This window comes from Cherax quadricarinatus, chromosome 15, assembly GCF_038502225.1.
Source record: "Cherax quadricarinatus isolate ZL_2023a chromosome 15, ASM3850222v1, whole genome shotgun sequence".
Classification (NCBI taxonomy): Eukaryota; Metazoa; Arthropoda; class Malacostraca; order Decapoda; family Parastacidae; genus Cherax; species Cherax quadricarinatus.
Window position 1 is genome coordinate 6441923 of NC_091306.1, and position 72089 is coordinate 6514011.

The 72089-nt window shown below is 42.0% G+C and overlaps 1 protein-coding gene across 3 annotated transcripts; it reads right to left on the reverse strand.

Moving 5' to 3' along the window:
• Positions 1-11687: 11687 nt before the first annotated feature.
• mrj (DnaJ heat shock protein family (Hsp40) member B6 mrj) lies at positions 11688-43421 on the reverse strand. 3 transcript variants are annotated; one of them, XM_053781116.2, is made up of 3 exons: positions 43400-43421; positions 33035-33235; positions 11688-15305 (listed from the first exon to the last, which is right to left on the reverse strand). In XM_053781116.2, exons 1-3 carry the CDS (start codon positions 43403-43405, stop codon positions 14694-14696), a joined length of 819 nt encoding a protein of 272 aa, XP_053637091.1. In that variant the 5' UTR covers positions 43406-43421; the 3' UTR covers positions 11688-14693. The 3 variants fall into 3 exon arrangements, with proteins under 3 accessions (XP_053637091.1, XP_053637092.1, XP_053637090.1); XM_053781117.2 differs by lacking the exon at positions 43400-43421 and adding an exon at positions 36569-36720; XM_053781115.2 differs by lacking the exon at positions 43400-43421 and adding an exon at positions 36330-36545.
• Between the last annotated feature and the right edge of the window lie 28668 nt (positions 43422-72089).

The window sequence follows — 72089 nt, forward strand, 5'->3', positions numbered from 1 at the left end:
GGGATTGGCAGAGAGCATGCATAGTTCCTTTGTATAAAGGCAAAGGGGATAAAAGAGAGTGCAAAAATTATAGGGGGATAAGTCTGTTGAGTGTACCTGGTAAAGTGTATGGTAGAGTTATAATTGAAAGAATTAAGAGTAAGACGGAGAATAGGATAGCAGATGAACAAGGAGGCTTTAGGAAAGGTAGGGGGTGTGTGGACCAGGTGTTTACAGTGAAACATATAAGTGAACAGTATTTAGATAAGGCTAAAGAGGTCTTTGTGGCATTTATGGATTTGGAAAAGGCGTATGACAGGGTGGATAGGGGGGCAATGTGGCAGATGTTGCAAGTGTATGGTGTAGGAGGTAGGTTACTGAAAGCAGTGAAGAGTTTTTACGAGGATAGTGAGGCTCAAGTTAGAGTATGTAGGAAAGAGGGAAATTTTTTCCCAGTAAAAGTAGGCCTTAGACAAGGATGTGTGATGTCACCGTGGTTGTTTAATATATTTATAGATGGGGTTGTAAGAGAAGTAAATGCGAGGGTCTTGGCAAGAGGCGTGGAGTTAAAAGATAAAGAATCACACACAAAGTGGGAGTTGTCACAGCTGCTCTTTGCTGATGACACTGTGCTCTTGGGAGATTCTGAAGAGAAGTTGCAGAGATTGGTGGATGAATTTGGTAGGGTGTGCAAAAGAAGAAAATTAAAGGTGAATACAGGAAAGAGTAAGGTTATGAGGATAACAAAAAGATTAGGTGATGAAAGATTGAATATCAGATTGGAGGGAGAGAGTATGGAGGAGGTGAACGTATTCAGATATTTGGGAGTGGACGTGTCAGCAGATGGGTCTATGAAAGATGAGGTGAATCATAGAATTGATGAGGGAAAAAGAGTGAGTGGTGCACTTAGGAGTCTGTGGAGACAAAGAACTTTGTCCTTGGAGGCAAAGAGGGGAATGTATGAGAGTATAGTTTTACCAACGCTCTTATATGGGTGTGAAGCGTGGGTGATGAATGTTGCAGCGAGGAGAAGGCTGGAGGCAGTGGAGATGTCATGTCTGAGGGCAATGTGTGGTGTGAATATAATGCAGAGAATTCGTAGTTTGGAAGTTAGGAGGAGGTGCGGGATTACCAAAACTGTTGTCCAGAGGGCTGAGGAAGGGTTGTTGAGGTGGTTCGGACATGTAGAGAGAATGGAGCGAAACAGAATGACTTCAAGAGTGTATCAGTCTGTAGTGGAAGGAAGGCGGGGTAGGGGTCGGCCTAGGAAGGGTTGGAGGGAGGGGGTAAAGGAGGTTTTGTGTGCGAGGGGCTTGGACTTCCAGCAGGCATGCGTGAGCGTGTTTGATAGGAGTGAATGGAGACAAATGGTTTTTAATACTTGACGTGCTGTTGGAGTGTGAGCAAAGTAACATTTATGAAGGGATTCAGGGAAACCGGCAGGCCGGACTTGAGTCCTGGAGATGGGAAGTACAGTGCCTGCACTCTGAAGGAGGGGTGTTAATGTTGCAGTTTAAAAACTGTAGTGTAAAGCACCCTTCTGGCAAGACAGTGATGGAGTGAATGATGGTGAAAGTTTTTCTTTTTCGGGCCACCCTGCCTTGGTGGGAATCGGCCGGTGTGATAATAAAATAAAATATATATGTGTATATATATATATATATATATATATATATACACATATATATACATATATATATACATACATACATACAGTGGACCCCCGCATAACGATCACCTCCGAATGCGACCAATTATGTAAGTGTATTTATGTAAGTGCGTTTGTACGTGTATGTTTGGGGGTCTGAAATGGACTAATCTACTTCACAATATTCCTTATGGGAACAAATTCGGTCAGTACTGGCACCTGAACATACTTCTGGAGTGAAAAAATATCGTTAACCGGGGGTCCACTGTATATATAAAACCGTATATATACTGCTGCTTTCACTGCATGAACATTAAGAGATACTCTACAATATATACTGGCAATAATAATAATGAAATAAAAAATAAGGCAGCTAAGCGCTACAACCAAGGTAGTCATACAACACTGCAGGGAGGATTTGCGAATGGAAGGACTTGCAAAATACAGGAAGCAGTGAAGGGCAGGAGTGTGCAAAGGTAGGGGGGTTAATAGGGGTAGGTGAAAGTGCAAGAGTAAAAGCCATATCAGAGTTGGTGCAATAGGTTAGTTTCTTAAAAAATCAGAGGATCTGCATCAAAGGTGGGATTTTAGGCAAGATTCAAAATAAATGTCCTTGAATGGTATGTGCACGTACATACCATCCAAGGACATTTATTTTGAGCTGCGCTAAAACTTCCACCTTTGACGCAGGCCCTCTGATTTTTTTTTTAAGAAACTAACCTATTGCACCAATTCTAATATGACTTATTCTTGCACCTACTAACTCCCTACCCTTGCATGCTCCTGGCCCCTCACTACTTCCTGTTCTTTGCACATCCCTGTATATAATTTTTACAATTTTCTTTAGTTATAAATAAGTATTCATTAAGCTTAACTTGTATAATTATTTTACACTACATTGAACAATTACATACTTTCAAACATCTTTTAAATTACGTATTATTCAAATTGGGGAGGAGGAGTATGGAAGAAGTGAATGTTTTCAGATATGTACTTGGGAGTTGACGTGTCGGCGGATGAATTTATGAAGGATGAGGTTAATCATAGAATTGATGAGGAAAAAAAGGAGAGTGGTGCGTTGAGGTATATGTGGAGACAAAAAACGTTATCTATGGAGGCAAAGAAGGGAATGTACGAAAGTATAGTAGTACCAACACTCTTATATGGGTGTGCAGCTTGGGTTGTGAATGCAGCAGCGAGGAGGAGGTTGGAGGCAGTGGAGATGTCCTGTCAAAGGGCAATGTGTGTGGTGTAAATATTATGCAGGAAATTCGGAGTGTAGAAATTAGGAGAAGGTGTGGAGTTAATAAAAGTATTAGTCGGAGGGCTGAAGAGGGGTTGTCGAGGTGGTTTGGTCATTTAGAGAGAATGGATCAAAGTAGAATGACATGGAGAGCATTTAAATCTGTAGGGGAAGGAAGGCAGGGTAGGGGTCGTCCTCGAAAAGGTTGGAAGGAAGGGGTAAGGGAGGTTTTGTGGGCGAGGGGCTTTGACTTCCAGCAGGCGTGCAAGAGTGTTTGATAAGAGTGAATGGAGACGAATGGTATTTGGAACCTGACGATCTGTTGGAGTGTGAGCAGGGTAATATTTAGTGAAGGGACTCGAGGAAACCGGTTATTTTTAAATAGCCGGACTTGAGCCCTGGAAATGGGAAGTACAGTGCCTGAACTCTAAAGGAGGAGTTTCGGGATACAGTGGACCCCCGCATAACGATTACCTCCGAATGCGACCAATTATGTAAGTGTATTTATGTAAGTGCGTTTGTACGTGTATGTTTGGGGGTCTGAAATGGACTAATCTACTTCACAATATTTCTTATGGGAACAAATTCGGTCAGTACTGGCACCTGAACATACTTCTGGAGTGAAAAAATATCGTTAACCGGGGGTCCACTGTACGTATTAGCAGTTTGGATGGATATGTTGTCTCTTTATATGTATATGCTTCTAAATTGTGTTCTGAGCACCTCTGCAAAAACAGTGATTATGTGTGAGTGAGGTGAAAGTGTTGAATGATGATGAAAGTATTTTCTTTTTGGGGATTTTCTTTTTTGGGTCACCCTGCCTCGGTGAGAGACTGCCGACTTCTTAATTTTTTTTTTTTTTTTTTTTTTTTAATGAGTTATAATCTTATGAGAATGACGAAATCTCCCATAGGTTTTCTGACTGATTTTAATTTATAGCCATATTAACGCGCATTTACTAGTACAGTATTCCTATAAATCATAAACAATTATATAGCTGTCTTTTAACTGTACATACACATTCTCACCAACGTAGAAAGTTTTCGTGAAACAGTTATGAGAGTTATACAATATACTGTATTGTATGAAAGCTGTAAAAGATATTGTCAAGACATTACTTCATGCTACCCTTACCAGCTTGCCAACCGTTTTCACAAAATGTAGGAATAATCAATAGCCTCCTGCCAGCAAGTAATCTTTCAGTCTTTTTCCCTTTCTTTAAATATTCCTTTATAACTATTACATTCTTGTGTGCTAAACCAAAACTACATAAAAAACATTCAGTAATGCAGTGTTACAGCTATGTATCTTGGCTCTCTTAACTGTACAGTATCAAGTTTTGCTGTTACCAATTTCTTATACATTATCAATTACACATGACAGATTACCACATCACTTGCACTTTTAATTACTGCATTTATTAAGCAAATCTCTAAGAGATATTGTACTATTTTGTAATCCTTCAATGAAAATGTATTTACTTGGAGTCTACCTGGATGCTATTCCAGGGATCAACGCCTCCACAGCCTGGTCCATAACCATGCCTGCTGGTGGATCAGGGCTTAATCAATGAGGCTGTTACTGCTGGCTGCACGTAGTCAGACGTACGAACCACAGCCTAGCTGATCCGGCACTGATTTAGGTATCTGTCCTGCTCCCTCTTGAAGGCAACCAGGGGTCTATTCAATACTGATCAAAACATACTTCAATAAATTAAAAACCAAGCATTAAGCCCATTCAAATTCATTCCCTCAGAACTGGAAAATTATTTTTCTATAAAATATTTCCAACCAAATTTATTGTTGCTTTTAGGCTAACAGCATCACATTATTATTATAATCAAAAAGAAGCGCTAAGCCACAAGGGCTATACAGCGCTGCAGGGTAGGGAAGGAAGCAAGGGAATTGGATGGCAGAAGGGAGGGGGGATGATCAGCAGGTTACAGAAAACAGCGGGGCAGGGGATAGTACGGGGGTAGAGGGTAGCAAGAGATACAAGTAGAAAGGGCTGAAAGTATCAGAATTTGTGAAGTAAGTCAGTCGTTGTCAAAAAGTCAATGAGAGAGTCCGGATGAAAGGTGGGTCCATCAGCGAGAAGGGAAGGTAAAGAGAGAGCAGCGGGGCGAAGACGACGACAGAGGTAAATTCTGCGTGCTCGTTGATAAAGTGGGCAGTCCAACAGAATGTGGCTGACTGATAATGGAGCTTGGCAATTCTCACAGAGAGGAGCAAGACGCCTCTCCATGAGATATCCATGAGTAAGACGAGTATGGCCAATGCGAAGACGGGAGAGAGTAGTCTCCCAACCTCGACACTGGTGATAAGAAGACGGCCAGTAACCTATACTCGGTTTAATAGACTGAAGTTTGTTGCCGAGCATAGTAGACCAACGTTGTTGCCAACGGGTGTGAAGGTGGGAAGATATTACAGCAAAATAGTCCGTACATGGAATACCTCTATAAGAAACTGGTAGGTCATGTACTGCTGACCGCGCAGCAGTGTCTGCCTGTTCATTGCCCTGTACGTCAACATGACCAGGGACCCAACAAAAAACAATATCTTTATGCTTAGTAAAGATGCGGCGTAGCCAAAGTTGGATACGGAGGACTAAGGGGTGAGGTGTATCAAATTTTTGTATAGCCTGTAAAGCACTAAGGGAGTCTGAGACAACCACAAATGATGACACAGGCATAGATGCAATACGGATAAGTGCTGTAAGGATGGCATATAATTCAGCAGTAAAAATACTAGCTGAAGATAGTAAATGCCCTTGTACGACGCTGTCTGGAAACACTGCTGCGAATCCTACGCCGTCAGAAGACTTAGAGCCATCTGTGTACACAGCAATGGCATGAGAATGAGAGTGAAAGTGGTCAAGAAAAAGAGAGCGGGAAGCGACCGTAGACAGTTGGGCTTTCGAGCAAGGGAGGGAGAAAGAACAGACTCGAACAGCTGGAACTTCCCAGGGGGGTAGGGAAAAGTGAGATGCTACATGTACATAGAAAGGTGGTAGTTGAAGAGAAGACAAGAGCGAATGAAGGCGAAGAGAGAAGGGACGGAGTAAGCAGGGGCGGCGAACAAATAAAGAATGTCTACTAATATCAGTGACCATTCTATAAATGGAAGGATTGCGGAGATCATGAGAGCGTACATAGTAGCGCAGGCAATGGGCATCACGGCGATCGGATAAGGATGGAACGTTCGCTTCTGCATAGAGGCTTTCGACAGGGGAAGAGCGAAAAGCACCAAGGCATAAACGTAATCCTTGGTGATGAATGGGGTTAAGGCTAGAGAGAGTAGCAGGAGATGCCGCTGAATAGATCTGGTCACCATAATCAAGTTTCGATAAAATAAGGGTGGAATGTAGGTGAAGGAGGGTTCGACGATCAGCTCCCCACGAAAGATGAGCAAGGGTTTTAAGAAGGTTCAGCCGGCTGTGACAAGTTGCCTTCAGAGAGGTAATGTGAGGTTTCCAGGATAACCTACGATCAAAGAGGAGGCCCAGAAACTTGACTGTATCACGTTCAGGGATACGTGAGCCATAGAGGTACAAAGGATGATCAGAGATGACAGAGCGTCTAGTGAAAGTGATTTGGTGGGTTTTAGTGCTGGAAAATTTAAACCCATGTGTGGTGGCCCAATTGGAAACACGGTCGACTGCATGCTGGAGAGAAACTGTAAGGAGGTGACAGTCAGCGCCTGCACAGGCAATAGCGAAGTCATCAACATAGAGTGATGACCAAATATTTGATGGAAGACTAGAGGCCAAATCATTAATAGCAAGGAGAAAAAGTGTTGTGCTCAGAACACATCCCTGGGGGACACCTTCAGCTTGGACAAAGTCCGGGGAGAGCACATTATTAACCCGAACACGGAAATGCCTGTCAGTTAAAAAGTTCTTAAGGAAGGATGGTAGATTGCCTCGAAGGCCTAAGGAGTGGACTTGGGCTAAAATATTATACCTCCAAGTTGTGTCATATGCCTTCTCAAGGTCAAAAAATATGGCAATAACTGAGTGGTTATTCGCAAAGGCATTACGAACATACGTATCCAAGCGCAGTAAGGGGTCTATGGTAGAACGTCCCTTACGAAAGCCATATTGACGAGTGGAGAGACTGTTGTGTGTCTCTAAATACCACACTAAACGTCTATTTACTAGACGTTCCATTACTTTGCAAACTGCACTGGTAAGAGCAATGGGACGATAGTGGGAGGTTTCATGTCCCGTAGTGCCTGGTTTGCGGAAAGGGAGAACAATGGCGGATTTCCACAGCTGTGGAAGAACTCCTTGTGACCAAATAAGATTGTAAAGGCGTAATAGGACTGCAAGGGCTGACTGATGTAAATGTTGTAGCATACGAATATGAATGTCGTCGGGCCCAGCTGCCGATGATCGACAAGCTGAGAGTGTTGCCTCCAGTTCTTGAAGTGTAAAAGGCACATTATACTGTTCTTCTCTGAGAGAAGAAAAGTCCAAGGGTGCTAACTCTCTGGCAGACTTTGAGGAAAGAAATGAGGGGCATAGATGGAGTCCCTGAGAAATACGGACCAGATGATTGCCAATTTCATTGGCAACATCTAGTGGGTTTGCTATATCAACACCGGCAACTCGCAGAACAGGAGCCGGGTCAGGAGAATATTTACCACTCAGTTTTCGTACTTTTTTCCAGACTGCACTCATAGAGGAAGCAGAGGTGATGGTGGAGACATAATCTCGCCAGCAAGTGCGTTTAGCGTCACGGATGACACGGCGAGCGATCGCACGCTTCTGTTTAAAATCAAGGAGTCGCTCTGTGGTTCTATTGTACCGGTACCTGCCCCATGCAGCGCGTTTCAAACGTACTGCACGAGCACAAGCAGGAGACCACCAAGGCACGCATTTCTGAGAATGCCTGCCCGAAGTTTGGGGTATAGAATGAGAAGCTGCGGTGAAAACGGAGGACGAGAAGAGGTGTAAAAGCTCATCGATGGAGGACGAAGAAGGAACCTCTTTAAAAACAGTCAGGTGTGAGTAAAGGTTCCAATTTGCCCGATTAAATTGCCAGCGTGGGGTGCGAAGAGGTGGCGAATATGAAGGGGAAGAAAGAATGATTGGGAAATGATCACTGTCATGTAAGTCCGGGAGAACAGACCAAGTAAAGTCTAATGCGGCGGAGGAAGAGCAAACTGAGAGATCGATGCAAGAGAGAGTATGAGTCCGAGGATCAAAATGGGTGTGAGTACCTGTATTTAAAACATGGAGGGGGTGGGTGGCAAGAAAAGCCTCTAACTGAATTCCACGGGAATCACAGTGAGACCCTCCCCAGAGGAAATGGTGGGCATTAAAATCACCAAGTAACAGAATCGGTGGCGGTAATGACGAAACAAGGAAGGCAAAATCCGGAATAGATAATGCCCGAGAAGGAGAGAGATATAAAGAACAGAGCGTATACCACCTATGTAAGTGGATACGGGCTGCTGTGTAATGCAGCGAAGTATGAATAAATAGTTGATGGTACGGAATATCAGTGCGGAGAAGAAGGGCACTTTCATTAAAGGTCCCATCAGGAAAAGGATCTGAAGAATACAACAAATTATAGCCTGAGATGTGAGAAATAACAGCAGAGTGTAATTTTGGTTCCTGTAAGCAAACACCAACAGGGGCAAACTGGGAGAGTAACATCTGAAGCTCACCCCGATTACCCCTGAGGCCGCGTATATTCCACTGTAAAAAGGCCATGATTGGCAATGATAAAGATACTTGAAATCCGCAGGTAAGGGTTCCTACGGACTAGAAGGGTTAGAAAAGTCCACATGCGGAGGCAGTGGAAAATGTTCAAGCAGCGAAGGAACGGTGCGCTGTGAAGAAAGGAGTTGCGCAGATGGAGCAGAGGAGAGAGAAAGAGCGGAAGGTGGATCAGTGTCCATTGATGGTTTGGTCTCTGCAATATATTCAGAGATTGCTTCAAGTGTTTCGGAATTCAGAGATGTCGTATGGGAGACAATATTGGGAATGGTAGGGGGAGGATGAGTAAAGATTGGAACTGTATTGGACTGTACCAAGGTAGGGGGGGGCGAAAGGGTGGAGGGAACTGGAGAAGCGTGGCAGGGGACAGAAGAGACAGGAACCTGGGAGGTGGCAGAAGAGGAAGAAACTTGGGAGGGAACAGGGGAGGAAGGTACATTACGAGGAGGAGGGTGAACCTCTGCACTTGTAACCGAGCCAGTGAGAGGGGAAGAACTAGGGACAGAGACAGGGAGGGTAAAATGAGGAGGTGGAAGATGGGTAGGAGGTGTTACCGGACCTTTTTTTGACTTTTGAGAAGTAGAGGGACGATTGGGAAGAGGTGTCGTACGAGGTCTCGTCGATACTGAGGCTTGTAAGAGAGAACTCGAAGAAGCGAGATTAGACTGAGGCGTTGAAGTAGGGACGTCTGAGCCGAGGACAGCAAAAGGATTAGATACAGGAGTGATTATGGGAGAGGTAACCACAGAGGTGGGTGTAGAAGATGGGATACCAGAAGTGGGGGGACGTTTTGAAACACGGGAATAAGAAACACGTGGGAGTCTCCCTTGGAGGCGGAGATGAGAAACTGCCATGGCATAAGGGAGACCTTCTGTCTCTTTGAGGTAACGGATTTCCCGCTCGTTTAAATAGACCTGACAACGGCGAGAGTACGAAGGGTGAGCCTCATGACAGTTAAGGCAAGAGGGAGATCGATTGCAAGACGTATTAGAATGGTCATCGGCACCACAGACTGGGCATTCGGCGATAGATCTGCAATATTTCGCTGGATGGCCAAATCGCCAGCAATTTCTACACTGTTGTGGTGTAGGGATCACCTTTCGAACTTGTAACCGATGTCCTGCTATATAAACGGAGGATGGGAGTTCTCGGCTGTCAAAAGTTAAACGAGCCACATTGCTAGGGTATCGTCTCCGCCCACGGGCAGGAAGAACGTAAGTGTCTACCTTGAGGATTGGGAGATCTTGGAGTTCCAGCTGTTCGAGAATGTCGGTGCCACATGTCTGGAAATTTTGTTGAACTATGGTATGGGGCAGAATAACGGTACCACTACAAGAATTGAGGGAATGATGTTTTTCAAGGGTGACAGGAACAGTATCTATATGGGAAAGACGAGAGAGCTCACGAGCCTGGGTAGCATTCTGTACGGTAATGATGCGCGTACCGCTCTTAAGAGCATGAAAAGAAATATCTTTACCAACATGGCGTAGGAGTGCCTTGCCAATACTATGGTCAGAAAGATAGGCAGTAGAGGAAGTTGGTCGTAAAGTGAAGAATTTAGTCCACTGTTCAGTCTGAAACTGAGCGTGGAAAGGTAGTGAAGGACGTGTCAATCGTTTCTGAGAAGAACGAGAAGGTGAAGGTGGAGAAGTATCATCAGCAGGTAATTGTCGTTGACGTTTAGGCGTGGGACCAGAGTTGGTCCGACGTGGAACGGGTCGGCGATTTGAAAATTGCCGCACCGTAGAGGGAGAGGCCGGAAGCATAGTCAGAGGAGAGCGAAGGTCTGATAAATCGAAGGAGTCAGTCGAGGCCTCAGTACCTGAAGCGGGTGAGGAAACAGCACCGACAATAGGTACAGAGGCATGAGGAATGTCTGAAGAGTGGTCCAAAGACGAGGCGGGGTCAGAACGGGGTGCGGTATCAAGAAGGGGCCCGGGGGTACTAGGTTCATGGACTAGGGCTGCCATGGTTAGGTTACTTCTTTCTTTTTGTTTTTAAGAAAAAAAAAGAAAGAAGAAAAGAAAATAAAAACAAAAAAAAGAAAAAAAAAGGGGGGACCGGGGAGGGATAGTTCCTAGGAGGAATGAAAGGGCCAGAAATCTCCCTCCGCGCCCAAGAGGACTCGACACCGCTAGTAGCGCAGATGCAGCATGGAACCCGTGCCATACCCTACCCTTCATGCCAGTAAACCAGCAATCTGGGATAGCAACCTCACATCTGCCGAGCTACCTCGGTGGACAAAAGAGAGGGCGGCCGGATATCCGCCACAAAGCATACCTCCTTCAGCCACCACCCCCGGAATCCGAAAGGTGGCTTCCAGAGATACACCCGTCGCCCAAAAGACACCCAAAGCTACTCCGGGATACCGGAGAGGGATCGGGACATCCCTAGGCAATCCAGATTCCACGGCAAACTACGCCACCGCCAAGAAACCTCAACGGAATGGGATGGACCCCGGTGTCCTTTCCCCTACCTAGGAACTAGCGCGCCTGTGGGAGAAATCACGAAGGCTAAAAAGAGGAAGGGCAAAAGGGAGGGGTGAGGAGGAGGAGGAGGAATGGAAAAAGGGGAGGATGGGGAGGATGGGATAGGGGAGGGGAGAATGGGGGGTAATTAGGTTCGGTCTGAGGAAGAAGACCGACAGGGCTAATTCCTCAGACCAAGAGCCTCTTCACCACGCCAAGGAGCCCCCCTTGAAGAGGAACAGCATCACAACAGTCACTATTGCAAGCAGGATGTACAATAAATATTCTTGTACAAAACTTGAATATCACCATTGACTATCAAAATTGTGAAGATTCCATACTGGCTTTGAACTGTTGCTTCGACATATCCGCTTTAAGTACCGTAGTTTTATCAACCCCCAAAAAATTATTCAATGGAATCAGTTTACACTGAAGGTCAATGAACATTCAACTTTCCTCACCTTTTTAAAAACATTACCAGTTGTTAAAGCAGCTTAAAAGTCTTACGTTTTTCTTAATACTGTACTTTATTAAATTTTAAACAATAGTAAAGCAAGGCAAATGTGGCTGTACAGATTAGTACACTATTATAAAGTATGTTGAAGGAAAAAATGCAAGTTGAAAGTAAAGTTTATAAACACTTTATTATTCATAGTTTACATAAATATTACATATACAATCAAAGCAAGGTTAAGCTATCTTTAACATTTTAAAGTTACCTTTGGATACCTTGCTAATGCAATATAAATTGTGCTCATCAGTAACAGCCTTAAATCCAACTCTTGAAGCTTCTTTATTTTTGTAGCCAATTTCCATTTGAATGGAAAGTTGCTAAAAAATAATAAAACTTTCAATTCACTTCCGATAAAATGGATATGCATTAGTATCATATTAAAGTGTTTCTTACACGTGACTAATAGACTTGCATTAGTCATACACAAGATACAGATATTTTCTGCCCTCTTGCCAATTGTTGGCTAATCGCTTCAAAGAGCTATTCTGGAATTGCTTGGCATTTCATTACAATGTAATCTAAAGTACCTCTCTTATTATCAAAGCATGTAATGACACCAGAATATATTACGAGTGTTAGTCTGGCATTAAGTACATTATTAGTATAATTAATGGCAGAGTGTCATTCACAAATACAGTATAACAAAATATTTTAAGTCAGGAAAAATTATATACCATGATAAATTACACATCAAATACATGCTGTACACAACTTCACCATTAACAAATAAATGGATTCTGATGTATGTAGGTATGTATATATATATATATACACACATACTGTATATATATTTAATATAATTGGTGCAAAGTGTTAACTTGCTCCAAGGTATAAAAAAAAAAAAAATGCTGTACACCACAGGAATCTACAAATCAAGAAGTATTTTTGCAGTTTTCACTAACTGGTTCGAGTAAATAAGCTTAAACAGCTGTTCACCTGAAAAGTAGGCCAAGCCTGCCGCTGAGAATTTCCCTTGCAAAAAAATGCGAACTGGAAACATCTTACAGTAAATATTAAACAAAAAAAAGTTTTGTGTAACACTTATGCCTCCAAAATCAATAACATCATTGCCTGCTTACACTAGTGCTGCCATCACCACCAGTTCAGGTCACTGAAGAATGTTACTTACGCCTCACTACTGCTAATGTAAAAGGCAAAAGAAAAAAAAATTGGTAAACTTAAATTAATTTTATAAACTAGGCATTTAAAATTTTGATACAAATGGCATAAGCAATAAAAATTCTTTATCTTTGGCAAGTGCAATGCTCATTCACTGAGACTGACACTGCAGTCTCAGAAGTCTCAGAATTTATAACACATTAGACAGTATGCTCCAAGCCATGGTTCTAGACAATATGCAATGAGATCAGAATGCCAATATCACATTTTGAAAAGAAAAGAAAAAGAAAAAAAGCTATTAATATAAATGGCACAAATGTCCATTAATATTAATAAATCTACATTGATCTGAACAGAAGATGTAATAAAATAATACAAGACTGTTCTCTCAAAACATCCAACGTTCATCTCTTAAATCATAAAAATTGCCACAATTATATATATTTTCACAATCCATCAATACACAAGTATTCAAGAACAAATAATTACGAGCTGCTAAACACTTAACAGCATTGCTGTTCAACGAAAATTAGCATTAAATAATGTTCAAGCTTAAAGGCACAATCTTTCCCAAAAGGATTCTGATCTTTGCATATTATTTAGTGATGAAGGCAAGCTAGTACTCAAACATGAAAAAACTTGGCCTGAGTTAATTTCACATTTACAGCCCAATTTGAACTTTATCATAAGGTACTGCATTAACATCCAAGAAGACTGAACTTCAATTTAGTAGAGGAATGTACATTTTTATTCCTCAATACATAATGTAAAAAAAAAAAAAAATTTATATATATAAAAAAAGTGACCAATTACCCATTTTCCATCTCAAATAAGATGGCTCCCAACAAAGTACACCGACATCCAAGAGTGCTCGGTCCCACAAAATTAGTAATTTTACCATTCTCATTTGGGCAGAACACAATCCTTTTACCTTGTACAAAAGTGATCAAGAGTATTCATTTTGTCTGAACTCAACCATCTTACCACTAGCTTGAACACCGACTCAAATCTTATGCCTACTGAGGAGAAGCTAGTGATATGACTAATATTATCTTTCTTGTAGAATACTAACAAAATGGATCACAAGTGAAATGAAATGCTCCTCCTGAGCAAAAGAATATGGATTACACATATGTGCAAAACTAATACCAAGACTTCATATATTGCAACTACATTAAAAACTTGTGTTTCACAATTCAAGCATCCTGCAATGCTCTAACCAATATCCCACATTTCTAATCAACAAAATGAAATCACTAAGAAATATGAATAAGCATTAAAAATCACCTTGTCCATTAAAGAAAATAATTTTTCACGTTATACGAAGAAGCAACATTTTAATAAATTATAAAGAAAAAATTGAGAATCCAATCAAAATTTTGTTATACAGTACTGTACTTCGAAAATCTTAGCGTGGCTGCACACAATACCTTTAGAAAATACTCAATAAAAATCATGTATCTGAACTTGGAATAATAATTTAGAAAAATCATTCCAGGATAGCTTGACTGGGTTTCAAAAGAGCAGTTAAAAACTCTTCCTATAAAAACAATGGCAAACTGATCTACCACCATATCCTTCCACCAATTACTCAACTTGTGTAAGAAAAAAAAATACTGGTAAGTATACATAACTCCTTGCTAAACCCCCTTCTTCAAAGTACAACTTGACAAAACTACACAATACCCACTGTTCACAAAAGTTGTAATAGGATGTTTGTTTAACATCTGCGGAGAGGGGAGAAAAATAACTTAAGAGGACATACAAGTCACATTCTTTCACCATTCTTAATAGACTCACCTATAAACAAAGTAAGCATCCATACAAAGAACAAAAGTAGTTAGGCTCAGTCAGCAAAACAGTATTACTGTAATCTCTCATTAAAGATCAGCATATTTCCAATCATTCATCAAGAATTAGAAGATTTCCAGTCATTAAGATCTGGTACAATACAAGAGTTCTCACTTCTCATGGTCTTCGGCATAGCAGGCTTTCATCCTAATACTGTAAAGCTTGTGGTACACCATTTACTGTTTTAGATTTAAGAACATCGTTTTCAAAGGTCATGACTGTTTCTTGGCCTCCTTCAGATACCTTCTTTGTTGTAATTTTCTTCCCATTGACAAATTTGGTCGAAGTGGATGAACGCTTCACACCAGGGCCTCCCATACTGAATGCGTGAGATGAGAAAGAAGTAAAGCTGCCACCTCCCTCAATTCCTTCAAGACCTGAGAATGGTGAGAACATGGGTGGACCAAACAATGGACCAAAAGGAGAAAAGAAATGACTGCTGATGGAATTCTGGTTACTGACATGTTGTGCTGATGCTCCTTGTTGAGGGCTTCCTCGTTGCCTACCTTGCCGACGACGACGGTTAGCATTATGCCCAAGTGGATCAAATGGATCAAAATTGAACAATTCCGCAAAAGGATCACCTCCAAAGAATTCACGGAACACTTCTTCAGGATCTCTGAATGTGAATGTAGGGAACGTATAGTCAAAGTCATCTTCAAATCGGTAGTGATGTCTTGCTGATCGAGATGAACGTGGCCTAGTAGGCCCTGGACCACTACCCGTTTGAAGACCTTCTTTACCAAACTGGTCATAAATCTGTAAAATACAAGCAATTAAAAAGCAAAAATGGTTTAAAATACAAAATATTTCTTTTCACCGTCTACTAAAGAGTTTACAACAATAGTAAATTCTATTATGTGGAAACTATGCTGACAAGGAAAAAATCTGAAAACTAGAGTTTCTGTAATGTTGAGAGAGAGACAGACACACAGAAATAATGAACAAATTAATGAACAAAAGCATGAAAAGTGCATAGTCACAAAGGCGTCATTCCAAATCTTCCACAATTCTACTACATATTTAAAAAAGTTGCCTAAAAAAAAATCTGTATAGGAGAGGGGGGGGGGAAAGGATTAAAGTTGAAGGAAGTCTAAAACTGCTGCAACTAACAATCCCTTTGCTGTGTTGCTGGACGAATGTGGTTTAGTTATCAAGGACACAGCCACTAGTGAAATACTGTCCAAGTAGATTACTCCCAGATTAACTTATGGCTGGGGCATTTTGTGACCAAAAAACATGGTGAAGGATACCACCAAACTTCAGAAAGATTTGGACAAGCTAATATTAGTTAAAATGTGGTAAATGCGGTTCAAATGCTAAGCAGAAACCTGAAGCCAAGAGCAGTGTCTATGTATGTATACGACTAAAAGACTATCTGGTGTTACTATATTGAAAAGTAGTACAAGTAACCGAGTCCAAAGGTTATTCTAGAGCTCTATACATCTTCAGCAGTGTTCATCCATCATGTTCTAACTCAAAGTGGGCGAAATCGCTTGTGCATAAGTTACGCTGATACTGATAACTTTTCACCAGCATAATTCTACAAGTCTTCCATCAAATTTTGTACTTTTGGGATAATTACCTTTGGAAAAAGATTCTCAACCATTTTGTAAGGAAAAAATGGGAAAGGAAGAGGGTGGGAGGGGAAGGAGAGATCTGATTGGGGGTCTGGACCCTCACAAGGTTTAATACAAACACAGTGGAAAAAATTAATTTCACAGTACCCAAATATTTTAACTTCATGATGATGCAAAAGCAATTACTGTGGAGATCAAACTTAAAATAATTACCCAACATTACGGTGGCACGTCCGTAACTTTTATTCGTTTATTTACTTTTCAAAACTGGTATTTGCCTAGTTATAGTAATTATGTGTTTATTTACTTATTCAGTGACAGTAGTTATCCGTTTACTTATTCATTTAACCTATGATTCATATTAGACTTACAATGGGTTTGTTGGAAGGTAACCCCACTAAGTCGAGGAGCAGTTATGAAAGGCGTTGGCTTTTGTCCTTCAGAATAAAGTCAATCTTGAACTGAGCAACATTTTACCAATGGATGTGAAAAACGTACGACTTGTGCATCTTTGCAGTGCATAAAATAAGCCTACTTAGATACTATTTGGAATAATGTTTAATCAAAATACTGCTTTTTGTGCAAGAGCAACAATATATGCTTTTTCATGGGCATAGTGAAAATGAGGATGAACTCTCAGCACTACTGTACATATGTCCAAAGACCACTGGTACAATTTTTCTACATTGGGGAGCATTTTAGAAACACTGCCTCTTATATTCTTAAGGGGGTCCAACTCAAAATGTTCAATAAATTAGTGGCTTCTTCAAGGCACATACTTAAGAGTACAGCCTCTCCTCACTTAACGACGGAGTTACGGTCCTAAGACCACGTCAGTAAACGAATTCATCGCTAAGTGAGGAGCATATTATAATGGTAGTGGGTACATGTCAACCATCTTGGATATTATTTGCACCATTTATAACATTTCTGGTATATTTTTAAGTGTTTATACAGTAGTGTACTGTATACGTATTGTAATAAATAGAATAGAAGAAATCAGCTCATACATTATTTAGGTATGCATACTGGTCACAGAGCCCTTCGTAAATCTGAGTCGTCAGTAAACGAGTACGTCGGTAAGCGAGGAGAGGCTATACTGTACTTGCATTGCAAGTACAGTACTCTTTCAAGATACAGTGGACCCCCGCATACCGTACGCATCACATAACGTTCAATCCGCATACCGCTCGCTTTTATCGCAAAAATTTTGCCTCGCATACCGCTCAAAAACCCGCTCACCGCTCTTCGTCCGAGACGTGTCCAATGTGCGCCCTTAGCCAGCCTCACATGTGCCGCCGGTGGCATTGTTTACCAGCCAGCCTCCGCGGTAACATCCAAGCATACAATCGGAACATTTCGTATTATTACAGTGTTTTTGGTGATTTTATCTGCAAAATAAGAGACCATGGGCCCCAAGAAAGCTTCTAGTGCCAACCCTACAGCAATAAGGGTGAGAATTACTATAGAGATGAAGAAAAAGATCATTGATAAGTATGAAAGTGGAGTGCGTGTCTCCGAGCTGGCCAGGTTGTATAATAAACCCCAATCAACCATCGCTACTATTGGTGGTACAGCTGCTGCTGCACCACCGTCAGCTGCTGCTGTAGTACCGTCTGCTGCTGCTGTAGCATCATCTGCTGCTGCTGTAGCACTGTCAGCTGCTGCTGCTGCTGCTGTACCACCGTCAGCTGCTGCTGTAGTACCGTCTGCTGCTGCTGTAGCATCGTCTGCTGCTGCTGTAGCATCGTCTGCTGCTGCTGTAGCACTGTCAGCTGCTGCTGCTGCTGTACCACCGTCAGCTGCTGCTGTAGCACCGTCTGCTGCTGCTGTAGCACCGTCAGCTGCTGCTGTATCACTGTCAGCTGCTGCTGCTGCTGTAGCACTGTCAGCTGCTGCTGCTGCTGCTGTACCACCGTCAGCTGCTGCTGTAGCACCGTCTGCTGCTGCTGTAGCACCGTCAGCTGCTGCTGTATCACTGTCAGCTGCTGCTGCTGCTGTAGCACTGTCAGCTGCTGCTGCTGCTGCTGTAGCACTGTCAGCTGCTGCTGCTGCTGTAGCACTGTCAGCTGCTGCTGCTGCTGTAGCACTGTCAGCTGCTGCTGCTGCTGTAGCACTGTCAACTGCTGCTGCTGCTGTAGCACTGTCAGCTGCTGCTGCTGCTGTAGCACTGTCAGCTGCTGCTGCTGCTGTAGCACTGTCAGCTGCTGCTGCTGCTGTAGCACTGTCAGCTGCTGCTGCTGCTGTAGCACTGTCAGCTGCTGCTGCTGCTGTAGCACTGTCAGCTGCTGCTGCTGCTGTAGCACTGTCAGCTGCTGCTGCTGCTGTAGCACTGTCAGCTGCTGCTGCTGCTGTAGCACTGTCAGCTGCTGCTGCTGCTGTAGCACTGTCAGCTGCTGCTGCAGCACTGTCAGCTGCTGCTGCTGCTGTAGCACTGTCAGCTGCTGCTGCTGCTGCTGTAGCACTGTCAGCTGCTGCTGCTGCTGCTGTACCACCGTCAGCTGCTGCTGTATCACTGTCAGCTGCTGCTGCTGCTGTAGCACTGTCAGCTGCTGCTGCTGCTGCTGTAGCACTGTCAGCTGCTGCTGCTGCTGTAGCACTGTCAGCTGCTGCTGCTGCTGCTGTAGCACTGTCAGCTGCTGCTGCTGCTGTAGCACTGTCAGCTGCTGCTGCTGCTGCTGCTGTAGCACTGTCAGCTGCTGCTGCTGCTGTAGCACTGTCAGCTGCTGCTGCTGCTGTAGCACTGTCAGCTGCTGCTGCTGCTGTAGCACTGTCAGCTGCTGCTGCTGCTGTAGCACTGTCAGCTGCTGCTGCTGCTGTAGCACTGTCAGCTGCTGCTGCTGCTGTAGCACTGTCAGCTGCTGCTGCTGCTGCTGTAGCACTGTCAGCTGCTGCTGCTGCTGTAGCACTGTCAGCTGCTGCTGCTGCTGCTGTAGCACTGTCAGCTGCTGCTGCTGCTGTAGCACTGTCAGCTGCTGCTGCTGCTGCTGTAGCACTGTCAGCTGCTGCTGCTGCTGTAGCACTGTCAGCTGCTGCTGCTGTAGCACTGTCAGCTGCTGCTGCTGCTGTAGCACTGTCAGCTGCTGCTGCTGCTGCTGCTGCTGCTGCTGCTGCTGTAGTACTGTCAGCTGCTGCTGCTGCTGTAGCACCATTGTTGGTGTGGCTTATTGAGAATACCAAGAAACAATTAACCCCAGAGGATTTGCCACCCAGGATAACCCAAAAAAGTCAGTGTCATCGAAGACTGTCTAACTTATTTCCATTGGGGTCCTTAATCTTGTCTCCCAGGATGCAACCCACACCAGTCGACTAACACCCAGGTGAACAGGGAAAAATGCCTGGAACTAGTGCTCATATTGGTGAATTTAAAGCCAGCAAAGGTTGGTTTGAGAGATTTAAGAATCGTAGTGGCATACACAGTGTGATAAGGCCTGTTCTGGAAGAAAATGCCAAACAGGACCTACAGTACTCAGGAGGAAAAGGCACTCCCAGGACACAGTGTCTCATCAGTCATTGCTGCATCTTCAATAAAGGTGTCATTTATTCTTCATTTAGTAGAGTAGTACATGCACAATATATATTGTGCATGTACTACTCTACTATTGTGCATGTATCCTTCTCTTTGTGTGTAGGAAAATGTATATTTCATGTGGTAAAATTTTTTTTTTTCATACTTTTGGGTGTCTTGCACGGATTAATTTGATTTCCATTATTTCTTATGGGGAAAATTCATTCGCATACCAATCATTTCGCGTAACAATGAGCCCTCTTGCACGGACTAAAGTCGCTATGCGGTGGTCCACTGTACAGTGGTCCCTTGATAATCTTCAGGCTCGACAGTCATCCTTTGTGGAAATCGTTGCGTTATTTTAGTCCAAACATTGGCTCGCAAATGGTCGGTTGACTCGCTAATCGTCATTCGTCCTGGACGCGTACTCACAGCTCTGAGTCGCCTCGGCCTCCCTTCCCAGCCAGTGTGCCACTGTTTACCAGTGAGCGATGGTCCCTTCACTTGTTCATACGAAATATTTCATAATATTCCATTCATTTTAGTGCATGCAAGTGCTAAATAAGCTACCATGGCTCCAAAGAAAGCTCCTAGTGCCAAGCCTTTGGTAAAGAAGGCGAGAAATATGACTGAATTTAAGAAAAACATCATTGAACAATATGAAGTGGCGTACGTGTGGCTGAACTGGCCAGGATGTATATAACAAATCCCGTACAACCATATCTTCCAACGTGGCCAAGAAAAACGAAATCAAGGAAGCTGTTGTTGCAAAGGGGGTAAATATGCTGACAAAAATGAGATCACCAGTACTAGAAGATGTTGAGAAGTTATTATTGGTGTGGATAAACGAGAAACAATTAGCAGGAGATAGCCTTATGCCGTCGATTATTTGTGAAAAGACTTGGCAGTTCCATGACGATTTGGTAGAGAAATTGCCTGCAACGAGTACTGATATTTGTGAATTTAAGGCCAGCAAAGGTTGGTTTGAGAGATTTAAGAACCGTAGTGGCATGCACAGTGTGATAAGGCATGGCGAGGCTGCCAGTTCGGACAAAATTGCAGCTACAAAATTCACGAATGAATTCAAGGAGTACATAGAGGCTGAAGGCCTGAAACCTGAACGAGTGTTCAATTGTGACAAAACAAGCCTCTTTTGGAAGAAAATGCCAAAGAGGACCTACATTACTCAGGAGGAAAAGGGACTGCCAGGACACAAGCCTATGAAAGACAGGCTGACTCTCACATTCTGTGCTAATGCTAGTGGGGATTTCAAAGTGAAGCCGTTACTAGTGTACCATTCTGAAAATCCCAGTGTTCAGGAAAAACAATGTTATGAAGAGTAAATTGTGTGTGTTTTGGAGATCTAATAAGGCATGGGTCACGAGGGAAATTTTCGTCGAGTGGTTCAATGAAGTGTTTGGCCCTAGTGTGAAGAATTACCTCCTGGAAAAGAAATTGGATCTCAAGTGCCTCCTAGTTATGGACAATGCACCAGCTCATCCTCCAAACTTGGATGACCTAATTCTGCAGGAGTCTGGGTTCGTCACAGTAAAGTTCTTGTCCCCGAATACCACTCCTCTCCTCCAGCCCATGGACCAGCAGGTCATTTCAAACTTTAAAAAGCTCTACACCAAAGCAATGTTTCAAAGGTGCTTTAATGTGACCTTAGACACTAGCTTGACCCTAAGAGACTTTTGGAAAGAACACTTCAGTATATACACTTCAGTGTATAGGGCAAGGAGGAACATCATCTTGTAGGAGTGAGGAAGAGCCAGTTGTGAGTGTGGGGGAAGTTCGTGAGGCAGTAGGTAAAATGAAAGGGGGTAAGGCAGCCGGGATTGATGGGATAAAGATAGAAATGTTAAAAGCAGGTGGGGATATAGTTTTGGAGTGGTTGGTGCAATTATTTAATAAATGTATGGAAGAGGGTAAGGTACCTAGGGATTGGCAGAGAGCATGCATAGTTCCTTTGTATAAAGGCAAAGGGGATAAAAGAGTGCAAAAATTATAGGGGGATAAGTCTGTTGAGTATACCTGGTAAAGTGTATGGTAGAGTTATTATTGAAAGAATTAAGAGTAAGACGGAGAATAGGATAGCAGATGAACAATGAGGCTTTAGGAAAGGTAGGGGGTGTGTGGACCAGGTGTTTACAGTGAAACACATAAGTGAACAGTATTTAGATAAGGCTAAAGAGGTCTTTGTGGCACATATGGATTTGGAAAAGGCGTATGACAGGGTGGATAGGGGGGCAATGTGGCAGATGTTGCAGGTGTATGGTGTAGGAGGTAGGTTACAGAAAGCAGTGAAGTTTTTATGAGGATAGTGAGGCTCAAGTTAGAGTATGTAGGAAAGAGGGAAATTATTTCCCAGTAAAAGTAGGCCTTAGACAAGGATGTGTGATGTCACCGTGGTTGTTTAATATATTTATAGATGGGGTTGTAAGAGAAGTAAATGCGAGGGTCTTGGCAAGAGGCGTGGAGTTAAAAGATAAAGAATCACACAAAGTGGGAGTTGTCACAGTTGCTCTTTGCTGATGACACTGTGCTCTTGGGAGATTCTGAAGAGAAGTTGCAGATTGGTGGATGAATTTGGTAGGGTGTGCAAAAGAAGAAAATTGAAAGTGAATACAGGAAAGAGTAAGGTTATGAGGATAACAAAAAGATTAGGTGATGAAAGATTGGATATCAGATTGGAGGGAGAGAGTATGGAGGAGGTGAATGTATTCAGATATTTGGAAGTGGACGTGTCAGCGGATGGGTCTATGAAAGATGAGGTGAATCATAGAATTGATGAGGGGAAAAGGGTGAGTGGTGCACTTAGGAGTCTCTGGAGACAAAGAACTTCGTCCTTGGAGGCAAAGAGGGGAATGTATGAGAGTATAGTTTTACCAACGCTCTTATACGGGTGTGAAGCATGGGTGATGAATGTTGCAGCGAGGAGAAGGCTGGAGGCAGTGGAGATGTCATGTCTGAGAGCAATGTGTGGTGTGAATATAATGCAGAGAATTCGTAGTTTCGAAGTTAGGAGGAGGTGCGGGATTACCAAAACTGTTGTCCAGAGGGCTGAGGAAGGGTTGTTGAGGTGGTTCGGACATGTGGAGAGAATGGAGCGAAACAGAATAACTTTCAAGAGTGTATCAGTCTGTAGTGGAAGGAAGGCGGGGTAGGGGTCGGCCTAGGAAAGGTTGGAGGGAGGGGGTAAAGGAGGTTTTGTGTGCGAGGGGCTTGGACTTCCAGCAGGCATGCGTGAGCGTGTTTGATAGGAGTGAATGGAGACAAATGGTTTTTAATACTTGACGTGCTGTTGGAGTGTGAGCAAAGTAACATTTATGAAGGGGTTCAGGGAAACCGGCAGGCCGGACTTGAGTCCTGGAGATGGGAAGTACAGTGCCTGCACTCTGAAGGAGGGGTGTTTATGTTGCAGTTTAAAAACTGTAGTGTAAAGCACCCTTCTGGCAAGACAGTGATGGAGTGAATGATGGTGAAAGTTTTTCTTTTTCAGGCCACCCTGCCTTGGTGGGAATCGGCCAGTGTGATAATAAAAAAAAAAAAATAATAAAATAACTTCAGTATCCTCCATTGCACAAGCCTTATAGGTAAGGCTTGGGAGGGAGTGACTACCAGGACTTTGAACTCTGCTTGGAGAAAATTGTGGCCAGATTGTGTTCATAAGAGGGATTTTGAAGGGTTTGTGGCTGACCCTGATGAGCCTATGTCAGTTGTGAACTCTATTGTGGCACTGGGGAGCTACATGGGGTTGGACGTGAGTTTGGAGGATGTGGAAGAGTTGGTGGAGGACCACAACGAAGAGCTAACCACTGAGGAGCTGTAAGAGCTTCAGCAGGAACAGCAACAGATTGCAGCTCAGAATCTTGCTGCAGAGGAGGAGGAGGAGGAAGAGAGATGGAAGAAGGTGCCTTCTTCAGAAATTAAGGAGATTTTTGAAATGTGGGGTAGGATGGAAAGATTTATGGAGAAACATCAACCTGAGAAGGATGTTGCAAGCCATATCAGCAACTTGTACAGTGACAGAGTCTTGGCCCATTTTAGGGAAGTTTTAAAGAGACACCAGAAACAGAGCTCTCTGGACACTTTTTTTTTTGCGAGACAGGACTCCAGTGACTCAAGCTGGTCCTAGTGGCATTAAGAAACAGAGAAGAGAAGTAACCCCAGAAAAGGACTTGGTACCTGAGGTGTTGATGGAAGGGGATTCTCCTTACAAACAGTAACTAATCCAATCTCTCCTCCTCCAGTCTTCCATACACTAAGAAGAATCGCCAATAAAGGCAAGTGTTATGCTGTTAATGCTTCATTCATCATGTCCCATTGTATTGTTTATGTACTACATCTATATTTCATGTAAGAAAATTTTTTGTTTTAATACTTCTGGGTGTCAAGAATGGATTAATTGTATTTACATTATTTCTTAAGGGGAAAATAGATTCGAAAATCGTATATTCGATAATCGTCGCACTTCCATGAATGGATTAACAATAAATGAGGGACCACTGTATTCTTATATGCTTCCCATATCGACTCGTATTGATACGCATTTATCTGGCCTACATCTGTAGATTTAATAAATGTTTTTCTGGCTGGTACACCTCAGCCCCAATGATGCGAGTACCTTTCTTACATCACAACTATCCCTCATACTGCAGAGTGAGCATGCAATTATCCATCAGCAGATGGTTCTATGAAAGACGAGGTGAATCGTAGAATTGACGAGGAGAAAAAGACGAGTGGTGCAATGAGGAGTCTATGGAGACATAATTTTGTCCATGGAAGCAAAGAAGCAAAGGGGAATGTACGAGAGAGTAGTTATACCAATGCTTTTATATGGGTGCGGAGCATGGGTGGTGAATGTTGCAAGAAGGCTGGAGGCAGTGGAGATGTCATGTCTGAGGCAATGTGTGGTGTGAATACAATGCAGAGAATTTGTAGATGGAAATTAGGAGGAGGTGCAGGATTACCAAAACTATTATCCAGAGGGCTCAGGAGGGGTTGCTGAGGTGGTTCAGACATGCAGAGAGGATGGAACAAAATGGAATAACAGTGTATAAAGCTGCAGCAGAGGGAAGGCGGGGTAGAGGTCGGCCTAGGAAAGGTTGGAGGGAGGGGGTTAGGGAGGTTTTGTGTGCGAGGGGCTTGGACTTCCAACAAGCATGCATGAGCACGATAGATAGGAGCAAGTGGAAACACATGGTTTTTAGGACTATGTGCTGTTGGAGTGTGAGCAGGGTAATATTTATGAAGGGATTCAGGGAAACCAGAAGGCTGGACTTAAGTCCTGGAGATGGGAAGTGCAGTGCCTGCACTCTGAAGGAGGAGTGTTAATGTTGCAATTTTATAACTGTATTGTAAGTGCACCTCTGGCAAGACAGTAATGGAGCAAATGGTGGTGAAAGTTTCTTTTTCAGGCCACCCTACCTTGGTGGGAAACAGCCGATGTGTAATAATAATAATAATAATAATAATAATAATAATAATAATAATAATAATAATAATAATAATAATAATAATAATAATAATAATAATAATAATAATAATAATAATAATAATAATAATAATAATAATAATAATAATAATAATAATAATAATAATAATAATAATAATAATAATAATAATAATAATAATAATAATAATAATAATAATAATAATAATACTTCCCACACCATATCAGTTGGAGATAGAGAGTATGTAAAATGTATTTTGTCAGATCTAATGGGAGGGAGGAAACAAATGAGAGCAAATCAGCCCTGTTACTGCTGCTTGTGCCATGTTGTGACATGGTGGGACAGAAGGAGGCAAGCAGTCATGTTGCTGCTGTCCATGCCACAAGTCATGATAGGAGAGGAAATGGAATGGGGGAGGAGGAGAGAAATACAGAAGCAAAGAGAGGGACTTGTCCGAATACTCTACAGTACATTGCTTTTAATCGAGTTGTTACAAAGAAATGAAACTACAGGATATATAATTTATGGTTCAGGAGGGTATCTCCAATTACAATATGGGTGTGGGGAGAAAATAGCTGTCGAGTTCCAAGCTCTTGAGTTGGAATTTTCAGAAGTGCATAAGGGTCTTAGTGGGGAACTTCTTGTAATATTTTTAAAGCAAATATGTACATGTAAAAGTAATAGCTTCAAGAAATATAATTAATAGGAGATAGTAAAGATCTCAAATCTTCTTGGGACACATCAATAATAATTTGTCAATGAACAGTTTATACATACAGTGTATTTCAATAAATATCTTAGAAGATTTCAAGTCCTTTCCATCTACTATGAAATACAGTATATATATATATGTATGTATGCATGTGCATGAATACATACACATGTATGTATATGTATGCATAATTATACATCTGGACATGCATACATATGTAATAGTGTACATACAGGTAGGCCCTGCTTTACCACATTTTGTTAGTACAGCGGTTTTCAATTATACCCATTCTTTATTCAATTTCCTACAATAAATATATTCACAATTCACTATAAGCCAAGGATGAAGATATTTTAAGGCGTGTGTGTACTGTATATGCATTTTTGAGGCCTAGATATAATGCTTACTTAATATATGATAGTGTAAACATGTTACCAGGCCTTTGCATGCATTTGAAAGTAGAAAGAAAAAAAAAAATTTCACTTTACAGCAGTAGCCCGGAACCTAACCTGCTGTATAAACGGGGCCCACCTGTACATGCTTTGAATATGCACACTCATATATGAGGCACTGAGCACCACAAAAGAATAAAAATCTGGGCTAGTGAATGAATTTTTTTAATATGTCATTTGCTTATGTGCCTGGAGTTTACCTGGAGAGAGTTTCGGGGGTCAACGCCCCCGCGGCCCGGTCTGTGACCAGGCCTCCTGGTGGATCAGAGCCTGATCAACCAGGCTGTTGCTGCTGGCTGCACGCAAACCAACGTACGAGCCACAGCCCGGCTGGTCAGGAACCGACTTTAGGTGCTTGTCCAGTGCCAGCTTGAAGACTGCCAGGGGTCTGTTGGTAATCCCCCTTATGTATGCTGGGAGGCAGTTGAACAGTCTCGGGCCCCTGACACTTATTGTATGGTCTCTTAACGTGCTAGTGACACCCCTGCTTTTCATTAGAGGGATGTTGCATCGTCTGCCAAGTCTTTTGCTTTTGTAGCGAGTGATTTTCGTGTGCAAGTTCGGTACTAGTCCCTCTAGGATTTTCCAGGTGCATATAATCATGTATCTCTCCCACCTGCGTTCCAGGGAATACAGTTTTAGGAACCTCAAGCGCTCCCAGTAATTGAGGTGTTTTATCTCAATTATGCTCGCCATGAAGGTTCTCTGTACATTTTCTAGGTCAGCAATTTCACCTGCCTTGAAAGGTGCTGTTAGTGTGCAGCAATATTCCAGCCTAGATAGAACAAGTGACCTGAAGAGCGTCATCATGGGCTTGGCCTCCCTAGTTTTGAAGGTTCTCATTATCCATCCTGTCATTTTTCTAGCAGATGCGATTGATACAATGTTATGGTCCTTGAAGGTGAGATCCTCCGACATGATCACTCCCAGGTCTTTGACGTTGGTGTTTCGCTCTATTTTGTGGCCAGAATTTGTTTTGTACTCTGATGAAGATTTAATTTCCTCGTGTTTACCATATCTGAGTAATTGAAATTTCTCATCGTTGAACTTCATATTGTTTTCTGCAGCCCACTGAAAGATTCGGTTGATGTCCGCCTGGAGCCTTGCAGTGTCTGCAATGGAAGACACTGTCATGCAGATTCGGGTGTCATCTGCAAAGGAAGACACGGTGCTGTGGCTGACATCCTTGTCTATGTCGGATATGAGGATGAGGAATAAGATGGGAGAGAGTACTGTGCCTTGTGTAACAGAGCTTTTCACTGTAGCTGCCTCAGACTTTACTCTGTTGACGACTACTCTGTGTTCTGTTAGTGAGGAAATTATAGATCCATCGACTGACTTTTCCTGTTATTCCTTTAGCACGCATTTTGTGCGCTATTACGCCATGGTCACACTTGTCGAAGGCTTTTGCAAAGTCTGTATATATTACATCTGCGTTCTTTTTATCTTCTAGTGCATTTAGGACCTTGTCGTAGTGATCCAATAGTTGAGACAGACAGGAGCGACCTGTTCTAAACCCATGTTGCCCTGGGTTGTGTAACTGATGGGTTTCTAGATGGGTGGTGATCTTGCTTCTTAGGACCCTTTCAAAGATTTTTATGATATGGGATGTTAGTGCTATCGGTCTGTAGTTCTTTGCTGTTGCTTTACTGCCCCCTTTGTGGAGTGGGGCTATGTCTGCTGTTTTTAGTAACTGTGGGACGACCCCCGTGTCCATGCTCCCTCTCCATAGGATGGAAAAGGCTTGTGATAGGGGCTTCTTGCAGTTCTTGATGAACACGGAGTTCCACGAGTCTGGCCCTGGGGCAGAGTGCATGGGCATGTCATTTATCGCCTGTTCGAAGTCATTTGGCGTCAGGATAACATCGGATAGGCTTGTGTTAACCAAATTTTGTGGCTCTCTCATGAAAAATTCATTTTGATCTTCGACTCTCAGTCTGGTTAGTGGCTTGCTAAAAACAGTCATATTGGGACTTGAGTAGCTCACTCATTTCCTTGCTGTCATCTGTGTAGGACCCATCTTGTTTAAGTAGGGGCCCAATACTGGACGTTGTTCTCGACTTTGATTTGGCATAGAAGAAATACTTTGGGTTTCTTTCGATTTCATTTATGGCTTTTAGTTCTTCCCACGATTCCTGACTCCTAAAGGATTCTTTTAGCTTAAGTTCGATGCTTGCTATTTCTCTGACCAGTGTCTCCCTAGGCATTTCAGATATATTGACCTCTTTTAGCCGCTCTGTTATTCTTTTCCGTCGCCTGTAAAGGAAGCGCCTGTCTCTTTCTATTTTACATCTCCTCCTTTTTCTTAGAGGAATAAGTCTTGTGCATACATCGAGTGCTACCAAGTTAATCTGTTCTAGGCATAAGTTGGGGTCTGTGTTGCTTAGTATATCTTCCCAGCTTATATCGGTTAGGACTTGGTTTACTTGGTCCCACTTTATGTTTTTGTTATTGAAGTTGAATTTGGTGAATGCTCCCTTTGACTAGTCTCATTATGTCGGTCTGGGGCTCCACGCATACATGTCTGAACCTCAATTATGTTGTGATCTGAGTATATTGTTTTTGATATGGTGACATTTCTTATCAGATCATCATTGTTAGTGAAGATGAGGTCTAGTGTATTCTCCAGTCTAGTAGGCTCTATTATTTGCTGGTTTAAATTGAATTTTGTGCAGAGATTTAAAAGCTCGTGTGAGTGAGTTTTCATCAGAGCTGCCTCCTGGTGTTATTACTGCAACAATATTATTTGCTATATTCCTCCATTTTAGGTGCCTTAAGTTGAAATCCCACAGGAGCAAGATGTTGGGTGCAGGAGCTGGAAGATTTTCCAGACAGTGGTCAATTTTTAACAGCTGTTCCTGGAATTGCTGGGATGTTGCATCCGGAGGCTTGTAGACTACCACAATGACTAGGTTTTGGTTCTTGACCTTTACTGCTAAAACTTCCACTACATCATTTGAGGCATTTAGCAGTTCTGTGCAAACAAGTGACTCTGCAATGTACAGGCCAACCCCCCCCTTTTGCCTGTTCACTCTGTCACATCTGTATAGGTTGTAACCTGGGATCCATATTTCGTTGTCCAAGTGATCCTTTATGTGGGTCTCAGTGAAAGCCGCGAGCATTGCTTTTGCCTCTGCAAGCAGTCCACGGATGAAAGGTATTTTGTTGTTTGTTGCTGGCTTTAGACCCTGTATATTTGCAAAGAAGAATGTCATCGGACTGGTGGTATTGTTGGTACTGGGGGGGGGGGGGATTTTTTTTCCGGCATTAGTATCTGTATCTGTTGGTTTGGAGTGGAGGCCATCGACTGTGGTTCCTCTCCAGGAATGACTGGATTTGGTGTACGATTTCTGCCATTTCCTGCCAGTTTTTTTCCCTTCCTGGCACTAAAAAACCTCTCCCTCTCAAGTGGCTGTGGCTACCCAGGTTTTCCCATGGCCTGGATGTTTTGTATCTTTTTGTACCCTTTAGATGGTGTGCCTGGTAATTTAAGTTACAGCACAGTCTTTCCTGTACTGAAGAGGTACACATTTCAGGGTGAAAAAGCTTACAGGAAGGGAGTTTGCATTTTCCTGTTGTCATATTGGCATGGCATTTTCTAGGGTGGTCATAGTTGCACGTCCCGTCTGTTTTTCCAGATTTCCCATGTCTGCAGTTACCAAGTGCATAGTATGTGCACAGGCTTGGTTTCCGTTTGCCTTGGGTTTCTGTGACTGTATTCCCTGTTGGTGCATGTTTCCCTGTCTTATTCCTATCCTCCCTAGCACCAACAATGGAGCTCCCACCAGTTGTTTTTGGTAATATATCCTCACTATTGCTAGTGGAGTCCTCTTGTTTGCTATTTCTTGTGGTATTTCTAGTTTGCAATATTGGTTTTATCTTATCTTTGACTACACTTGTTTCCCCACTACAGCTCCTGTCCCCTATGAGGTCATTTATATGTATTCCTTCCTGCGTATAATTCCAGACTACCTGGACAAAATCTCCAGCTTCACCATTACTGTCTCCCAGGACAGCACCTCCAGCTTCACCATTACTGTCTCCCAGGACAGCACCTCCAGCTTCACCATTACTGTCTCCCAGGACAGCACCTCCAGCTTCACCATTACTGTCTCCCAGGACAGCACCTCCAGCTTCACCATTACTGTCTCCCAGGACAGCACCTCCAGCTTCACCATTACTGTCTCCCAGGACAGCACCTCCAGCTTCACCATTACTGTCTCCCAGGACAGCACCTCCAGCTTCACCATTACTGTCTCCCAGGACAGCACCTCCAGCTTCACCATTACTGTCTCCCAGGACAGCACCTCCAGCTTCACCATTACTGTCTCCCAGGACAGCACCTCCAGCTTCACCATTACTGTCTCCCAGGACAGCACCTCCAGCTTCACCATTACTGTCTCCCAGGACAGCACCTCCAGCTTCACCATTACTGTCTCCCAGGACAGCACCTCCAGCTTCACCATTACTGTCTCCCAGGACAGCACCTCCAGCTTCACCATTACTGTCTCCCAGGACAGCACCTCCAGCTTCACCATTACTGTCTCCCAGGACAGCACCTCCAGCTTCACCATTACTGTCTCCCAGGACAGCACCTCCAGCTTCACCATTACTGTCTCCCAGGACAGCACCTCCAGCTTCACCATTACTGTCTCCCAGGACAGCACCTCCAGCTTCACCATTACTGTCTCCCAGGACAGCACCTCCAGCTTCACCATTACTGTCTCCCAGGACAGCACCTCCAGCTTCACCATTACTGTCTCCCAGGACAGCACCTCCAGCTTCACCATTACTGTCTCCCAGGACAGCACCTCCAGCTTCACCATTACTGTCTCCCAGGACAGCACCTCCAGCTTCACCATTACTGTCTCCCAGGACAGCACCTCCAGCTTCACCATTACTGTCTCCCAGGACAGCACCTCCAGCTTCACCATTACTGTCTCCCAGGACAGCACCTCCAGCTTCACCATTACTGTCTCCCAGGACAGCACCTCCAGCTTCACCATTACTGTCTCCCAGGACAGCACCTCCAGCTTCACCATTACTGTCTCCCAGGACAGCACCTCCAGCTTCACCATTACTGTCTCCCAGGACAGCACCTCCAGCTTCACCATTACTGTCTCCCAGGACAGCACCTCCAGCTTCACCATTACTGTCTCCCAGGACAGCACCTCCAGCTTCACCATTACTGTCTCCCAGGACAGCACCTCCAGCTTCACCATTACTGTCTCCCAGGACAGCACCTCCAGCTTCACCATTACTGTCTCCCAGGACAGCACCTCCAGCTTCACCATTACTGTCTCCCAGGACAGCACCTCCAGCTTCACCATTACTGTCTCCCAGGACAGCACCTCCAGCTTCACCATTACTGTCTCCCAGGACAGCACCTCCAGCTTCACCATTACTGTCTCCCAGGACAGCACCTCCAGCTTCACCATTACTGTCTCCCAGGACAGCACCTCCAGCTTCACCATTACTGTCTCCCAGGACAGCACCTCCAGCTTCACCATTACTGTCTCCCAGGACAGCACCTCCAGCTTCACCATTACTGTCTCCCAGGACAGCACCTCCAGCTTCACCATTACTGTCTCCCAGGACAGCACCTCCAGCTTCACCATTACTGTCTCCCAGGACAGCACCTCCAGCTTCACCATTACTGTCTCCCAGGACAGCACCTCCAGCTTCACCATTACTGTCTCCCAGGACAGCACCTCCAGCTTCACCATTACTGTCTCCCAGGACAGCACCTCCAGCTTCACCATTACTGTCTCCCAGGACAGCACTATCATCCCCACATTTACTGACTACCAGGACATCACCTCCAGCCTTACAGTTTCTGACTACATGGCCAGTATCAAGGGCAGTACCATTCAGCCCAGACTTTTTATGTTCCCATCTGTTGTAGAAAGCTTCCAGGTTGTCTACGAAAGCAGCTTTGATGTTATCCTCTTTTAATACCCTTGTGATTTTAGTCCACAGATTTTCCTCATTTGGGCATACCCAAAAACACTTCCCTGTTTTAATACTGCTTGTAGCTAGTTCTTGGATATCTGCACAAGGGGCATGACACCAATTTCCACAAAAATGACAATTTATCCATGTGGAAGCCCGTTTGTTTGATTGACTGCAGACTATACAGAGCTTCATAATGATTTGAATGGTTGATTTACTGTAATACTGTATTGTAATCTATCTGTGTATTAGGCTCAGAGACCCATAAAAGCAAAGTATCTTGGGCTCCATAGCTTTGATCTTCCCCATGCGTACGTTTTTCTCAATTGTTTAAACTTTTTTTTTTATTATTATTATTATTCGCCGGTATTCTCCCGGCCCGGGTCTCTTCCAATTAGTGGTGACCCGGCCTTGGCTCCCTATCTGGGGAGTGTCTCAAGACTTAAGTCTCCCATGGGATGAGGTACAAGTACCTCCTCATCTTTGGGACCAAGTGTCCCCAGCTTAAACTTGGTGCTTACTATTTTCTGCCATGGAATGCCTCATGTGCATAAGTGTACATGGTACATGCATACATATGCCCATACATACACATTTACAAGTATATATGTCTGCACAAGAATTATATGACTGCCCTGCAAAATTTGTATCACATGAATGAAGGTAAAGGTGGGGCTGGGATTATGCAACACAGGTATGCCTTTCTCAAGACTGCGTAGCATTTGAAATGCATCTAGGTATTTTACAATTAGTTTGGTATCTTTTTAACCTAAAATCTACTCTTCAGGTTTAAAAAATTGTACACATGACAAAAACTAAGAAACTTGCCTTTCTCTTCTTTTCATCACTGAGTACCTCGTATGCTTCTGATATTTCCTTAAATTTTTTTGTAGCATCATCCTGGTTATCAGGGTTCTTGTCTGGATGCCACTTTAATGCCAAACGTCTGTAAGCTTTCTTTATCTCTGCTATAGAGGCATTCCGGCTCACCTCCAGAATTTTGTAGTAGTCCACCATTGTGGAATATTTCTGAAAGAAAAAACTATCAAGATGCTGCATAGTCACACTTAGGTTATACAATACAAAATTTACAACAGAGGCTAAGACCAACACTTTCAACTATGGGATAGACTTACAATACGCACCATATTTTGTCGAAATATAATTTAAAGAATAAAAAAATCTACCTCGGGTGATTACTCAACAGGGTGCTAGAACATAAAATTTAGATTAATTTACTTATCCTCTAAAATTTTATTGTGTGTACTAATCTATATCACTGTTTCTGGCCATGTTATTTACAGTTTGTTATTTAAAATTCTAAGGCCACCAAAATGGTCCCAATTAGTATGGATAGGACTACATCAGAGAACAGATCTGCACTGTAGTTGTGCACAGTATAAAAAAAAAAATTGTGCACACAGCATTGCGGGAGCCAGTAAATGTCATTTACATTTGTTTAGCATTACTGAACAGTAAAAGTGAAATATGGATATGAAAACAGGTGTAAAACATAAGCACTTATGTTGCCATAATGTGATCACCAATGTCACCTTCGAACTTTTATACCTTCATAAGTAATAATCAGATGTCGTTCATTCTTGTCTTATTAAATAATAACACTTCTAAATTAATGGAAAAAAAAATTTTAAGAAAAATTAATTTTTTATTTCCTTGTTCAAAATTGCTGACACTGAGTGCATGTTCATTTTAGACACTTTGGCAGTTTAAAGATTCAAGGACAGCAGAAGTGGCAGCTGTTGGACCATTATTACACTTAAATCCATAAGCCATCATAGCATAGAATGGAAAGTCAAAATTATTTTTTTTTTTTATGACCATACTGAAGTCAGATGTCTGGTTAGACAACATCAAGTTCATTATCACAATCATTCTAGTGAACGGGGTTAATGTTTATTATTATAATCAAAAAGAAGCACTAAACCAGAAGGGAGGGTTAATGTTAAGAAAAAATATTGGAAGGCAGGTAGTAACAACTAGTAGACCTCTACAACAAATTAATGCTCTGCTCAATAAATAAGTTCTCACACAAGATACTACTAGTTTTTGGCTAGTTTCAAACAAGCATATTAATCAGCAGTTTTATAGCCGATACTAGCAGAAAAATGAAATTTTACTATAGGCAAGCAAATTTACTATGCAGCACTAAGATGGGGAAAAAATAAAATAAAGCACAATGACAAAGGGAAAAATGAAAGTTATCCAAGAGATTTTAAAATATAACCGGGTTACCCAACAACAATTTAGGTTTAGGTTATGTTAGGATGGGTTACATTATGGTAGGTTAGCGTTTACCAATAGCTTAACTGAATTTTTTCTACATGGGAGAACTGCACCGTTAGTAATATATTGGAGACTTCTCCCAACTGTCTAATGACTTGTAATGTTGGCAAGATCAGACATTTGCACCTAGCTTTGTGTGTAACAAGCACTACAGCACGAGTTAACCCTTCCAAGTGCACATATTGACATAAGAATAGACTAGCTGTGATAAGCTTTAAGACCAAAGCTAGATGATTACTTTAAACTACCCACTCCCACTAATGCATGTGCCAAAAATATCTTAAAAGATAATAAAAGAAATGCTTACTTCAAAGTTGCTAATTAGTAGTGTTTAATAATTCATACAACTCTTCCTATCAAACCAATGCTTTTCTATAACATTCCTAAATTTAAATTTATCCAGCTTTTAATGCATAGTTACGATTTCTAACTAACAACTTATCCTTGTTTCCCATTTGGACAATCTTAATATTTACCCTAATTTTACACCATTTTAAAGTAGTACTATACTTTTAACTTACCTGTAAGTTTTTCAGTGTACAAGTCTGTAATGTGCACACCAAAATTGTGCTGAATAATCTAAATGAAGGCTTACTGCCTTACCAACAACAAAGTTATAATACTTAGACTTCATAACAGGAAGCCAATAATTGTTGGCTTTGCTGCAAAGCTTATGTATTGCTACCTCTGATCTAGATGTCTAACCAAAACTAAGTGTTTTACATTCAGTTCCTATATCAAGTTTACAAGAGTCGTGTTCTTCTTCCCCTCACATTTCTCCAGACTGCACTTTATCTGCCATTTTCTTGAAGATGTCGACTTATTCAAGTCATACTGAATCTCTGGTAACTTCAGAATTTGTTGGCCTATTTTTGTATTGTCAGGAATATTAGCTAATGTAATACGTCAAGAACATAAAATGTCTACGGTAACAATTTAAGACTACTACTTGGTGGATTCTGGGAATTAATTAGTTTGAATTGTGAATACTGGTTTTACATGCTTGATATTTTATGTGCAAATGGTAAGAAGCTTAACCAAACAACTAAATTCACTTAACCCAATCTAAATAATGCAACTTAATCTTGCTCTATTTTGTTTACATCTGCAGCATCTTTAAATTTTCTGTAATGTGCCAGATTGTAATATTAAGCATCGACTGATTCCAGTGTGCTGCTCATGCCACAAAATGTATTTTTACTAGTCTCCCAAAACAAAATGCTCATGAAATAACCGTTTATTCCATGCTTAGGTAGCTTGCATATGTAACTTCCGCTGAGCAGTCTTCAACTGTAAACTAGGTTTACCATTATATGTAGTGACAAGGATGCATTCGGTTAGTGAATACAAAGAATGGGCTGAAATACTGCAGCAGGTTGAGCCTTGCGACCAGAGTACAGCAGTACAACTATCATAGGCCTATGTATAACTAAATACAAATTTGTGCTTAAATACAGTTTCTCTGAAGGTGCAACGGTATGATAGAAGAAACTAATACTTTAGCCTTATTACAAACTACTGGAAAATAAATATGTATAAACAATGAAACATTTAGATGCTTTGCAATACTATTTTAAACAAAATGCACTGGTTCTGGGCACCTTTTGATATATGGAGAAACTGTTTTATAATAGCCCAGACAGCTAGATAAAACTACTTTTGCAACCGGATAAAAAAAAAGTGAACTTTTTGGTTATTAAAGAAGTTCCCGATACAATGGATGTTGAACTGAGCAGGAGTAGCACACCACCACCATCACACCACACCATTTTAAAGCAATTTCCTGTAATTCCACCAACGTGAAAAATATTTTTCTCACTTGCTTCATTGCGCACTGCTTTCCTTTCACTCTTGGACGGCAACTGCACTCCACACAAAGTTAAAACGAGCCAAGTTTAACAAGTTGGCACCTTTCCCTCTTGGCTCACCCAAGCTTTTCTACCAGCTAAAAAAAAAAAAATACAACTATTGGGCAGTGTTTTGAGGGCAGGGTGGAGCGAGGTGATGTGTGCCTTGCTGGAGGATAACATAGAAGTGTGTAGAGTGTGAGGTACTCACAGGAACCACTGCTGGAGCTGTGTAATTGGTAATGTTTTGGCCGAGTTGTTGAGAACAGCTGAGCGAGGCAGCACAGCAGCACAGGTAGTGGGGACCCAGCGCTGCCACATCCTCAATATACTATACTCTTATATATTACTCTTCTTTATTTATCTAAAGCATTACAGTGAAAAACTGCTTTATATATAAGTAAATTGTGTTTCAACTTGAATTGTAATCTACATGTCCTATCGTCTCTACATTACTCCAAACTTTATATTCCCCCCCTCCTCTAAGTTTTTAATGGAGTTTTAATGTTACTTTCTTAGGTTAAAACCCTAGTGCTTACACGTGGGTCATCAGGGTAGTAACTGTTTGCATAATAATCTAAAGTGTACTCTAATTCCCCCGGAAAAGGAATTAAAGCTTTGCTCAGAGTGTATATACGCTGACAGCTACTCACTTCTCAGTGTATATACTATATATACCCCAGGTGAGATTTTAATGTATTGATAGTTATTTTTAAAGTACAGAGCGCAGAATGTCTTTTGAGGTCCAGTTTTCTATATATAATCCAAAACAATTCCTAAGTAAGCTGTACTAATGCTACAAACATAATTCTCGTGTACTCGACAAGCTTTAATTAATTAACCAACCAATTATGATTTATTTTCCCTATCAAAAATTACCTTTTTGGTAATATTTATTCACAACTAAGGTTAATCTAAATGCATCTATTCCTTTGTAAAAAAATACTTGGTAGATAAGACACATAGGCAACATTTAGGCAACTTTATTCCGAAACGTTTCGACTACACAGTAGGCTTCTTCAGTCGAGTACAGAAAGTAGGCAGGAGCAGTAGAGATGTGAAGACGATGTAATCAGTCCATCACCCTTGAAGTCGTAGATTTGAGGTTGTCGGTCCCTCAGCCTGGAGAAGTTCTGTTCCAAAAACTGGAACTAACTCGTTAGTTAGTTCCAGTCTTCGGAACAGAACTTCTCCAGGCTGAGGGACTGACAACCTCAAATCTACGACTTCAAGGGTGATGGACTGAATACATCGTCTTCACATCTCTACTGCTCCTGCCTACTTTCTGTACTCGACTGAAGAAGCCTACTGTGTAGTCGAAACGTTTCGGAATAAAGTTGCCTAAATGTTGCCTATGTATCTTATCTACCAACCTGTCGGTATTGTATTCCATTTGATATTCAAAAAATACTTATTCCATATTTATTAAATTTGGTAATCAGTCTTTTTATAGAAAATTCGCGAACACACGTTCATTGACTGACTACATTAGAGGAATAAAAAGTATATTGATTTATATTCGCAATGTATCCTTTAAATAATGGCTTTAACAAAATATTCATATACCTATTGTGGAAAATACTGTACATATTTTCCGGAAACACGGTAATTTATAGGTAAATAGATGCCCTATATTGTATTTTTAAAAGAAGTATGTTATCGAAAATGGGAAACCTGCGGCTGGGGAGGTCAGTCGCCATTTTGTTTGAATTTGTATTAGAACGTTGGTGAAATGGGAAGAATTTTTCGTGCTCTAGAGGTTAAAATTGGGCTGACACCTCTCAAATAGGAGGCGAAATTGGTGGATATGCATTCCTGCATAACTTGAGATATCAGGCGACTGGACAAGACCTCTCCAGGAACCTCAGATAAGCTCTCTAGATTTGTGTATAATTCTGGCCAGCATTATTTTCATAGATTTAGTTAGAGTGAGGTTTTCTGAGTATGATACACATTAATCTCCAGTCAAATTGGTGAGTGATATTAAGATATATTTTCCTTCTGTTATGTAATTGTGTATATATATAACCATTTATTATTTTTAATATACAGTCCACAAATTTATATATTTACCAGTATTCCTGGTGTATGTATATTTCATTTAATTAATAGGTCCAGAGCAACTTGTGGTTATGACAGTGGTAGGTATCGAAGGGGGACGATTTTGTGACCTAGGTGTCCCAAATTCCTAATTGTCTATGTAACATTGATAAATAATAACTATCTTTGCTATCATTTACTGTTATGTACATAATTAGTTACATTCAGATAAATGCAATTTTCCACACCTATATTGGAGAGGGTGGCAAGGGGAAAGAATATATATGTCGTGCCGAATAGGCAGAACTTGCGATCTTGGCTTAAATAGCAACGCTCATCTTGCCATTTACGACAAGCGAAAATTTGTGCATGCAATAATTTCGCAAAAATCATTCTGAACCTAACGAAAAAAAATATATTTCACTGTGTTTAGTATTAAATTATTGTAAACAAATCTAAAATATATTTAGTTGGGTTAGGCTAAAATAAATTGTTCTTGTTATAATAAGGTTAGGTAAGTTTTCTAAGATTCTTTTGGAGTAAAATTATAAATTTTTACATTAACATATAAACTTGATCGCCTGATATTTTTATTTCCATAAAACGGAACGTGTTTTACAATATACTTTGTTTCTCAAAATTCAGAGAATAAAATGATTTCTGTTCAGAAAAGAAGTGAGAATTCGAGGAGGGGGGAGAGGAATAAAATGATATATACCAGAAGCTCTAGTTGCAGAAGCAGTTTGCTTATTTTCTCTTGAAGGAGGAGGCGAGGACAGATAAAACTGTCAAGAACAGATACGTATATTTTTTTCCATTATCCAGGCCCCGTGGGCTGGTTGGCAAAGCTCTCGCTTCAAACGCCGAGGGTCCGGGTTCGATTCCCGGCGGGGTGGAAACATTCGACGCTTTTCCTTACACCTGTTATCCTGTTCACCTAGCAAGTAGATACCTGGGTGTTAGTCGACTGGTGTGGATCGCATCCTGGGGGATAAGATTGAGAGCCTCCAATGGAAATAAGAGACAGTCCTCGATGACGCACTGACTTTCTTGGGTAATCCTGAGTGGCTAACCCTCCGAGATTGAAAATCCGAACGAAATCTTATGTTATCTTACCACCCCCTATATTCTCCAACAACATGCTCATTGGAGAAGCCAGGTATAGATACTCAAAAATCAGGAACAAAGGAATTAATGTACAATTGCTATGGATCCTATCACAGATGGGATTACTCCTTCATGAAAAAGTTGGTATGTTAGCCAAGAAGAGTACCCAGAAGGAGAATGTAGAATATAACTTTGGTATATCTGTGTCTAGCATTAGGAATAATATTAGAAGAGAAGTAAATAATGAAAATGATTGTTATGGGAATGCAGTTAGAAGCCTGAGTAGATCTATAACCCACTATGATAACGTGAACATAGTTAAGTATGTTTATGGAGCAACTTGCAATGTGAGCAGACTGACTGATGTTGTAGTGGCCAGGCTTAGGCGGCTTGGTTACAAGTACTTCTGGCAGTTTGGGAGACACACAGATGATGATCAAAGTAAATGTAAATTATGTGATCAGGCATATGGTCACTTGTCTTGAACACTATGTGCGTAATTGTCCACTTATTGAGGAATACAGAGATAGACAGTGTAATAACCTATGTGACATGTCAAGATATCTTATTAATGAAAATAACATACCAGATATACTAAACAAATTTCCTAAAATTGCTTGTAACAGATAATTGAACTGTAGATATGTAGATATAAATCCATATGTATTCCTGTTAACCCTTTGGGGCCTAGTTCCTAGGCCTTTTGTGCATAAATATGCCCTTGCGCTACCGTCCACAGGATGGCTATGGGTTTTTTTTTATTCGCTGGTATTCTCCCGGCCCGGGTCTTTTCCAAGGTACACAATAAACTAGCCACTTCGGTGGCAAAATCTAAAAAAAAATCCCCTATATTCTATGTATGTATGTATATATATATATATATATATATATATATATATATATATATATATATATATATATATATATATATATATATATATATATATATATATATATATATATATATATATATATACCGCTGTTTAGTATCTCTATGCTGATGTTTAATACTATTGACTCAAAAGCAACTCTGGAGTTCTGTAACTTCACTGGATGCCTTCCATTTCCCCCCAGACTTTGTACAATTCCTACGGGTTTAATGCTCTCCATAATAATAATAATAATAATAATAATAATAATAATAATAATAATAATAATAATGGTGTATATAAGAATATTTAAAAAAAATCAAATGTTTAAGTCGCGCCACAACCAAAGGAGGAATATGTAATAATTTTCAAATACCACCCCGCCACTTTTTAAAATTGAATATACGGTATTGCATAGACCTATCTCAAGGGTATATATAAACATAATAGTGTACAAAATACCTCTAACCGAGAGTTTACTTTAATCACTGTTAAAGGTATTAACTTTGTTGCTGTTATTAATATAATATTCGCCAGGAGAGTCCCAAGACACACAACACCAGCCACTGAAAAAAAGGACACGTACATTTAAGGGCATTTATTAGATGAAACGTTACTCCACTAGTGGCTTCTTCAGTCCTAATACAGAGATAACTAACAAGCGAGTATATATAGTAACTTGTCGGTATTGTATACCGCATGTATGATACACGTATAGACGGTATTAAAGTTTTCTTGGTGTTAGTGTGCTGGTACACTGCGGCCTCAGTGACCCATGTAAGTGCAATCAATATTGTCCTTGAACCTAACGAAGTAACTTCTGCCACCCAACTTGACGTATCTCATGAGAAAAACAGCAGAGTGGTTAATTAGTCTTAGTATTTTTTACATTCTCTCTCTCTCTCTCTCTCTCTCTACATGTATATATATATATATATATATATATATCTATATATATATATATATATATATATATATATATATATATATATATATATATATATATATATATGTATGTATACATCTATATATATATATATATATACATATATGTATACATACATATATATATATATATATATATATATATATATATATATATATATATATATATATATATATATATATATATATATATCTCTATATATATATATATATATACTGAATAAAAACGTGACCTAATGTAGATGCAGGAAGAAGGCAGATACTGAGAGTAACGAGTGCTTTTAGGACAAGGGTAGTTACAACATTAGGTTTCCACTGGCCTTGCAATATGTCGAGGTTTGGTCATGATGCAATCATAGCTGACTCGAGGATCTTGCGTTTATACATGCAATCAGTTTTATGCATAAATAACATGCATCACACTTAATATTACGGGTATGATTTTTAACATACGTCAAAACTGGTGAAATGATTTGTATGTGTACATACATAACATATTCATTTTTAAACACAATGATTACACCGTTTTCTGTTCTGTTGGGGGTAATGAAATATAATTTCGTTTTTATTTTTAACATACCGGCTGTCTCCCACCTAGGTAGGGTGCCCTGAAAAAGAAATGGTATACATGGTATTGTATACCATTCTTGTACAACTTTCACCATCATTCATTCAATCACTGTCTTGCTACAAGCGTGCTGACATCACAGCTCGGATGATCCTTCGTCATACTGACCTGGGAAGTGTAAATAATTAGCCGAATGTGAAGGTTAATGGTAAACTGTGAACTGTATTTATGGATCCCTTTTGAAGTGTATTAAGTTAGAGCATCGCGAGGTATTTACAGTAATACTCCCGGAATGAAAATGTCAAACGGTCCTCAGTCCTCTTTCCAGATATTAAAAAGATCAACATACCTTGGCAATATACTAAAGGTTGGAAGGTGCTGGTGAGAGTGGGTTCACTATACTATATCCAGGTTCTTGGCGAAAGTGCGGTATTCACTGAAGAAAACAAGACTGGTACAAACATACCTTGGTGAGCGTGATGATTTTTGAGAACAGACAATGATAGGTCTCTCTGTTATTAAACTAGTTTGTTTTCTAACAAATTAAGAATGTCATCGAAAGTGACTTCCCCCCCCCAAAAAAAAAAAAAAAATATATATATATATATATATATATATATATATATATATATATATATATATATATATATATATATATATATATATATATATATAAATATATAGGTTGGTAGACAGCAACCGCCCAGGGAGGTACTACCGTCCTGCCAAGTGAGTGTAAAACGAAAGCCTGTAATTGTTTTACATGATGGTAGGATTGCTGGTGTCCTTTTTTCTGTCTCATAAACATGCAAGATTTCAGGTACGTCTTGCTACATCTACTTACACTTAGGTCACACTACACATACATGTACAAGCATATATATACACACACCCCTCTGGGTTTTCTGCTATTTTCTTTCTAGTTCTTGTTCTTGTTTATTTCCTCTTACCTCCATGGGGAAGTGGAACAGAATTCTTCCTCCGTAAGCCATGCGTGTTGTAAGAGGCGACTAAAATGCCGGGAGCAAGGGGCTAGTAATCCCTTCTCCTGTATAAATTACTAAATTTAAAAAAAAAAACTTTTTTTCTTTTTGGGCCACCCTGCCTCGGTGGGATACGGCCGGTTTGTTGAAAGAAAGAATATATATATATATATATATATATATATATATATATATATATATATATATATATATATATATATATATATATATATATATATATATATATATATATATATTCTACTGTTTCTGCCAGTTATTTGCGGAATCATCGTCCCCGCGGCCCGGTCTCAGACCAGGCCTCCTAACCTGGAAAGGAAATATTACATGAATAAAATCAATCAAGAGAAAAAAAATAAAAAAAGTATATACTGAATGAAAGCAAAAACGCATGTGATTTACCTGTCACTTTATATATTCATGAAACAGAAAGGGAAACAGTATTTATTGATTAGCTTCCAATCCTATCAGAGTACCAAATATTTAGCAGACATGTGCCAGGACTGTAGTACCTCCATTGGTTAATAATCCTCGGAGTTAATTATCAGAACGGAACCTCCTCCACATAGCACAAACGTTGTGTGAGTCGTGGTGAACACTTCACGGGCAGTGACTTAGTTTGTAGCGGAGGAAGAGAGCTAAACAAAGGCCACAGGTCCGTCTGTGTAGGACTCACGTAAATGTCGTACGCCGCGGCTGCTGCTCCTGTTGTGTGCAAATACATTGTAGGTGTAGTGATTCATCTTCTTGGAATAAAAGAGGGGTGACTTACAATTTCTTAAGTGTACAGTGAGGGGGGGGGAAATCCCTGGCTTGGCTAGGAAGCCTGGGGCTTGATTACAAAGCCTGGGGCTTGACTAGAAAGCCTGGAGATTGACCAGAAAGCCTGGAAATTGACCAGGAAGCCTGGAGATTGACCAGGAAGCCTGGAGATTGACCAGGAAGCCTGGAAATTGACCAGGAAGCCTGGAGACTGACCAGGGAGCCTGGAGATTGGCCCGGGAGCCTGGAGGTCGACCAGGCAGCCTGGAGGTTGACTAGGAAGCCTGGAGATCGATCAGGAAGCCAGAGGCTTGACCAAAATGCCTGGAGCTTGATAAGAAAGCCAACAGCTTGCGTAATTAAGAGACTTCAGGTATGAGAGCACTGGGTTGATGATGGTATTTTATTGGTCAAGAAAAACAGACAAGTGTCGAAGGGAGTGTGTGATCCGAAGCAGCATATGTTTTGTTGACCTGACCTCTGGAATGCTTCTCTCTGCTTAAGTAGATGGGGAAGAACATTTTTTTAAGCGCATTTTATTACCCATTTTGTTCCTAGCGACACTAATCTAAATATCCCTGTTGTTTAACACTCCGGGAAGGAGATAACTCGTGATGCGAGTGATATGCAAATCCTTCACTTCCTCTACTCTTTATCTTGGTTGGTAGACAGTAATTATCCAGGGAGATATAGAAGCTTGATAAATATTTTGCATTCTAGCAGGGTACCATGCAGTTCAGTGGTAGCACGCTCGGTTCACAAGGACCTAGGTTCAGGTTGGTGTGAGGCAAGACATGAGCAAATCTACTACACCTGTTGGCCCTACATACCAATCAGTAAACAAAACACCCTAGGAGTTAGTTGACTTATGGGTTGCAACTTGGGGGTCAGGACCCAGGGACCCCACTGGAAATAAGCCACAATGTTTGGTTTTCTTGGCTTATCCTGGATTATTAATTCTCCATGTTTAATAATCCAAATAAAGTTGTGGAAAATTTGAATTAATTTTCCTAAATTTATAAGCCATAAATTTCTAAAATGTAAATAACTGTAAATTGTGTTGCTGTCGGTTTAAAATTAATTTATGAGTGAAAAAGGAACCAGCAGACGAGAGAGACGGGAGAGGCAAAGATGCCATGATGGAAATTTAGTGAAGAGAGGTGATAATAACCTCGTAATTAAATGAACCGTCATTGGGGCTAAATTGGAGTGGAGCGGCCTCAGACGACCAGAAAATAAAGCGGTGACGCCATACACTGTGAACTGGGAAGAAAATATGTGTGAAACCACTGTAATATACTAGAATAAGTACCGCTAACCTTTTGTACAGTAGTTTACGTTGGCCTTCGTATTCGTAGCGTTAGTGTGTGTTCCACCTGTGTTCAAAATTGGTAAGTGTGAATATAATTTTTTTTGTTAATGTATTCACATACGCTGTATACTGTGGATATAATGTGTAAAAAAATCCTACCAAATTGTCCAGTCAAGTCATACCCAATTTATACAGTCCACACCCAATCAATTTTACCAGAACTGCTGGTTTCTTCAAAATAATAATTAATTTTAGGTCCCGCATAATGTGAGTGTGGTTTGAGGGTTGTGGGCGTCAGAGGAGTCTCATTCCTGTGACCTAATGTGACTTAAGTCCCACTTGCCTCAGAAGTGTAACAATTGGTAAGTAATAATTGCCTTAGTTGCATCTTAACCCAAATTACCTGTACGTAAATGAATTTCGTACAGGTAATTTCTCATAAAAGTCTTCTATTGGACATGGTATTTAGACTATTCTTCTTAAACCGAAAAAAATATCTATAGTGAGTGCTGGACTTTTGTCTTACTCATAGCTTTTCGTTCATAAATTGAGAATGTCTCTTTCAATCGGCTTCAAACCTTCAACACTGGTGTGCTGTACCAAGCGGAGGTTTGCATTGTTACTGGTCTATGCAAGTGCTCATGTTGTTATATGAACCAAAATGAGATGATAGTTTCCGTGATAACTTGAGAATACCTCTTCTGGTCGACTTTAAAGTTGTAACGCTATAGTATTTGACTAAGAGGAAGGCTTGAAATAATATTGGGCTACATAAGTCATAATTTATCAATTAAATTGTACTGCTGGCTTCTGTGCAATAAATGGAGAATGCTCGTCTCGATCGTCTTCAAACTTCAAAACTGGTGTCTTACAGTGATTAAAGTTTGAACTGATTTTGGTAGGTTATAGTCTAATTTTACTTATAACTTGATAAATTTATTTTGGTGACATTTCTTGAGAATGCCTCATTTTATCAACTTCAAACCTTAGAAGTTGGTGTGTCCTACGCAGAAGCAGAACTTAATTTTGTGTGTATGTGAGCTCTGCGAGTTCCAGTTTACATATTAACCATCGTAGAGCACTCAGCAGGTACCGTGTCAAGCTGAAAAATTAACCACAGCTGTACACCGCCTCCCCTCAAGGATGGTTCCTTGATGTTGGTGAGGGGCTCTTGATTTAGGGAATTGGATCTGTGCTCTAGTTCCCCGAATTAAGCCTGAATGCCTTCCACATCCCCCCCCAGGAGCTATATAATCCTCCGGGTTTAACGCTTCCCCCTTGATTATAATAATAATAATGTACACCGCCTCAAATCCACACCAGACTTTTTTTTATGCAATTATCTTTAGCTGTTTACCTGAATGATACCTGAAGGATGTTCCTGGGGGTCGACGCCCCTGTGGCCTGGTAGCAGACCAGGCCTTCTCATCCATCAAAACCTAATCAACCAGGTTAAATCATTTTCATCTGAAGCACTTAACAAATTTTAAAATTAAGGCTAATTTACACATTTAATGATATTTCCTAATAATCCCGTGTTCATGCTTATTCCCTGATATTGCGGATTAACTTGAGTGTTTCAGTACGATCAGTCTATTGATTTTTGTGGTATAACAGGGAGACAAAGCGCAAAGGAGATAAATCCTTTTACTTTTTGGGGCTTTTGTACGTAATTTAGGCTATTTACACATATGTTCCATGTAAGACAATTGTAAAAACCTGAACTTGTACCGAACCTGAATAAACTTACCTACCCATCGCTCAATACGGCTACATGGCGCTCATGTTAACTCTAAGGAAATCGTCCGCCGGGGTTTCCCGAGTAAGTTTTATTCAGGTGCAGGCACATGTAAATACAGTTACATAAATTATCATACATAGCAGCATATGTGTAGATTACCTAGGATAACCCCAAAAACAGTCAAAGCTACTTATTTCCACTGGAATTCCTGCAATATTGTTAGTGTTTGACTGGATTCAGCTCTAGTTCCGGGGTGTCTCTATTATTATTATTATTATTATTATGTATGAGTAAGCGGTAAGCCCGTACGGGCGTGCAGCGCCTGATGGAATGGGAGGTAATCCCATTTGATCCAAGATAAATGTGGGTAGCTCCACATTTCCTGAGTCAAGGATCCTTGAGTAGTCCTGTCAACAAGCCTTTGTGATGTAATGGATAGAAAATGGTGAGTTGTCTGGTGTTTCCAATGCCTTGGCTGTTTTATTGGGCAAGATTTTCTTATGGCTTAATATATCAGCTTGGTCATCACTGCGGGATCGTTGCCACAGGTCTCAAGAGACCATCGGCTCATGGGGAAAAGAAATCATCCAGGTACCTGAAGGAATTAACCAATAGACTCATGTGGGAAACTACTAGTACTCTACCTTCCAGCACTCTAACCGCAATTTAATCACTAGTACTCTACCTACAAGCACAAGTATTCCAACATAATGTACACTTACTAGAGGAACTCAGCCGTTATGTATTCACTCCACGAATCATCCACTTCTACTTTGCCCTCAGAGCATGACTTTGAATTCATTGTGTATCTTGTCTCTTCCTTCCGGTCCTTGTCTCTGTCTCATTATTTATCTGGAATTTTTATGATAGTCTCTATCTCTTCCGGACGCTGTCTTTTTTTTTTCTCATTGTTTATCTAGTTTTATTTTATGAGTGTTTCTCATTCCTATAGGTGGTATCTGGCTATCTGGGGTTGTTTATTTAAGTATGGTAACGTCTCTCTCTCTCTCTCTCTCTCTCTCTTTCTCTCTCTCTCCTGAATCTCACAGAAACACCTGTGTTCTGAATATCACATAAAGATAAAAAATGAAAGTTTTATTTTTGCTAGTATGTCCTATTAATAATAATAATAATAATAATAATAATAATAATAATAATAATAATAATAATAATATTATTATTATTATTATTATTATTATTATTATTATTATTATTATTATTCAAGAAGGGATTAAAGCGTTTTTGTATGTTAGTTGTGTACGAATGGTATATAATACCGACAAGATGAGAGTAAGACACATGTGCAACATCTGGGTATCTTTATTGTAGACGTTTCGCCATCCAGTGGCTTTATCAATACAAATTCCAGGACATAACTTGAAGACAGTAGAACTATGTACAGAAGATGAGGTAATCAGTCCCTCAACCTAGGAGTAGGTGCGAACAGCACCATCTCTTTGGGAAGGACCTACTTCCACTGGGGAATCCCGCCTACCAGTGAATTTGCCCTCGTCTGCTTCACCTGACGTTACTATATAAGCGCCAGGATTCTTTCTTCTGCTTCAGAATCTCCACGACTATGGTGCTGTTCGCACCTACTCCTAGGTTGAGGGACTGATTACCTCATCTTCTGTACATAGTTCTACTGTCTTCAAGTTATGTCCTGGAATTTGTATTGATAAAGCCACTGAAACAACGGAACAATGCTCTTCTCCAGACTGAGGGACTGACCACCTCAAAACTTTAAGGGTGATGGACTGATTACATCGTCTTCAAGTATCTTCTGCTTCTATCAACCTTTCTGTACTCGACTGAAGAAGCCTACTGTGTAGGCGAAACGTTTCGAAATAAAGATACCTAACTGTTGCATATGTGTCTTACCTAACAATCTGTCGGTATTTCATACCATTTTAATGTATGTTAGTTACTATTTATCAGAGGCACTTGTCAATGAACACTTGGCCTGTAGTACTCACCTGATTGTGGTTGCAGGGGTCGAGACTCACCTCCTGGCCCCGCCTCTTCATTGATCGCTACTATTCAATTCAATTCAAGTTTAGTCTCTATAAGGGTTACAATGTGGGGTTTACAGGTTTTGGGTATTGTGTGGTTTACATGTTATAAGATACTAATTACAGAGGGGGCCACTAGGACACCTAGCATGTCTAGGCATTTCGGGCAGACTTACATTAATTCTTAACATTAAATCCTTACAGATTATGGTATTAAGGCTAAGTGACTACATCATAATTTAAGAACATAAGAAATAAGGAACACTGCAGCAGGCCTGTTGGCCCATACTAGGCAGGTCCTTTACAATTCATCCCACTAACAAAAGATTTGACCAACCCAATTTTCAATGCTACCCAAGAAATAAGCTCTGATGTGCAAGTCCCACTCAAATCCAACCCCTCCCACTCATGTACTTATCCAACCTAAATTTGAAACCACCCAAAGTTCTAGCCTCAGTAACCCAACTAGGTAGACTGTTCCACTCAGTTGTGATGAATGGTTTGAAAAACCGACAAGTTGAAGATTGAGACACTTATGCAGCATATGGGAATCTTTATTCAGGAAACGTTTCGCCACACAGTGGCTTCATCAGTCCAATACAAAGAGGAAGGCGTAAGGAGAGGAGGAGAATGAGGTAATCAGTCCCTCAACCTGGAGTCGATGTGTTCAGTCCATCAATCTTGTAGAATGTACAGCATAGGGCCGTAGACGTGGCTTATATACTGTAGTGAGGTGACGTGAAGCAGGTGGAGGCGGGGTCATAGTGGTACCATCCACTAGTCGAAGTAGGTCTTCGTCCAAAGGTTGAACAAGTGTTGAAGAATTCTTTGTAACAAGATCTCATGATGCTGCAGTGTCTGACAGTTGTGATGAATGGTTTGAAAAACCGACAAGTTGAAGATTGAGACACTTATGCAGCATATGGGAATCTTTATTCAGGAAACGTTTCGCCACACAGTGGCTTCATCAGTCCAATACAAAGAGGAAGGCGTAAGGAGAGGAGGAGAATGAGGTAATCAGTCCCTCAACCTGGAGTCGATGTGTTCAGTCCATCAATCTTGTAGAATGTACAGCATAGGGCCGTAGACGTGGCTTATATACTGTAGTGAGGTGACGTGAAGCAGGTGGAGGCGGGGTCATAGTGGTACCATCCACTAGTCGAAGTAGGTCTTCGTCCAAAGGTTGAACAAGTGTTGAAGAATTCTTTGTAACAAGATCTCATGATGCTGCAGTGTCTGACAGTTGTGATGAATGGTTTGAAAAACCGACAAGTTGAAGATTGAGACACTTATGCAGCATATGGGAATCTTTATTCAGGAAACGTTTCGCCACACAGTGGCTTCATCAGTCCAATACAAAGAGGAAGGCGTAAGGAGAGGAGGAGAATGAGGTAATCAGTCCCTCAACCTGGAGTCGATGTGTTCAGTCCATCAATCTTGTAGAATGTACAGCATAGGGCCGTAGACGTGGCTTATATACTGTAGTGAGGTGACGTGAAGCAGGTGGAGGCGGGGTCATAGTGGTACCATCCACTAGTCGAAGTAGGTCTTCGTCCAAAGGTTGAACAAGTGTTGAAGAATTCTTTGTAACAAGATCTCATGATGCTGCAGTGTCTGACAGTTGTGATGAATGGTTTGAAAAACCGACAAGTTGAAGATTGAGACACTTATGCAGCATATGGGAATCTTTATTCAGGAAACGTTTCGCCACACAGTGGCTTCATCAGTCCAATACAAAGAGGAAGGCGTAAGGAGAGGAGGAGAATGAGGTAATCAGTCCCTCAACCTGGAGTCGATGTGTTCAGTCCATCAATCTTGTAGAATGTACAGCATAGGGCCGTAGACGTGGCTTATATACTGTAGTGAGGTGACGTGAAGCAGGTGGAGGCGGGGTCATAGTGGTACCATCCACTAGTCGAAGTAGGTCTTCGTCCAAAGGTTGAACAAGTGTTGCGTGGCTTATATACTGTAGTGAGGTGACGTGAAGCAGGTGGAGGCGGGGTCATAGTGGTACCATCCACTAGTCGAAGTAGGTCTTCGTCCAAAGGTTGAACAAGTGTTGAAGAATTCTTTGTAACAAGATCTCATGATGCTGCAGTGTCTGACAGTTGTGATGAATGGTTTGAAAAACCGACAAGTTGAAGATTGAGACACTTATGCAGCATATGGGAATCTTTATTCAGGAAACGTTTCGCCACACAGTGGCTTCATCAGTCCAATACAAAGAGGAAGGCGTAAGGAGAGGAGGAGAATGAGGTAATCAGTCCCTCAACCTGGAGTCGATGTGTTCAGTCCATCAATCTTGTAGAATGTACAGCATAGGGCCGTAGACGTGGCTTATATACTGTAGTGAGGTGACGTGAAGCAGGTGGAGGCGGGGTCATAGTGGTACCATCCACTAGTCGAAGTAGGTCTTCGTCCAAAGGTTGAACAAGTGTTGAAGAATTCTTTGTAACAAGATCTCATGATGCTGCAGTGTCTGACAGTTGTGATGAATGGTTTGAAAAACCGACAAGTTGAAGATTGAGACACTTATGCAGCATATGGGAATCTTTATTCAGGAAACGTTTCGCCACACAGTGGCTTCATCAGTCCAATACAAAGAGGAAGGCGTAAGGAGAGGAGGAGAATGAGGTAATCAGTCCCTCAACCTGGAGTCGATGTGTTCAGTCCATCAATCTTGTAGAATGTACAGCATAGGGCCGTAGACGTGGCTTATATACTGTAGTGAGGTGACGTGAAGCAGGTGGAGGCGGGGTCATAGTGGTACCATCCACTAGTCGAAGTAGGTCTTCGTCCAAAGGTTGAACAAGTGTTGAAGAATTCTTTGTAACAAGATCTCATGATGCTGCAGTGTCTGACAGTTGTGATGAATGGTTTGAAAAACCGACAAGTTGAAGATTGAGACACTTATGCAGCATATGGGAATCTTTATTCAGGAAACGTTTCGCCACACAGTGGCTTCATCAGTCCAATACAAAGAGGAAGGCGTAAGGAGAGGAGGAGAATGAGGTAATCAGTCCCTCAACCTGGAGTCGATGTGTTCAGTCCATCAATCTTGTAGAATGTACAGCATAGGGCCGTAGACGTGGCTTATATACTGTAGTGAGGTGACGTGAAGCAGGTGGAGGCGGGGTCATAGTGGTACCATCCACTAGTCGAAGTAGGTCTTCGTCCAAAGGTTGAACAAGTGTTGAAGAATTCTTTGTAACAAGATCTCATGATGCTGCAGTGTCTGACAGTTGTGATGAATGGTTTGAAAAACCGACAAGTTGAAGATTGAGACACTTATGCAGCATATGGGAATCTTTATTCAGGAAACGTTTCGCCACACAGTGGCTTCATCAGTCCAATACAAAGAGGAAGGCGTAAGGAGAGGAGGAGAATGAGGTAATCAGTCCCTCAACCTGGAGTCGATGTGTTCAGTCCATCAATCTTGTAGAATGTACAGCATAGGGCCGTAGACGTGGCTTATATACTGTAGTGAGGTGACGTGAAGCAGGTGGAGGCGGGGTCATAGTGGTACCATCCACTAGTCGAAGTAGGTCTTCGTCCAAAGGTTGAACAAGTGTTGAAGAATTCTTTGTAACAAGATCTCATGATGCTGCAGTGTCTGACAGTTGTGATGAATGGTTTGAAAAACCGACAAGTTGTTGAGACACTTATGCAGATTCAGGAAACTGACAGTGGCATCATGAGTCTTGTTACAAAGAATTCTTCAACACTTGTTCAACCTTTGGACGAAGACCTACTTCGACTAGTGGATGGTACCACTATGACCCCGCCTCCACCTGCTTCACGTCACCTCACTACAGTATATAAGCCACGTCTACGGCCCTATGCTGTACATTCTACAAGATTGATGGACTGAACACATCGACTCCAGGTTGAGGGACTGATTACCTCATTCTCCTCCTCTCCTTACGCCTTCCTCTTTGTATTGGACTGATGAAGCCACTGTGTGGCGAAACGTTTCCTGAATAAAGATTCCCATATGCTGCATAAGTGTCTCAATCTTCAACTTGTCGGTTTTTCAAACCATTCATCACAACTGTCAGACACTGCAGCATCATGAGATCTTGTTACAAAGAATTCTTCAACACTTGTTCAACCTTTGGACGAAGACCTACTTCGACTAGTGGATGGTACCACTATGACCCCGCCTCCACCTGCTTCACGTCACCTCACTACAGTATATAAGCCACGTCTACGGCCCTATGCTGTACATTCTACAAGATTGATGGACTGAACACATCGACTCCAGGTTGAGGGACTGATTACCTCATTCTCCTCCTCTCCTTACGCCTTCCTCTTTGTATTGGACTGATGAAGCCACTGTGTGGCGAAACGTTTCCTGAATAAAGATTCCCATATGCTGCATAAGTGTCTCAATCTTCAACTTGTCGGTTTTTCAAACCATTCATCACAACTGTCAGACACTGCAGCATCATGAGATCTTGTTACAAAGAATTCTTCAACACTTGTTCAACCTTTGGACGAAGACCTACTTCGACTAGTGGATGGTACCACTATGACCCCGCCTCCACCTGCTTCACGTCACCTCACTACAGTATATAAGCCACGTCTACGGCCCTATGCTGTACATTCTACAAGATTGATGGACTGAACACATCGACTCCAGGTTGAGGGACTGATTACCTCATTCTCCTCCTCTCCTTACGCCTTCCTCTTTGTATTGGACTGATGAAGCCACTGTGTGGCGAAACGTTTCCTGAATAAAGATTCCCATATGCTGCATAAGTGTCTCAATCTCAAGAATATAGTTTGTTTAAATCCTCCTGAAGTTCCCTAACGTCTACGTTTGAATCAATTATCCTACCTATCTTTGTGTCATCGGCGAATTTGCTCTTATCACTAGTAATTCCCTCATCAAGATCATTGATATGTATTATAAACAACAACGGGCCCAAGACTGATCCCTGTGGAACGCCACTTGTTACAGATCCCCACTCGGATTTAACCCCATTTATGGACACTGCTTCCTGTCTGTGAGCCATGACTCGATCCATGAGAGCACTTTTCCCCCAATGCCATGAGCTGCCACTTTCTTTAACAGTCTTTGGTGCGGAACTCTATCAAAAGCCTTACTAAAATCTAAGTAAATAATATCAAACTCTTTATCGTGGTCAACAGCCTCAAAAGCTTTACTGAAGAAAGTTAATAAATTAGTTAGACAAGACCGGCCTCTTGTGAATCCATGCTGAGTATCATTAATCAAGCTATGCTTATCGAGATGGCTTCTTATAATCTGAGCTATAATTCAATTCAATTCAAACTTTATTCTCTATAAGTATTACAATGCTGAGTTTACAGAATTTGGTTATTGTGTGGTTTACATGTAGTAAAATAATAATTACAGAGTGTACCACTAGAACGCCTAGCATGGCTAGGCATTTCGGGCAGACTTATATTAAATCTTAGGTTTAAAATGTTACAAAATTATGAGATAAGTTGGTATTATGGCTAAGTGACTAAATACTAGTTGTGAGTTTAGCAATGTGAATGCTTTTGTTTTGGCACTATACGTAGTTTCAATATTGGAGTATCACAGGCCAACTTATGACTAGTTAAGATTCATTATTTTGAGATTGAGATTGATATTTCTGTTTATGGTCAAATGGGTGAGTGAGCGTAAGTGTGAACCACCAGGTGGTATTCGTATTATTAGTTGACAGGGTGTATCAGGGAGATAAGATGTTTTCTGATGGTAGTTTTGAAGGTGATGAATGTGTCTGCAGTTTTGGAATTTTCAGGTAGGGTGTTCCAGATTTTAGGTCAATTGAGGTCAGGCTTATTGGGCGGTAATTTGACGGTAACGACTTGTCCCCTGTTTTAAAAATAGGAATTACATTAGCCATCTTCCACATATCAGACACTACACCTGTTTGAAGAGATAAATTAAAAATATTAGTTAATGGTTCACAGAGTTCCATTTTGCATTCCTTAAGAACCCTTTAAAAAACCTCATCAGGACTGGGTGACTTATTTTGCTTCAGTCTGTCTATCTGCTTCACACCCATTTCACTAGTGACTGTGATGTTACATAGTTTATCTTCTTCTAGGCCACTATAAAAATTAATTACTGGAATATTGTTAGTGTCTTCCTGTGTAAAAACCGAGAGAAAATAATTATTTAAAATCGAGCACATTTCATTCTCTTTGTCAGTAAGATGCCCATAGTTATTTTAAGGGGACCTATCTTATCTCTAACTTTTGTTCTATACACCTGGAAAAAACTTTTTGGGTTAGTTTTAGAATACCTAGCAACTTTAATTTCATAGTCCCTTTTAGCTTTTCTTATCCCCTTTTTAATGTCCCTCTTAATGCCAATATACTGATTCATAAGATGACCCTCACCTCTTTTGATACGCCTATAAATTCCTTTCTTATGCCCTAGTAGATATTTGAGCCTATTATTCATCCATTTTGGGTCATTTCTATTTGATCTAATTTCTTTATATGGGATAATCGTTCTTTGAGCAGCATGTATAGTGTTCAGAAAACTGTCATATTGATAGCTCTCTTTGTTACCCCAGTCAACAGAAGATAAGTGTTCTCTAAGCCCATCGTAATCTAAGCGAAAATCTGGGACTGTTACTGAGTTATCGCTACTATCGTACTTCCATTCAATGCTAAATGTAATTGATTTGTGGTCGCTAGCACCCAGTTCCTCTGAAATTTCTAAATTATTAACAAGGGATTCATTGTTTACCAGAACTAAGTCAAGCAGGTTATTTCCTCTTGTAGGTTCTGTCACAAACTGCTTCAAAAAACAATCCTGAACTACTTCTAAGAAGTCGTATGATTCTAAATTCCCAGTCAAGAAATTCCAATCAATATGACTAAAGTTAAAGTCTCCTAGAATTACTACATTATCGTGCCTTGTGGCCTTAACAATTTCCTCCTATAGTAGTCTCCCTTGGTCCCTATCTAAGTTTGGGGGACGGTATATCACTCCTAAAATCAGTTTTTCATGCCCCTCTGAAAATTCTATCCAAACAGACTCTGTATGTGTTACTTCAGACTTAATACCCGTTTTTATGCAACAGTTCAAGCGATCTCGGACATACAATGCCACCCCACCCCCCTTCCCGATACTTCTATCTACTTGGAACAATTTAAAACCCTGAATGTGACATTCTGCTGGCATGTCCCGACTTTTTGAATTAAACCACGTCTCAGTCAAGGCAAATACATCAATGTTACCTGCACTAGCAACTAATCTCAACTCGTCCATCTTATTCCTAGCACTACGGCTATTAGCATAATAAACATTGAAAGACTCTCCTTTCTCTTTACCCTTCCTGCTCATTTCTGTTTTTCTACTAAACCTATTACTGTCCTTATCACCTAGTGTCACTGGCTTTTCAATATCTACCTCGTTCTGCTTATTACTAGTTCCCCTAGAACTCATAATATTACTACACTGGGACTTCACTGTTTTCCTGCCAAAACCCATACCACTAACTATTCCTAGTTTAAAGTCCTAACAGCTCCCTCCACTGCAGTTGCCAGAGCTACCACCCCAGACCTAGATAAGTGAACCCCATCCCTGGCATACATGTCATTTCTGCCATAGAAGAGGTCCCAGTTGTCAATGAATGTTACCGCATTTTCCTTACAGTATTTTGTTATGTGTTGGATATGGGTGCTGAAATTTAGGTTGTTGTCGAGGTATAGGCCAAGGAATTTGCCCTCTCTCTCTCTCTCTCTCTCTCTCTCTCTCTCTCTCTCTCTCTCTCTCTCTCTCTCTCTCTCTCTCTGCTTCCTGAGTTTTGTCATACCTCGTCTTAAAGCTATGTATGGTTCCTGCCTCCACTACATCACCTGCTAGGCTGTTCCACTTCCTGACGACTCTGTGACTGAAGAAATACTTCTTAACATCCCTGTGTCTCATCTGAGTCTTCAGCTTCCAATTGTGACCCCTTGTTTCTGTGTCCCCTCTCTGGAACATCCTGTCTCTGTCCACTTTATCTATTCCATGCAGTATTTTGTATGTCGTTATCATGTCTCCTTTAACCCTCCTGTCCTCCAGTGTCGTCAGTCCGATTTCCCCCAACCTTTGTTGCAAACCTTTGTACTTTCTCTAACTTCTTGACGTGCTTGACCAGGTGTGGGTTCCAAACTGGTGCTGCATACTCCAGTATGGGCCTGACGTACACGGTGTACAGTGTCTTGAACGATTCCTTACTAAGGTATCGGAACGCTACTCTCAGGTTTGCCAGGCGCTCATATGTTGCAGCAGTTATCTGGTTGATGCATGTCTCCGGAGGCGTGCTCGGTGTTATGGTCACCCCAAGATCTTTCTACTTGAGTGAGGTTTGCAGTCTTTGTCCACCTAGCCTATACTCTGTCTGCGGTCTTCTTTGCCCTTCCCCAATCTTTATGACTTTGCATTTGGCAGGGTTGAATTCGAGAAGCCGGTTGTTGGACCACGTGTCCAGCCTGTCCAGGTCTCGTTGTAGTCCTGCCTGATCCTCATCTGATTTAATTCTTCTCATTAACTTCACATCATCTGCGAACAGGGACACTTCAGAGTCTATCCCTTCCATCATGTCTTTCACATATATCAAAAATAGCACTGGTTCTAGGATTGACCCCTGTGGGACCCCGCTCGTCACAGGTGCCCACTGTGATACCTCTTCACGTACCATGACTCGTTGTTGCCTTCCAGTCAGGTATTCTCTGATCTATTGCAGTGCCCTTCCTGTTATGCGCGCCTGATCCTCCAGCTTCTGCACTAATCTCTTGTGAGGGACTGTGTCGAAGGCCTTCCTGTATGTGTGTGCGTGTATGTGTGTGAGTGTATGTGTGTGTGTAAGTGTATGTGTGTGTGCGTAAGTGTATGTATGATTGTATCACGTCACACAATGATGTTTAAATGAGGAAGTTGAAGAAAAACAAGGGATTGAAGAGTGTGAGAGCATGTAGGAAGTACCTTGTAGGAGAGTGAGTGTGAGTGAGTGATTGTGAGGTGAGAGTCTGTAGCTAATTCTATATATAATATATATAATATATATATATATATATATATATATATATATATATATATATATATATATATATATATATATATATATATATATATATATATATATATATATATATATATATATATATATATATATGTCGTGCCGAATAGGCAGAACTTGCGATCTTGGCTTAAATAGCAACGGTCATCTTGCCATGTAGAACAAGTGAAAATTTGTGTATGCAATTATTTCGCCAAAATCATTCTGAACCTAACGAAAAAAATATATTTCACTGTGTTTGTTTAGTATTAAATTATAGTAAACAAATCTAAAATATATTTAGTTGGGTTAGGCTAAAATAAATTTTTCTTGATATAATAAGGTTAGGTAAGTTTTCTAAGTTCTTTTTGGTGCAAAATTATATTATTATTATTATTATAATCAAGGGGAAGCGCTAAACCCGGAGGATTATACAGCGCCTGGGGGGGGATGTGGAAGGCATTCAGGCTTAATTCGGGGAACTGGAGCACAGATCCAATTTCCTAAATCAAGAGCCCCTCACCAACATCAAGGAACCTTCCTTGAGGGGCCTGCAAAATTATAAATTTTTACATCAACATTAATGAAAAAAATATATCTTTAAACGTATAAGAGAAAAATTTAGAAAGGACTTAATTTTAAATGAGTTCTTGCTAATTGACCAGTTTTACATATTCGGCACGACATAATATATATATATATATATATATATATATATATATATATATATATATATATATATATATATATATATATATATATATGTGTGTGTGTGTGTGTGTGTGTGTGTGTGTGTGGGGATCGAACCCGTGTTATTTTAGCCCGCAGGCATGCGTGAGCGTGTTTGATAGGAGTGAATGGAGACAAATGGTTTTTAATACTTGACGTGCTGTTGGAGTGTGAGCAAAGTAACATTTATGAAGGGATTCAGGGAAACCGGCAGGCCGGACTTGAGTCCTGGAGATGGGAAGTATAGTGCCTGCACTCTGAAGGAGGGGTGTTAATGTTGCAGTTTAAAAACTGTAGTGTAAAGCACCCTTCTGGCAAGACAGTGATGGAGTGAATGATGGTGAAAGTTTTTCTTTTTCGGGCCACCCTGCCTTGGTGGGAATCGGCCAGTGTGATAAAAAAAATAATATATATATGTATATATATATATATATATATATATATATATATATATATATATATATATATATATATATATATATATATATATATATATATATATATATATATATATAGATAGATAGATATTATGTATCAGAATGACTGTGAGTTAATAAGCAAGTGTGAGCAAAAAAAACAAAAAAAAGTATATTCACAAGAGTCCATTGAAAGAAGTCAAGGGTGAGAATACCTCAGCATTTTGACCACGAGGCTGTTTATTGGACCACAACACTCCGGTCGCCTTTACTTCAGTTTGTCTAGCTCAGGTGTCAGGCATGGATAGCATAGCAGAAGGCTCTCTTCCCACCCTCCAGTACCTACAAACTGCGGCGGGCTGGGGATCGAACCCGTGTTATTTTAGCCCGCCTTGTGGGAAGCAAGTCAGAATTCACGAGGCTCTAACCACTGGACCATACAATCCTTCAAATATGTACCTAGCGGAACTAGGCATGTTTCATGATGCGAGGTATATGATGTTTGAAGGATTGTATGGCCCAGTAGTTAGAGCCTCGTGAATTCTGACTTGCTTCCCACGAAGCGGGCTAAAATAACACGGGTTCGATCCCCGGTTGAATGAAGTCTCCTCGTAGTCACTAGGTTAGGTTAGGTAAAATTTGTCAGGAAACAGGACAAGTGTTTCCTGATCCGGGTCATATAATGACCCGCCACTGGAGCTTTTGGTCATCTGACTGAGCCCTTCAGCTGGCTCACCGGTCCACCCTTTTAACAATTATGGTTATGATTATAACCATTTCATGTTGTCTCGTGATGAAGAATTCATTTTTTATATATTTTGAGGACAAACACTTAACGGGATTTTCAAGGTGAGATCTGTTACGTGTGTTATTAATGTTGTATGTATGTATGTTGTATGTATGTTGTATGTTGTATGTATGTTGTATGTATGTATGTATGTTGTATGTTGTATGTTGTTATTAATGTTGTGTATGGTGTTTTGTGCTCAGAATTTATAATGCTGAAACCTAGCAACGAAACACATGTTGCAGGTAATGCTTACATTAGGACGACGTTTCGTTCTGTGTAAAGCTTTATCGTGACTTAATAAAGCTCATTTTCTCAATGGTAATGACCATTCCACGGACCTCCTTTTTTTTCTTTTGTATCGACCGCTGTTAGGATTCCAAGTATTTAATTTTTATACACGACAGAGTTATATCCAGAATGCATCACCACCTTGCATAGTGAGACTAATCTGCGTCTCAGAGCACTGCGCCAGCCTATCTGGGTCCCTCGTGAATACTTCACCAGTAGGCCACAGATGCGGCCTGTTTTCCTTATTTTGTGTCATCCATGAACTATGCGGTGTTAGATGTTAACCCTGTTTCTCTCTCTCTCTCTCTCTCTCTCTCTCTCTCTCACTCTCTCTCTCTCTCTCTCTCTCTCTCTCTCTCTTTTATTTTCTTACACAGGGTTTTACGAGGTTTGATTAAAGGTTCCTAACTTTATTTACAAGCTAAGAGCTGTTACCTACATCAGCTAATTTTAAAGCCTTTTTATTGTTATGAAACATACAAATAAGGAACAGGATGAAGTTGGAGCCATCTGTGGGCCAGCGATTTCATTTGGTCAACTGACTTTATTTCGTTGATGTCATTAAGTTATACAAACAAGTTCCAGACTCGGGTCATCCTAGGAATAAATGATCTCAGATGAAGTGATGTTCTCGAGAAGGGTACAGTCAGAGTGCAGTTGCTGTTTGTTGCCCGTCTTGTGCATAGCTCATTTCTCGCTGTTTGCGGAGTGGAGCCAAGTGTGGTACTCTGACAATATTGACCTTGTACATAACAATAAAGCCACTCACATCTTTCCCGTATTGAAAGCTCTGCTGAACTGACAGAGCTGTCCAGGCCGGGTCTTGGCGAGTGATGAGTTATCTTGCTCTGTTCTCTCTTATGTCAAGAAGTTGCAGATGAGACTGGAGCAGGCAATCCAAGAAAGTGGATCATAATCAAGGTGTGAGCATACTTGTGCCTCGTACAGAATCTTGCAACCCCTACTGTCGAGCAGATGCGAGATACGTTTAAGTGTTGTAAGCTTCCTGGCCGCTTTGTTTGCAAGATTTAAAATGTGGTTCTTCATAGACAGTTTGTAGTCAAATTTCACCCCAAGGATATCAGCCTCATCTCCGGATTCCAGCAATCTCCTATTTATTCTTACCACTGCTCCAGCATTACCATGAAGGTGCCTAGAGAGCATCATTTTTCTCGGGCTCATATAATTGTAAGCTGGTGATTGATGTAACATGCAACTTGGAGCACCTGGCATTTCCTCTCTTGGATAAGTAAATATCAAGAATGCAGTCTTCTGCATATGCATGGGATTCTGGGATGAGTTGAAGTCATTGAAGTAGACATTCCATAGCAATGGCCCACGCACACTTCCCTGTGGCACACTCTCACTAATAGAGTGTTTTGTAGACTGTCCCATCGAGAACTACGCCTAAGATCTACCTTGAAGGTAATCACTGAGGAGGCATAGTGCAGAGCCGGTGACTCTTAGTGCTTGCAGTTTTGCCAAGAGTTACTGGTGTCATACTCGGTCGAAAGCACCATTAATGTCCAGTGCTACTACACAGCTGATCTTGGATTCATCCAGTGACTGGTGCTACACAGCTGAGAGGTTTAACAGTAGATCACCAGCAGTGTGACATTTTTTAAAGCCATATTAACAGCCACAAATGAAAAGCAGGGGTGTCACTAGCATGTTAAGAGACAATACAATAAGTGTCAGGGGCCCGAGATTGTTCAACTGCCTCCCAGCATACTTAAGGGGGATTACCAATAGACTCCTGGCTGTCTTCAAGCAAGCACTGGACAAGCACCTAAAGTCGGTACCTGACCAGCCTGGCTGTGGCTCGTACGTTGGATTGCATACAGCCAGCAGTAACAGCCTGGTTGATCAGGCTCTGATCCACCATGAGGCCTGGTCACACACCGGGCCGCGGGGGCGTTGACCCCCGGAACTCTCTCCAGGTAAACTCCAGGGAAACAAAGAAGCGAGTGGCAGTCGTAAAACGCCGTCTTCTACCGTGAGATTGTCTCAAGAATCTGGTGAGGGATATATTTTTGTTGGAGATTAAGGATGTGTTCAGTGAACGCATTCCCTTGATTATCAACATTACCTTGGATAAGAGAATTCCAATCGGAGGCGGCGAGCTCAGAGCAAAGGGCCGGCCAGTTTCCTCTTTCCTACGGTCAGGTTGTACGTATAGGTTCTTCATCTCGTTGTGTTGGAATCTTCAGTGCCGTAAAGACAGCCTTTTGGTCAGATGATCCAACATAGCCAAGGGGTTGGCAAGCGACTATGCCTTCAGATAGATCACTCACTACTGGGTCACGGGAGTAGCTAGAGATGTGAGTAGTGAAGTCAACAAAGTTTCTCATGTCAAGCTCTCTCTCTCTCTCTCTCTCTCTCTCTCTCTCTCTCTCTCTCTCTCTCTCTCTCTCTCTCTCTCTCTCTCTCTCTCTCTCTCTCTCTCTCTCTCTCTCGTACACAGTACTTGTTGTATGTACTCACCTCACGCAACATCAATGATGTTGGCTTCTTGCACATCTCTGCAGTACCTCGTTTTTCCTCATCTTCCTTATTTCAACAACATCGTATGACTAGCTTGCTCACACACACACACATACACACACACACACACACACACACAAACGCACACACACACACACACACACACCTTGGGGTGACCATAACACCGAGCACGTCACCGGAGGCACACATCAACCAAATAACTGCTGCAGCATACGGGCGCCTGGCAAACCTGAGAATAGCGTTCCGATACCTTAATAAGGAATCGTTCAAGACACTGTACACTGTGTATGTTAGGCCCATACTGGAGTATGCAGCACCAGTCTGGAACCCACACCTGGTCAAGCACGTCAAGAAGTTAGAGAAAGTACAAAGGTTTGCAACAAGGCTAGTCCCAGAGCTCAGGGGAATGTCGTACGAGGAAAGGTTGATGGAAATTGGACTGACGACACTGGAGGACAGAAGGGCCAGGGGAGACATGATAACGACATACAAGATACTGCGGGGAATAGACAAGGTGGACAGAGATAGGATGTTCCAGAGAGGGGACACAGAAACAAGGGGTCACAACTGGAAGCTGAAGACTCAGACGAGTCACAGGGACGTTAGGAAGTATTTCTTCAGTCATAGAGCCGTCAGGAAGTGGAATAGCCTAGCAAGTGAAGTAGTGGAGGCAGGAACCATACATAGTTTTAAGAAGAGGTATGACAAAGCTCAGGAAGCAGAGAGGGAGAGGACCTAGTAGCGATCAGTGAAGAGGCGGGGCCAGGAGCTGAGTCTCGACCCCTGCAACCACAATTAGGTGAGTACAATTAGGTAAGTACACATACACACACGCACACAACCATGCTACCAAGAGTCACTGGAAAAAACAAGGGAGAAAATGACCACATACAGACAGGAACCAGAGTCACAGAGGGCGAGGCAATGGGAGGAGGAAAGGGCAAAATCAGTGTTTATCCATGGGCATCAGGAGAGAGAGAGGAAAGGACACACACTGAAAGACGGCAGGCAGAAAGAAAGGAGGCCAAGGCAAGAGTATGATGAGAGCAATAGAGAGATGGTTGACACACTGGCTGCAGTGGCCAGAAGAGCTCATGCATGCAGGGCAAAGCTCCTGATCATGGGTGACTTTAACCACAAGGAAATCGATTGGGAGAACTTGGAGCCACATGGGGGCCAAGATACATGGAGGGCTAAGATGATGGAGGTGGTACTGGAAAACTTCATGTACCAACACGTAAGGGACACTACAAGAGAGAGAGGAAAGGATGAACCAGCAAGACTGGACCTAGTATTTACCTTCAGTAGTGCAGATATTGGGGACATCACATACGAAAGACCCCTTGGGGCAAGCGATCATGTGATTTTAAGCTTCGAATACACAGGGACAGAGAACTGGCAGGGAAGCCAGTTAATGAGATGATGGAATATGTAACAACCATGTGCAAGGAGGCTGAGGAGAGGTTTGTACCCAAGGGTAACAGGAATGATGAAAAAGCCAGGATGAGCCCATGGTTCACCCAAAGGTGCAGGGAGGCAAAAACCAAGTGTGCTAGGGAATGGAATAAATATAGAAGGCAAAGGACCCAGGAGAATAAGGAGAGCAGTCGTAGAGCCAGAAATGAATATGCACAGATAAGAAGGGAGGCCCAACGACAATATGAAAACGACATAGCAGCGAAAGCCAAATCTGACCCGAAGCTGTTATACAGCCACATCAGGAGGAAAACAACAGTCAAGGACCAGGTAATCAGGCTAAGGAAGGAAGGAGAAGAGACAACAAGAAATGACCGTGAAGTATGTGAGGAACTCAACAAGAGTTTCAAAGAAGTGTTCACAATGGAGACAGAAGGGGCTCCAGAAAGACAGAGAGGTGGGGTACACCACCAAGTGCTGGACACAGTACACACAACCGAGGAAGAAGTGAAGAGGCTTCTGAGTGAGCTAGATACCTCAAAGGCAATGGGGCCGGATAACATCTCTCCATGGGTCCTGAGAGAGGGAGCAGAGGCGCTATGTGTACCCCTAACAACAATATTCAATACATCTATCGAAACAGGAGATTGCGTGAGGCATGGAAGACAGCAAATGTAGTCCCAATCTTTAAAAAAGGAGACAGACATGAATCACTAAACTACAGACCAGTGTCACTGGCATGTATAGTATGCAAAATCATGGAGAAGATTATCAGGAGAAGAGTGGTGGAACACCTAGAAAGGAATGATCTCATCAACAGCAGCCAACATGGTTACGGGGATGGGAAATCCTGTGTCACAAACCTACTGGAGTTCTATGACATGGTGACAGCAGTAAGACAAGAGAGAGAGGGGTGGGTGGATTGCATTTTCTTGGACTGCAAGAAGGCGTTTGACACAGTTCCACACAAGATTAGTGCAAAAACTGGAGGACCAAGCAGGGATAACAGGGAAGGCACTACAATGGGTCAGGGAATACATGTCAGGAAGACAGCAGCGAGTCCTGGTACTTGGCAAGGTGTCAGACTGGGCACCTGTGACCAGCGGGGTCCCACAGGGGTCAGTCCTAGGACCAGTGATGTTTCTGGTATTTGTGAACGACATGACGGAAGGAATAGACTCCGAAGTGTCCCTGTTTGCAGATGACGTGAAGTTGACGAGAAGAATTCACTCGATCGAAGACCAGGCAGAACTACAAAGGGATCTGGACAGGCTGCAGACCTGGTCCAGCAATTGGCTCCTGGAGTTCAACCCCACCAAGTGCAAAGTCATGAAGATTGGGGAAGGGCAAAGAAGACCGCAGACGGAATGCAGTCTAGGGGGCCAGAGACTACAAACCTCACTCATGGAAAAAGATCTTGGGGTGAGTATAACACCAGGCACATCTCCTGAAGCGCACATCAATCAAATAACTGCTGCAACATATGGGCGCCTAGCAAACCTCAGAACAGCATTCCGACATCTTAATAAGGAATCGTTTAGGACCCTGTACACCGTGTACGTTAGGCCCATATTGGAGTATGCGGCACCAGTGTGGAACCCACACCTAGCCAAGCACGTAAAGAAACTAGAGTAAGTGCAAAGGTTTGCAACAAGACTAGTCCCAGAGCTAAGAGGTATGTCCTACGAAGAGAGGCTAAGGGAAATCAACCTGACGACACTGGAGGACAGGAGAGATAGGGGGGACATGATAACGGCATACAAAATACTGAGAGGAATTGACAAGGTGGACAAAGACAGGATGTTCCAGAGATGGGACACAGCAACAAGGGGACACAGTTGGAAGTTGAAGACAGATGAATCACAGGGATGTTAGGAAGTACTTCTTCAGCCACAGAGTAGTCAGGAAGTGGAATAGTTTGGGAAGCGATGTAGTAGAGGCAGGATCAATACATAGCTTTAAGCAGAGGTATGATAAAGCTCACGGTTCAGGGAGAGTGACCTAGTAGAGACCAGTGAAGAGGCGGGGCCAGGAGCTTGGACTCGACCCCTGCAACCTCAACTAGGTGAGTACACACACACACTAGCACGCAAAATAGCTAATGTGTTAGAGAAGATAAGGACGAGATTAGTGGATTAGTGAGCATCTAGGATTCTAGAAAGTAACGGATACATGCGTGACAACTAACATGGATTCAGGAATCGGGAAATTCTCTTGCGAACCTGTTAGTATCTGGCGTAAGACGATGGGTATACTGCATCTTCCTAGACTACTAGAATGCATTTGATATTGCATCACTAGCGGCTGAGTTACAGTCAGGAATAAGAGAGGAAGGCCTCAGATGTATGTGTGATAAGAAAGCTTCAGAGTGAGGGCTATCAGTGGTACACTCCAAGGTTCAGTGCTGGGTGCCTCGCTCTTCCTGATATACATAAATAACGTGATAAAGGAAACAGTGATGCCTATTCTTCGCAGTTAAAAGACAGGGCCAGGAGCTATAAGCCTACCTCTGTAATCACAGCTAGGTGAGTATACACGAACGGGGTGAGATATGAACAAGCTACTAGAAGATTCGGACCAACTGCAAGGATAGTCCAACAAATTATTGTTTGAGTTGAACCTAACTAAATGTAAGCGCTTTCACAGGAATGATGAAGAGACAATGCCAAATACAAAGCACAGTCTGGAAAGTGAAGACACTCCAAACATCACACTGAATATATCTTCAGAGACAACAATTAACTTCAGCAACATAGTCGAGGCTAACAAAATAAAACTACATTCAAAGACCTTAACAAAGAATCCTTAAGACACTATTTGATGTATGTCAGAAAAACATAAGAGTATGAAGCACCAACATGGAGCCCACACGTATTCATGCTTGAGAGATTCCAAAAATTTGCAGCAAGATTAGTCCAAGAGCTGAGGGACTTGAATTAAAAGAAAGGAGCAAAAGAAACCGCACCTAAAGATATTGGAAAGAGAATGACCAGGAAAGACATAATACCAAGATAAAAGATGGTGTATTTTACAGAGCGGAGAGGAAGAGCCTGTGTGATCTGCGGGTTAAATTGGCAAGAGCACACAGATGGAAGCAAAAAACACAAGTGAGCTAAACGGGACGTTAAGAAATAGTTCTTGAGTCTCGAGGGGGTAAGAAAGTGGAGCGAGTTAGATGAAGAAGTAGTGCTGGTAAATTACATTCACAGTTTAATTAGTAGTTAGGATGGTGTCCAGGAGACCACAGGTTACTCGTCCAGAGTAAGAAGACACTAGCAGGAGGACAACTACCACAGGTCACTCGTCCTGAGTAAGACTAATTAGAGGACAACTACCACAGGTCACTCATCCAGAGTAAGACACAAATGGATCATATATGTGTTCCTCTAAGTACAGTATCAGTTATGTTTCAATCTAAGAAAAATATCACTGAAATTAGTTACCTTCCGCGTATATCAACTGCAACCACACACACACACACACACACACACACACACACACACACACACACACACACACACACACACACACACACACACACACACACACACACACACACACACATAAACACACACACACACACAAACACACACACACACACACACACACACACACACACACACACACACACACACACACACACACACACACACACACACACACACCAGGAGCTCGGACTCGACCCCCGCAACCTCAACTAGGTGAGTACACACACACACTTGGACCCGCATGGGGGCCAAGATACATGGAGGGCTAAGATGATGGAGGTGGTACTGGAAAACTTCATGTACCAACACGTAAGGGACACTACAAGAGAGAGAGGAGAGGATGAACCAGCAAGGCTGGACTTAGTATTCACCTTGAGTAGTGCAGATATCGAGGACATCACATATGAAAGACCCCTTGGGGCCAGTGACCATGTGGTTCTAAGCTTCGAATACACAGTAAAGCTACAAGTGGAGGGAGAAGCAGGAAGGCCAGGACGAATGAAACCAAACTACAAGAAAGGGGACTACATAGGAATGAGGAACTTCCTGAATGGGGTTCAGTGGGACAGAGAACTGGCAGGGAAGCCAGTTAATGAGATGATGGAATATGTAGTAACAAAATGCAAGGAGGCTGAGGAGAGGTTTGTACCCAAGGGTAACAGGAATAATGAAAAAGCCAGGATGAGCCCATGGTTTAACCAAAGGTGCAGGGAGGTAAAAACCAAGTGTGCTAGGGAATGGAAGAAATATAGAAGGCAAAGGACCCAGGAGAATAAGGAGACCAGTCGTACAGCCAGAAACGAATATGCACAAATAAGAAGGGAGGCCCAAAGACAATATGAAAATGACATAGCAGCGAAAGCCAAATCTGACCCGAAACTTGCACAGCCACATCAGGAGGAAAACAACAGTCAAGGACCAGGTAATCAGGTTAAGGAATGAAGGAGGAGAGACAACAAGAAATGACCGTGAAGTATGTGAGGAAGTCAACAAGAGATTCAAAGAAATGTTCACAGAGGAGACAGAAGGGGCTCCAGAAAGACGGAGAGGTGGGGCACACCACCATGTGCTGGACACAGTGCACACAACCGAGGAAGAAGTGAAGAGGCTTCTGAGTGAGCTAGATACCTCAAAGGCAATGGGGCCAGATAACATCTCCCCATGGGTATTGAGAGAGGGAGCAGAGGCGCTATGTGTACCCCTAACAACAATATTCAATACATCTATCGAAACAGGGAGATTGCCTGAGGCATGGAAGACAGCAAATGTAGTCCCAATCTTTAAAAAAGGAGACAGACATGAAGCATTAAACTACAGACCAGTGTCACTGACATGTATAGTATGCAAAATCATGGAGAAGATTATCAGGAGAAAGAGTGGTGGAACTAGGAAGGAATGATCTCATCAACAGCAGCCAACTTGGTTTCAGGGACGGGAAATCCTGTGTCACAAACCTACTGGAGTTCTATGACATGGTGACAGCTGTAAGACAAGAGAGAGAGGGGTGGGTGGATTGCGTATTCTTGGACTGCAAGAAGGCGTTTGACACAGTTCCACACAAGAGATTGGTGCAAAAACTGGAGGACCAAGCAGGGATAACAGGGAAGGGACTACAATGGATCAGGGAATACTTGTCAGGAAGACAGCAGCGAGTCATGGTACGTGGCGAGGTGTCAGAGTGGGCACCTGTGACCAGCGGGGTCCCACAGGGGTCAGTCCTAGGACCAGTGCTGTTTCTGGTATTTGTGAACGACATGACGGAAGGAATAAACTCCGAGGTGTCCCTGTTTGCAGATGACGTGAAGTTGATGAGAAGAGTTCATTCGATCGAAGACCAGGCGGAAATACAAAGGGATCCGGACAGGCTGCAGACCTGGTCCAGCAACTGGCTCCTGGAGTTCAATCCCACCAAGTGCAAAGTCATGAGGATTGGGGAAGGGCAAAGAAGACCGCAGACGGAGTACAGTCTAGGGGGCCAGAGACTACAAACATCACTCAAGGAAAAAGATCTTGGGGTGAGTATAACACCAGGCACATCTCCTGAAGCGCACATCAACCAAATAACTGCTGCAGCATATGGGCGCCTAGCAAACCTCAGAACAGCATTCCGACATCTTAATAAGGAATCGTTCAAGACCCTGTACACCGTGTACGTTAGGCCCATATTGGAGTATGCGGCACCAGTTTGGAACCCACACCTAGCCAAGCATGTAAAGAAACTAGAGAAAGTGCAAAGGTTTGCAACAAGACTAGTCCCAGAGTTAAAAGGTATGTCCTATGAGGAGAGGTTAAGGGAAATCAACCTGACGACACTGGAGGACAGGAGAGATAGGGGGGACATGATAACGACTTACAAAATACTGAGAGGAATTGACAAGGTGGACAAAGACAGGATGTTCCAGATACTGGACACAGCAACACGGGGACACAGTTGGAAGCTAAAGACACAGATGAATCAAATGGATGTTAGGAAGTATTTCTTCAGCCACAGAGTAGTCAGTAAGTGGAATAGTTTGGGAAGCGATGTAGTGGAGGCAGGATCCATACATAGCTTTAAGCAGAGGTACGATAAAGCTCATGGTTCAGGGAGAGTGACCTAGTAGCGACCAGTGAAGAGGCGGGGCCAGGAGCTTGGACTCGACCCCTGCAACCTCAACTAGGTGAGTACAATTAGGTGAGTACACACACACATACACACATACACACACACACACACATACACACACATACACACACATACACACACATACACACATACACATACATACACACACACACACACACACACACACACACACACACACACACATATACACACACATACACACACATACACACACATACACACACACACACATACACACACACATACACACATACACACACACATGCACATACACACATACACACATACACACATACACACACACACACACACGCAGGAACCAAGGATCAGATGAGAATGGTTCTGGTAGGGAGGAGTGGATGGAGGAGCAGTGGAAAAGGATGGAACAAGAGTGGGAGAGAAAATTAGGAGAGCTTTCTGAAAAAATGGAGAAAGAGCTCTCTGTGAAATTGGAAAAGAGGTTGGAGAAGGAGACAAAGAATTGGGAGGCACAAGTCGAAACTGCAGTAGCCAAGATAAGGGTCCTAGAAGTTGAGATAAATAGGCTGAAGTGAGTTACAGGGGCAATGACCAGAGAAGACACAGCATATGAAGCTGCGAGGCCGAACAGAAAGGAAGGAATTATGAATTATGCTAAGGTCATATCAGCCTGCCAAGGAGGACCAAGGAGTGAAAGGGAAGAACAGCTGGTTGCAGATGGAGAGGGTGTATAGGTCGAATGCTGAGGCACAACCATGCTATCAAGAGGCACTGGAAAAATCAAGGGAGAAACTGACCACATACAGGCAGGATCCAGAGTCACAGAGGGTGAGGCAATGGGAGGAGGAAAGGGCAAAATCAGTGTTTATCCATGGGCTTCAGGAGAGAGAGGAAAGGACACACACTGAAAGGCAGCAGGAAGAAAGAAAGGAGATTGAGAAAATCATCACGGAAATAGGTGAAGAGATGGACGAGATTGTAAATTTTCAGAGAATAGGGGGGTACTCGAAGGGGAGAAACCGACCAATCAAGCTGATTCTCAGGACGGAAACAGTGCGGAACAGGATCCTCCAAGAGAAACCACGATTGAAATACTCGGAAGAGTACAAGAGGGTGTTCCTAGACAGAGACAGAACAAAATCAGAACGACAGCAGCTGAGGGAGAGGACAAAAAAGCGAAAGGAGCTAGGAAAGGAGACAAGGATGGAACCAGCAGAGGTCAGTCAGAGCAGAACAGAACAGCAAGGGCAAGCACACACACAACTATTCTCAGAACCATACAACCTATCACACCATCCCAACACACACTACAATTCATACCCACAGCCTCCACCCAACACCGAGCTATAGAATCCCACAGTATGCCACCAGGTCTCCCACCCTCACAGGCCCACCAAACCACAGTGTTGGAAAGGAAACTGAAGGTATGGTACACAAACGCTGATGGAATAACAAATAAGTGGGAGGAGTGGCATGAAAGAGTCAAAGAAGCATCACCGGACATCATAGCTCTCACAGAAACCAAGCTTACAGGTATGATAACAGATGCCATCTTTCCAACGGGATACCAAATCCTGAGGAAAGACAGAGGGAACAGGGGGGTGGTGGAGGAGTGGCATTGCTGATCAAAAATCGCTGGAATTTTGATGAGCTGGAGAGAGGAGACAGCGGAGAAGAAAGTGATTACATAGCGGGAACGCTTCACTCTGGAGGTCCCAAGGTGGTAATAGCAGTGATGTATAACCCACCACAGAACAGCAGGAGGCCAAGGCAAGAGTACGACGAGAGCAATAGAGCGATGGTTGACACACTGGCTAGAGTGGCCAGAAGAGCTCATGCATGCAGGGCAAAGCTCCTGATCATGGGTGACTTTAACCACAAGGAGATCGATTGGGAGAACTTGGACCCACATGGGGGCCAAGATACATGAAGGGCTAAGATGATGGAGGTGGTACTGGAAAACTTCATGTGCCAACACGTAAGGGACACTACAAGAGAGAGAGGAGAGGATGAACCAGCAAGGCTGGACTTAGTATTCACCTTGAGTAGTGCAGATATCGAGGACATCACATATGAAAGACCCCTTGGGGCCAGTGACCATGTGGT

Coding starts and splice junctions, on each gene's coding strand:
- mrj (XM_053781115.2), bottom strand. Junction 15,306..33,034: donor GTGATGAAAAGAAGAGAAAG/GCAAGTTTCTTA, acceptor TGTATTTTACAG/ATTTATGACCAGTTTGGTAA.